The 72,089-nt window shown below is 35.4% G+C and overlaps 2 protein-coding genes, 1 long non-coding RNA gene and 1 pseudogene across 4 annotated transcripts; 1 reads left to right on the top strand and 3 right to left on the bottom strand.

Annotated features, from left to right (window-relative positions):
* Window positions 1-19,681: 19,681 nt before the first annotated feature.
* Window positions 19,682-22,105, bottom strand: LOC150038423 (uncharacterized). The gene is made up of 2 exons (XR_016524087.1): window positions 21,787-22,105; window positions 19,682-19,967 (listed from the first exon to the last, which is right to left on the bottom strand). It is a non-coding gene; the product is annotated as an uncharacterized LOC150038423 (long non-coding RNA).
* A 1,835-nt stretch (window positions 22,106-23,940) lies between these two features.
* LOC120070281 (transmembrane emp24 domain-containing protein p24delta3-like) lies at window positions 23,941-27,174 on the bottom strand. Its single transcript, XM_039022196.2, has 4 exons — window positions 26,718-27,174; window positions 24,597-24,812; window positions 24,431-24,507; window positions 23,941-24,348 (listed from the first exon to the last, which is right to left on the bottom strand). Exons 1-4 carry the CDS (start codon window positions 26,916-26,918, stop codon window positions 24,204-24,206), a joined length of 639 nt encoding a protein of 212 aa, XP_038878124.1. The 5' UTR covers window positions 26,919-27,174; the 3' UTR covers window positions 23,941-24,203.
* A 7,054-nt stretch (window positions 27,175-34,228) lies between these two features.
* On the top strand, window positions 34,229-35,119 carry LOC150038422 (uncharacterized). The gene has a single exon (XM_090317880.1). The coding sequence runs from the start codon at window positions 34,242-34,244 to the stop codon at window positions 34,899-34,901; it is 660 nt and encodes a 219-aa protein (XP_090174006.1). The 5' UTR covers window positions 34,229-34,241; the 3' UTR covers window positions 34,902-35,119.
* LOC150038421 (uncharacterized) lies at window positions 34,361-69,770 on the bottom strand (annotated as a pseudogene). Its single transcript, XR_016529319.1, has 9 exons — window positions 69,258-69,770; window positions 37,915-38,062; window positions 37,772-37,848; window positions 37,625-37,714; window positions 36,628-36,721; window positions 36,442-36,527; window positions 36,043-36,352; window positions 35,880-35,951; window positions 34,361-35,759 (listed from the first exon to the last, which is right to left on the bottom strand). The product of XR_016529319.1 is annotated as an uncharacterized LOC150038421 (transcript).
* Window positions 69,771-72,089: the final 2,319 nt, after the last annotated feature.

Genomic DNA, 72,089 nt, shown 5'->3' with positions numbered 1-72,089 from the left:
CCTTCTTCCTTCTCTGGTTCTCCTCTCTCAACAACGGAGAAGCCTACCAAAGTAGCTATGAAGGATCATCCCTCATCAGCAGAAAGAATGTATATTAGGTGGAGGTCCTTGTGCCTTCAAAGCCCTACCCTACCGTCTGAATTCACACGGCGTGCAGTGCAGGTAATGTCGCCCTCTTTGCAATCGTTAATAACGACGAAAAAAACCCTCATTAGAGGTGAAATCAAGAAGATCGAGAGAAGGATCCACATCCCGATCAGTCATGTGTGAGCCCGCTGAACCACGGGATCGTTCCAAGGCTTGGTGGAGGGAAATCCGACAGATGGCCACTACAAGATGGCGGCCCTATATGACGAGGATCTTATCTCGCAACAACTGGAGGCTATTGTTTTTGCTGAAAAAGGTACAGAAACACAATCCTCTCATTCCTCGACTTTTTCGAACATGTAAGACCGAAAAAAGGGTGGTTCCTTTAGTTCTGTTTTATCTGAGGAAGAATGGAAGGAAATAATGAAACAATTTGTGCGTACAATAGATGAATGCCTCTAGAAGTACTGGATAGATCAACGATATGAGGAGGCTGAGAGGATTTTGAGACAAGCTCTGGTGGAGAATGAAAAAGAAAATAGAAGAAATGGAGAAGCTGAAAGGAAGGAGTAAGAGGATATGGAAGAAAAAATAAGGAAAGATATAGAGAACGTCACGATTGAGTGGGAAAGAAAGTCAAAATATCAAGTTGTTAGGTGCAAAAGAAGACAAGAAAATGAAAAGTAGTAGAAAGCAGTCAACAGAGGCTGATATGATGCATCGTAGCGAACAATAGAGGCTACAGCTGAAACACGGCCTAATGATGATGCGGCCGTAGAAGCTTTCCAGCAAAAAGAAGAGGAAGACTTTGATGACCTTTTCATGTATGAGGTCTAGGAACATAGACCTACAAGAGATGAGTAAAATGACTTCGAAGATGAGGAAGAAAGCCAAGAAAAAGAAACCAGGCAATTCGTGCCTAAGAGGTGACTCCCGTGAGAGTCACTAGGTCACAAACAAGAGAATGGCTAATAAGAGAGAAGAGAAGACAGAAGTGAAAGAGTCGAGAAGAAACGCCTCGAGGATTATAATATCATCCAGTGATGAATCTTTAAGGAGGCTATGGAAGTGGATGAGGAAGAGTTGGCCCAGAGGATGGAGGTCCTCAAAGGTAGAGATGTTTTTTAGGAGAATGGCTTCTCTGTGAAGGTTGAATATGCGTAGGAAGACTTGGCCGAACAACCCTTACTAACCAATAGTGCCCTTATTTGGAAGTTGTATTTGGGAATGTAGCCTGAAAGAAGCATTTTCATGGTGAGAGAGGTGGAGGTGGACTTCTCTCCTCCGACTATTAATTCCATCTACTGGCTGTTTGATGAGGAGGAGAAAAGTTTTATGAGGATGTATGCTCCATCTGACGAATAGGCTAATAAAGCATTATGAACAGTTGAGGTTTCTGGCCGAATGGATGCTCTCTTCCACATGGTACTGCACCTTGATATGCTGGAGATCTGCTCTATTTCATTAAGCATCAGATTATGCCAACTACCCATGACACGACCATCTCTTTGAAGTAGATCATGCTCCTTTTTAGCATTCGGAAAATCCTTCCTATTAACTTGGAGGGAATTATCAATTAAGAGATGATCGAATGTGGCCCCAAGATGAGAGGACATCTATTCTCCTCGCCTGAAAAGGATCATGGGACCTCTGCGTCTACGTCAGCAAGATCCAATCCCCACTTCTAAATCAGCAAGTCATGGCCCTCCCCCTTCCACTGCTCCTGTCCCTCCAACTTCTGCGACTAGTGATGCAGCTGCAAGACCTTCTCGTCAGCCGACCAGAGTCAATGCCTCATCAGTTTATGCTTCTGCAGTGGTAGGTTATTTGGCTGACCAGTTTGAGAAGTTTATGATGCAAACCTGTGCTTATTGGACTTATGCTAACGCGGGGGATGATGCGCTTTGGCGCTTTCTCAACTTTGCCCATCCTGGCTTCTGCCTTGTTGTTACTACCTTCTCAAACCATATTCTCCAGGACCCAGTCAATGAGGAGCAAGATCCCATCATCAATGGTGACAAATAAGAAGTTGACAATGATGCTCTGACACTGTAAGGGAGTCTCATGTTCCTTCTTTCTTGTTTTCCTCCACAAAATTCAATTTATTTTAGTTTGTTTCTTTTGTGCAGTTAGGTTTGAATTCCCTTTTGTTAGGTTAGTTTCTTTTTGTTATGCTGGATTGATTTCTCTATGTATCATTGTAAGCAACTGTTACGAGAATGTGTATGTGTGTGCGTTATATGTATGCAAAAAAAAAATCAATGAAAAAGAATAAAGCTAGGACAACACTCCTCTTTCATGAACAATCCAAAGTAGCTAGAGGTGAGCACGACACTCGTGCTTTCTTTTGCAGCAAAACGGTTTGTAGAAAGTAAGTGGAGCCTGGAGTATGAGCCTTGCTCGTAGTCAGATAACTCGCATGACACCTGTATGGGCAAGCTGAAATGAAGGTGAGGATGACATGATAGGTGCAGGATTGTATCAACAGCAGCGGAAGCACGAGGATCATCTAAGCACTCAAATTCACTAATTTTGGCATAATATAAAGCATGCTTCTATAGAAAAATAGGTTTCAACACATACCTCTTGTAGAACTTCTTCAAAGCTTCTTCTCTAGCTGCAATCTTCTCCTTATCTTGTTGTAGACCACCTCAAGATATTTCTCACTATTCTCTTGGTGCTCTAGATTGAGTGTGGGACTCAAAACAAGCTTGAATCAAGGGTTGAAGGAGAAAAGCTAACTATTGCAACAAGGTTGAAGAACCTTTCTTCAAACCAGTTTTTCTCTCAAAACTCTTTTGATTGCATGCCCGATTTTCACTTCAATCTTCTCATTATATTGCAGATCAAATGCAAAGAGAAGAGCTGCATGAGTTGCAACTCATGCTTGGAGAAGACAAGGCAAATGTATTGCTTCATGTGTGAGCTAGTTCAAAGATGGATAATAGAAAAAACCATTTTTCCATTTAAGTGTTTTAGTTTTCCAATTTTTCAATTTTATCTAAAAATAAAATTTTGATTTAAAAAATCTATTTGATTTTAAAAATGAAAAATTAATTAATTTCATAAATTAATTATTAAATAAAACTTAATTAATTTAATATCAAATATTAAATTAATTTTAACACATATCCATTTTTATATATTTAAATCATATTTAAATATATAAATTCTCCTATTCCGTTTAAGTCTAAAATTAAACATAATTATATCTCATATAATTACTAATTCCTTTAATTCTAATTTAAACGATTCAAATTAACTTATCACGCTATTCTAGAGGTAGTCTGTTACGAGCTAGTAGGGGGACCTTGTAGACCTACAGATCATGGGCTCTAACGATCCGAGATTAATTGGCTAAACTCATTAGACCAGATTAATCTCCATTCATTAACTAATGAGTCATTCTACTAAAGCTCATAGTTGCACTCCCCTCACTGTAGATATATTATGTCCACATGATTTACCATAATCAGCAAGTCGACCCTTCACAGATTGTTCATAATAACGGCTGGGTCAAATATTTGTTTTACCCTCGAGATTACGTCCTATTTCTCAAGTCCCTACTGATCCTCTAATGAACAACTAGTTTGTGATCCAATCACCAAACCAAACTCTCTCAGCCCAGTGAAAAGGTGGGGCCCCTTGTTCAAGACCTGGATTTAGTACTTGAGAGAACAACCTTTTTCCTATCCCTAAATCAGGTAGGCGTGAACTTCGTCTTGCACCCTATGTCTCCAGCTATCTATTCGGTCTTACCCCTGAAATGGGAGTCTTATTGAGCCGGCGCTGTTGAGCCAACCCTCAACTATGCAAATCTAAGGGCAATCCCGAATAAACAGGAGTTCATAGTTAGCTCAGGATTAAGATCGAGTTACCAAGGTCATCTAGGTGAAATAGTCAGTCTTAAACAGTAAACAGCATTATAAAGTAAGAGTGACTTATTTCTTGGTCCTGGTCTTATGCAAATTCATTGCATAGGACGCCCCCATCCTCATGTCATAACATGTACGAATTAGGATCACATCGTATGCAGCACTTTACAACTCTTTGTAACAACTACAAAGTAGGCCGCATCCAATGGTGTTACCAGAATAAGGTACCCAACCTCATTCATGTACCATAGATCATTTTGACTATTTACTCGAACCCAATCCACTCTTATGTCTCCACATAAAGTTCAAGTACTCATACAATAATCATGGATCTTAGTTTATTGGATTTAGACTTTCATACAATTTATGAGATCAATAACAAGTATATTGATAATAGAAAATATTTATCATTTTACAAACTGCGAGTTTTAGGATATAAAACCCAACAATACTCCCACTTGGATTAAAACTCCAGTGGATCAATATATACAAATATATAAAATGTTGAGTTTACATGGAGAGAATAAAATGTACAAATACAATAAACTAGGGCATCACAATACCCACCAATTCTCCCACTTACCCTAGTGATACAAAACTCGTAGACCTAGTCCTATTAGGTGACCCTCGAACACTTTCACCGAAAAGGCCTTCGTAAATGGATTAGCAACATACTCAGCTTCCATTGTGGAGTTCGTAATACAACTCTGTTTGATGCTTCTCCACACAACTGCTCCTCCGTTAAGAGTGAATACTAACCCCAAAGTTGATTTCCTCGAATCAATATTGGTCTGAAAGTCAGAATCAGTGTATCCAGTAAGGATCAGATCCTTAGGACCATACACGAGCATATAATCTCTCATTCTTCGAAGATACTTGAGAATGTTTTTAATAGCAGTCCAATGGTCATGACCAGGATTGGACTGAAATCTGCTGACAATTCCTATGTCATAGCATATGTCGGGACGAGTACAACATTGCATACATCAAACTCCTACTACAGATGCATATGGAATTTAATTCATCTCCTCAACCTCTTGAGGTGTCTTAGGACTCTGCTCCTTAGACAAGTGAATTCCATGCCTGAAAGGTAAAGATCCTTTCTTGGAACTTTGCATTTTATACCTAGACAACATCTTGTCTATATAAGATGCTTGAGATAACGTCAATGTCTGTTCTTGGAATTCCAAACTATTTGGATTCCAAGAACATATTGTGCTTCTCCCAAATCTTTCATTTGGAATTGCGAAGCTAGCCATCTCTTAATATCAGCTAGATATTCTACCTCATTCCTAATCAGTAGAAAAGCGATAGTTTTGTTGACGATCTTCTTGTATACATAGGATTCGTCAACATTTTGTTCAAAGCCATAAGATTTGATCGCAGCGTCAAATCTCATACTCCAGGATCTAGAAGCTTGTTTAAATCCATAAATGGATCGATTAAGCTTGCAAACTTTTTGCACTTGACCCTGCTATATAAACCTTTCTGGTTGAGACATATAGATACTCTCTTCAAGATAGCCATTCAGAAAAGTTGTCTTGACATCCATTTGCCATATTTCATAATCATAAAATGTGGCTATGCACAAGAGTATTTTAATAGATTTTATCATGACAACTGGAGAGAAGGTTTCTTCAAAATCTAACCCCTCTCTTTGGGTAAACCCTTTTGCCACTAGTCTAGCTTTGTAGGTCTGTACCTTACCAGCTTGGTCTCGTTTTCTGTTGTAGATCCACCTGCAATCGATGGGTTTTACCCCTTCCGGTTGATCTACAAGATCCCAGACATAATTGAAATACATAGATTCCATTTCAAGGTCCATGGTTTTAATCCATTGGTCTTTGTCCACATCATTCATTGCTTGATTAAAAGACAATGGATCCTCTAAACCATCATCTGGTATGATGACTTGAGTTTTAGTTAAACCCATGTACCGGTCAGGCTATTGCACAACCCTCCCACTATGACGAAGCATTCTCAACTCTTGAGAAGGATGTGAAGTATCAGTTTCATCAACAACTCTTGTTGACGGACCTGCTCTATCAACAACTCTTGTTGATACATTTGTAGTTTCTCTAAACATTTCTTCTATTACTAGCTTACTGCGAGGTTGATGGTTCTTTATATAATCTTCCTCCAGGAAGTTTGCATTTGTTGATACAAATACTTTATCTTCCTGAAGATCATAAAAGAGACTACCTTTTGTTTCTTTTGGGTAGCCTACAATACTTATGAACGGTGTTCCAGCTTTTTGGATTTTGCACCAAAACATGTGCTGGAAAACCCCAAATCCTGAAGTGACGTAAATTTCCTTTACATCCCATCCAGAGCTCATAAAGCGTTTTAGAAACGCTTTTCAAGGGAACTATGTTCAAAATATACACCGCAATCCCAACTGCGTGTCCCCAAAAGGAATTTGGTAACTGAGTGTAACTCATCATGGAACGAACCATGTCCAACAAGGTTCTGTTTCTCCTCTCTACCACACCATTCTACTGAGGTATGCCAGGGGCTATGAGTTGAGACTGAATTTCATGTTCTATCAAATAGTTCTTGAATTCTATGTCCAAATACTCACCACCTCAATCCGATCGAAATGTTTTAATCTTTTTACCTAATTGGTTTTCAACCTCAGTCTTATATTCTTTGAACTTTTCAAAAGTTTCAGACTTTTGGCGCATTAAGTAAACATGCCCATACCTAGAATAATCATCTATAAAACTGATGAAATATTCATACCCTCCTCTTGCTCTAACATTTAGAGGCCCACAAAGGTCTGAGTGAATCAGCTCTAGGCGTTCTTTGGCTCTAAGACCTTTTCCAGAAAAAGATCTTTTTGTCATTTTACCCTCAAGACAAGACTCACATGGTGGTAAGGAACTGTCTTCCAACTTATTTAGATGACCGTTCTTAACCAATCTCTCAATCCTGTTGAGATTTATGTGACCCAATCTTAAGTGCCAAAGATAGGCATTTGGAGAAATCTTCCTCTTCTTATGAGTCCCAGTAGTTTTAAACATCTCTATGTTCAAAATAGCTTTGACCTCAGTTGGTTTTAACATGTACAAGTTATTTCCTAATTTTGCAGAGCAAATCTGTTTATTTCCCGTTTTGATGAACACTTCACCATTTTCAAAATAAACTTTATAATTTTTTTCTAGCAAACAGGAGGCAGATATTAGATTCCTTTTCATAGAAAGAATATAATATACATTTTTCAAATAAATATACTTATCTCCTATAAATAACTTCATATCTCCCACTACTTTGGCTGAAACAATCTCCCTAGTCTCTACCTTAAAGATTGTTTCACCTTCTGTCAACTGTCTCCAGGAACTTGTTTCCTGTGAGATAGTACATACATGATTAGCGGCACCTAAATCAATTATCCAGATTACGAGTAAATCATATTTATCTTGTTGTTCAAATTCAACATCCTCATCTACATAATTCATAATTTTAGATGAGTTGGGATATAGAGGACAGTCCTCTGTTAAAACTCTGTTGGTTTAATCAACTGCTAGTAATTTGTTTGTTGATTTGATTTTACTGTTATGTACATTGGAAAGAGTATACTAGAATTCAACATGCTGATAAAATTCAAACAAATTCTAATTAGCAAATTGTAACTAAATCCAAAGTCAAGTTTTAGCAAAATGTAATAATGTACCCATAACCATTATTTATTTGCAACGATATTTTAGTGAGTCAGAATTTGTGCTACCATGGAGCAGTCAGATACTCCTTCACTAAAACAAACAATTTTGACCAAACACTATCCCCGGAATAACTCTTATTCCTATAGTCGTTTAGTTATCGTTTTCGGTCAAGATCTTTACTAAAACTTAGTAATTCTTGTAAGTGTGACCTGCCATTTTTAGATCCTATAGGACGGTATGAATTTGCCTCCGAAGTAGAAGACAACATCCAAAATGGAACTATAAGATCCTATTCATTTTACTGAAGCCTGTGTTGTTTCGAATCCTATATTACAACCCTCCATGGGGATAGCCGTCACGAAACGACTAGCAAAGGGCCGCTTAAAGCCAACCAGCAAGCGCAACATAGGAATCTCACGGTTCAGACTAATAGAGGAGACTGTAGGATATATTGACACATATTCTTCACCCACTTACTATGAATTACTTCCTCTGTTTCCCTTGATATTGACTCATACAAAACACTCTCCGAAGGGAGATCAATCCCAGGGTGACACGAAGCGTCATATGAATCTCACGGTGTAAACTATGTGGAGACTGGGAGTTGAAATCTATTTATCGTATAATAGACTTATATTTGAACAACTTCCTCTTATTCACCATAATCTAGATTTAAGCTAAAAAATATTTTTTGAAGGGAGGTCACTCCCAGGGTGACACGAAGTACCGCTTAAATCTAGATTGTGAACTTTTAGAGACGTGAGAGCTAAAAATAACGTATCATATATGTTATTAATCTCCCACTAAAGTTTTCTAATAACTTTATCATATAGAAGTTATTAAGCTGCCACTGAAGTGTTCTATTTTGGGTAGATTTATACTTAGATTCTTTTCGGCTAATAAAACAACCCTAAGTCTATGTAGTTTATCCAAGTATAACTCTTATAATTGGATTTTAACCTACGATGTCTAGGTGATAAACCATTTTATTACCTCACATCACTCACATATGCTCATAAAACTGGTTACCAACGCTCAATAATTTGGCCATAACCCCAGGTAGAAGGTGTTCCGTAAATCGTCAACTTAAGTATCCCCAGCCTTAGACAGGATTATATACCGGCTGAGTTTGTAACCTAGGTTTTATAAGTTTTAACAATTAAAACAGGTGGTCAACCTACGTGAGCATGCAGCTGTTGTTTATGGATTTTAAATGTCTAACCCAAATTTATAACAACTTATAAAACTTTAGACATGCTAAACATCCACAACATATATGAGGCATTCAACATTTAATATAACATTTATATTAAATACGAGAAACCCTAACATGCATACTATATGTTATAACATTATAACATACTTTCAATGCATGTTACATGATTCCTATAGTGAGATTTTAAATCTAAATGGCATACTATATGCACATAAATAATTAAACACAGACTTATATGGTTTTAGTTTTGGCAAAAACAAGCAAATAGAATCCTAACTATTACAAAACAGTTTCTGTATCGCTCCTGGGCTGCTCGAACCGCTCCAAAACGAACTCAAGTAGCTTGAATCAGACCCAAACCATTTGAACCGGACCAGCCAAGAACCATTCGAAGTTGAACCGAACCAGACCACCAGAAAACTGGTCGAACCGACAGCCCCTGCACATGTTCAACATCTCGCTAAGTCTCATTGTTTAGCAATGACAACCATCGTCCAGCGTTTTGCCAGATCATTTAGTAAATGCTTGATCGTTTAGCGCACAAAAAGGTAAACGATCATTTAATGCCATCGTATAGCATTAAACGCATCACCCAGCTGTCGCACGAAGGTATGTGATCGCGTAATGCTATTGCATAGCAACTCAACGCATCGCTTAGCTTCACATAGAGATAAACGATCGCGTAGTGCTATCGCATAGCAACTCGACGCATTGTTTAGCTCCCGATCAAAGATAAACGATCGTGGTAAGCGATCGCTCAGGGCTATCATATGGCTCTTCATAACTATCGCTTAGTTCTATTGTATAGAACCAAACGATTGCTTAACACCATCGTCTAGCGCTACATGTCATCGTTCAGTATCTGTCGTGTAGCTAAACGATCATTTAGCTCCATCGTATAGAACATCATCGCGTCGTTTAGCATCGTAGGTAAGCTATTTGTTTAGTTCCATCGCATAGAAACTTTAACACATCGCTTAGCACTTCGTCTACACGATCGCTTAGTTCCATCGTAGGTAAGCTATTTGTTTAGTTATTTTCAACATTGCTATTTTTAGCTCTACAAAAAAAATTGAGAATAATAACTCCATTATAAACACAATGGGGAAACCCATGTTGATAAGAGTTAAGTTGTGAAGGGCACTTACCCATAGTTGGATGTCCGCATGACACACGTGTGGGGGCAAGCCAAAACGAAAGTAAGTCGCCAGCATCAATGCATAAATAAATGACCGCAACTCTGCTGCCAAATAGGTATGAGTTTAGTCTGAGAAAGAGTGCCTTGCTCATAGTTGGATGTCCGCATGACACATGTGGGGGCAAGCTAAAACGAAGGCGAGGCACTTGGATCAGCGCAGGGTCAGAAAAAAATAATAATATCAAAAATATGCAAGAATAAAAATCATTTGACACCCTAGTGAAAAAGTTTTTTTGAAATAAATCATATGATGTCATGGAATCTAGTAAAGTCTTTTCGAAGGTTAAACTTGCGGTCCCTAAATCTTAGAAATATTTTAAGAAGAAACTTGAATAAAAATTAAGGAAATTTTGGTGTATAGGATTTGAATGAAGTATCCTTAAGAAATCTAGGAAAAGAGATTGTGGTCGACTTTCTAAAGGAAATCTTTAGCTTATGCTTGAGGACAAGTATTGTTTAAATTTGGGGGTGTGATATCGGGTAGAAATGACAATGAAGGTTTGCGTTGATAAAATATGTTAAATTGCGTCCAAAAAGCATTTAGTTCATAACATTGCGATCGTATGCATTCATCGTATAAAAATAGTTAACTTTTGTATTTTTATGCAGAATATGCATTGACGTAAGGCGGAAAGTACGATCACAAGCAATCAACGGTCGAGCGCAGCATTACCGCAAGACTTTGCGGTGATTTGTGCTCACAAATATCTGCTCAAGAAGGATTGTCGCATAGAGCCGACGCAACTTGGTGGGCACATCTGGGTGAAAAGCATAATTAATCACGATGGGACAGAAAGCTAATGACGGTCGAATCCGAATTAAGTTGACAAGCTGCTAACGATAACAAGTACACTCAGCTTTTCGTTGACAAATATTCGACGCATCAGTCAAAGAATTAAAGTCATCCCATCTATGCAATCATAAGAGAGAAGTCGCCTTTCACCCTAAGGCTCTATAAATACTAACGGCAACCTTCAGCAAAGGAGTTCGAACACTTAGAGAATTTTCCCTTAGATAGAATAGTCTAGTTCTTAGTTTTTTATTTTATTTTAAGGCGAAGCAAGAGAAGAGAAGAGACGCCGAAAGATCGCTCAAGGCAACTCGAGAGAGAACCCAGAGGCGTGGAAAAGCAGATAGCAGGCAGACTCTCGCGAGAGCAAGACTATCTTTTGAACAGAGTAGAAATGACAATGTAAAAGCCTTGGGAAGCAAGAGATTGCTACCAGGCTCTTTATTCTCTTCTTGCATTGTTATTTTGTATTTCTACTCTATCTCTATACAATGGAATTTCTTTATCTACATCTATTCACTCTCTTAAAAGCATGCATGAGTAGATAAACTTATCGAATGGGTTGAGAAGAACTAAGCTAACATGACCTAGGATTTTCATCGCATGCGATTATCTTGTTTTATGTTGTGCCCAATACCCCTTTGGAGCTACTCGAGAGAGAGTCTAAAGAAAGAACCTAAAGACTCGAGAGAGCTAGGTTATAATCTAGACTCGAGAGAGGAAAATTAGATTTGCATAAGCATGAGATAGGGACTTAGAGATAAGCTCTATTTGCCCACTTGCATCGCATGCACCCTAAAGATAGGTATGATATTATGTGGTCGCCTTATTTGTGTGTGTGTCATTTTGTCATCGCATAAATAAGAATAGAGACTTATGTGTAGGTCCTATAGACTCATCGCATATATCGCATGCGTTCTAGTATTAGAAGTCGTAGCATTTGCATTGAGAAATGGTTTTCTATTGTATGTGTGTTGCATGATCGCATAACATGAACGCATCCTAGGAAGTGTTAGCTGAACCCCTTCTCAATTCGTTCACCGTATACTCATCGCATCTTTTGTTTTATCAATTCTTTTCGTAACTTCGCCACATTCATTTATTTTATTATCGCAAACAACAACCCAAAACAACTATTTGGATTTTTGGTTACCGCAAAGTCTTCTACAAAATTATCACCGCATACCGTTTTCCCTAGTCCCTGAGTTCGACCCTGGACTTATCAGAAAACTCAATGAAATTTATACTTGAATTCCGCTGAGAAAACTTGTTGCTCAACGCATTTCCATCACCGCATTTCATTCCATTATTTCACCTCATAAAATAACACATCAAGTTTTTGGCGCCGTTGCCGGGGACTTCGGAAAATCAGTGTGCCAACAGTAATTTTTTTGATGTCTTTGCAGCTCTCAATCTCTAGCGAATTACAACCCTAAGATTGAGAGGACATTCCGAAGGAGACTAAGAAACAGCCACCAACAACAACAGTAAGATAAAGACGATATGGCGGAGCAGCCTGGAAACGGAGCACCAAATGAAAAAAACGTCATGGCGAATCCAATCCTACTAGCAAACGATCGTAATAGGGCCATTCGGGACTATGCATCACCAAACCACTACGATTTCTCTCCAAGAATCATGAGGCCTGCCCTTGATGGATCCCAAATCGAAATGAAACTGGTGATGCTGTAGATGATCCAAACTACTGGACAATTTGGAGGAAGGCGTGGTGAGGACCCGGACGCCCACCTCCGAAGCTTCATAGAAATCTGCAACACTTTTGTGTTCCCAAACATCTCTACCGAAGAAGTTCGACTAACTCTGTTTCCATTTTCTTTGTGTGATCAGGCAAGAAAATGGGCGTATTCTCTCGAACCAGGAGAGATCACTTCGTGAGAACAAGTGGTGGAAAAGTTTATGAAGAAGTATTTCCCACCAACCGAGAATGCCAGGAGAAGGAAATTAATAAAAAAATTTGAACAAGAAAATGACGAATCGCTCAGCAATGCCTGGCCGAGGTTTAAGAAGCTGGTAAGGGACTGTCCACACAACGGATTACCAGACTGCTTGCAAATGGAGATCTTTTATCACGGATTAAATCCCTCTTCGCAGACTGCTGCCAATGCGACAGCCGCTAGTGGTCTGCTTGACAAAACATATGAGGGGGCTAAGAATATCCTCGATCGCATCTCTAAAAATCACAGGGACTGGAGAGAGAGCGATCAGAGATTGAGAATAAAAGATAATGACGCAAACAACGGGGCCATCGCATCCCTGAAGAACCAGATGACTGCGATGATGAGTTTGATTCAAAGCATCGCAATTAATAACATGGGAGCGAAGAAAGGGCAAGTCAATGCAATTGCTCAAACGACCGTATGTTGTGTCATTTGCGGAGACGCTCATCCGATGGAAGAATGCCCAGGAAATCCACAGTTAGTGTGCTTCATAAAGAATAATCCTTATTCCAAGACGTACAACCCTAAGTGGAGAAACCACCCAAATTTCGCGTGGAAAAATCAACAACAAAGCTTCCAACGAGTGGTGCAAAGAGAAGGGCCACCTGGATTTTTCCCGCAAACCAACGGTCGAACGCATAGCCAAGCTAGCAGCTCACAAACATCGCAATCTTCTTCCTTAGAGAGCTTGTTGAAGCATTACATTGAGAAGAACGAATCAGTGCTTCAGAATCAAGCAACGTCCATTCGAAATCTCAAAATTCAGCTAGGACAAATTGCAGACGAGCTGAAAAATAGAGCGCAAGGAGCGTTGCCAAGCTCAATTGAGCTTCCTCGTAACGCTGGAGGTACCGGGAAGAAACAATGCTTAGCAGTCTCCTTGCTAAGCGACAAAATGACTGCGGGAGTAGGGGAAGAGCCCATCGCAACTAACTTGAATGCGGTGACAACCGAGGACCCGTTGACTTATAATTCAGAAAACCCTGAGAAGGTGAACCCTGAAGTTGCGTCCACCCTTCAGCCTCTAGAACAGGAGACAGAAGAATTCGAACCACCACCATGCCTGCAAAGATTGAAAGAGAAACAAAATGATGAAGACAAGATTACAACAATGGCAGTAACGCAAAATGCTATGATCCCACAAAAAATGTGCGACCCAGGAATCTTCACGATACCATACTCCATTGGAAGGGTCTATAGTGGCTAATCACTATGTGATCTTGTAGCGAGTATAAACATAATGCCACTATCAATCTTCAAACGATTGAATATTGGCACACTCACGCCCATGACAAAGACTCTCCTACTTGCGGACAGATTCCGAATACATCTCGAGGGAGAGCTAAAAGATGCCGCAATCTCAATTGATAAATTCATCTTGCCGGCCGACTTCATCATTTTGGATTATAAAGCGGACAAAGATGCGCCCATCATATTGGGACGACCATTCCTCTCGATCGGTCGCGCTCAAATTGATGTGCACAAGGGGGAAATCATAATGAACATCAATGGGGAGAAGCTCCGGATTAATGCAGTCAAAATTCCTGAAGATCGAGAAAAGAAGAGAAAGTCATCGTGGACATGAGAAGCCAAGCTTGGAATAAGCGGTCCCTGAGTTACCATATGACTCGACCTCATCAGGGACACAATCCTTTTGAATATCCTTTTTCCTACATCAATACTTCATGAACTTTCATCACTTTGTTGTTATCATTTATATTTCTGCAGTTTACTTCTTTAAAAAAAAAAAGAAAAAAGATTTCATTTTGTTTAAGTATTTGACCCTCTCAATGTTTTTCTTGCAATGATCGAGGTGAACGATTGCGAAGGTGCCACACGAAGATGCAACTACTTTATTTCGTCACCGCATTGTAAAAAAAGAAGATCGCCGCAAAGTAGGATGCGTCAACAAACAATGCGGGCAACAGCGTAAATTTGGGGGTTGTATTCTTCCTTCACTTTATTCCAAATTTTGCATTATCGCATCGCATTTTAATTTTGAAAGTTTTATTACCGCATCCTCTTTGATTACCGCAATCATTTAACATTGATAAATTTAATAAGTCACCGCATGCTTTCTCTATGCCAATTATGATTTCAATGATAAAACACATGCTTCTATTTTTTTCGTATATACTAGAGTCTACTTAATTTTAGGACAATCACCTCATGAAATATTTCTAGAAGTTAGTGGTCTGCTAGCTTTCTTTCAAACTGACTCTTTACGTAGCTTCCTAAGAACATCGCATGACTTCTTTCAATCTTTTGGCAATGAGAACATTGTCGCATTTTAAATTTGGGGGTGAGGTATTTATTTTCAACCTTGCTATTTTTAGCTCTAAAAAAATGAAAATAACAACTCCACTGTCAACGCAATGGGGAAACCCATGTTGATAAGAGTTAAGTTGTGTAGGGCACTTACTCGTAGTTAGATGTCTGCATGACACACGTGGGGGCAATCCAAAATGAAAGTAAGTCGCCAAAATCAACGCATAAATAAGTGACCGCAACTCCGCTGCCAAGTAGGTATGAGTTTAGTCTGAGAAAGAGCACCTTGCTCATAGTTGGATGTCCGCATGACACACATGGGGGCAAGCCAAAACAGAGGCGAGGCACTTGGATCAGTGCAGGGTCAGAAAAAAAATAATAATGTCAAAAATATGCAAGAATAAAAATCATTTGATACCCTAGTGAAAAAGTTTGTCATGGAATCTAGTAAAGTTTTTTTTAAGGTTAAACTTGTGGTCCCTAGAACTTAGAAATATTTTAAGTAGAGACTTGAATAAAAATTAAGGAAATTTTGGTGTATAGGATTTGAATGAAGTATCCTTGAGAAATCTAGGAAAAGAGATTGTGGTTGACTTTCTAAAGAAAATCTTTAACTTATGCTTGAGGACAAGCATTGATTAAATTTGGGGGTGTGATAATGGGCAGAAATGTATGTTATTACAGTGCTAAGTTATTAAACAATGAAGGTTTGCGTTGATAAAATATGTCAGATTGCGTCCAAAAAGCATTAAGTTCATAACATTGCAGTCGTATACGTTCATCGTATAAAAACGGTTAACTTTTGTATTTTTATGCAGAATATGGGTTGACGCAAGGCGGAAAGTGCGATCACAAGAAATCAACGGTCGAGCGCAGCGTTACCGTAAGGCTTTGCAGTGATTTGTGCTCACAAACATCTGCTCAAGAAGGATTGCTACATAGATCCAGCGTAACTTAGTGGGCACATCTGGGTGAAAAGCATAATTAATCACAATGGGACAGAAAGCTGATGACGGTTGAATCCGTTTTTCGGTGACAAATATTCGACGCATCAGTCAGAGAATTAAAGTCATCTTATCTATGCAATCATAAGAGAGAAACCGCCTTTCACCCTGAAGCTCTATAAATACCAACAGCAACCTTCAGCAAAGGAGTTCAAACACTTAGAGAATTTTCCCTTAGATAGAATAGCCTTGTTCTTAGTTTTTTCTTTTATTTTAAGGCAGAGTGAGAGAAGGGAAGAGACGCTGGAAGAGCACTCAGAGCAACTCAAGAGAGAACCCGAAGGTGTGGAAAAGCAGAGAGCGGTCCGACTCTTGCGATAGTGAGACTATCTTTTGAACAGAGTAGAAAAGACAGTGTAAAAGCCTTGGGAAGCAAAAGATTGCTACCAGGTTCTTTATTCTCATCTTGTATTGTTATTTTGTATTTCAACTCTATATCTATACAATGGAATTTCTTTATCTACATCTGTTCACTCTCTTGAAAGCACGTATGAGTAGCTAAACTTATCGAATGGGTTGGGAAGAACTAAGCTAACATGACCTAGGATCTTCATCGCATGCGATTATCTTGTTTTATGTTGTGCTCAACACCCCCTTAGAGCTACTCGAGAGAGAGTTTAAAGAAAGAACCTAAAGACTCGAGAGAGCTAGGTTAGAATCTAGACTTGAGAGAGCAAGATTAGATCTGCATAAGCAAGAGATAGAGACTTAGAGATAAGCTCTGTTTGCCAACCTGCATTGCATGCACCCTAGAGATAGGTATGATATTATGTGGTCTCCTTATTTGTGTGTGTGTCATTCTATCATCGCGTAAATAAAAATAGAGGCTTATGTGTAGGTCCTATAGATTCATCGCATATATCGCATGCGTTCTAGTATTAGAAGGCGTTGCATTTGCGTCGAGTGATGGTTTGCTATTGTATGTGTGTTGCATGATCGCATAACATGAACGCATCCTAGGAAGTGTTAGCTGAACCCCTTCTCAACCCGTTCACCGCATACTCATCGCATCTTCCGTTTTATCAACTCTTTTCGTAACTCCACCGTATTCGTTTATTTTATTACCGCAAACAACAACTCAAAACAACTATTTGAATTTTTGGTTATCGCAAAGTCTTCTCGAAAATTATCACCGCATACCGTTTTTCCTAGTCCCTGAGTTCGACCCTGGACATACCAGGAAACTCGGTAGAATTTATACTTGGATTCCGCTGAGAAAACTTGTTGCTCAACGTATTTCCATCACCGTATTTCATTCCATTATTTCACCTCATAAAATAACGCATCAGCCACATTCAATGGTGTTACCAGAATAAGGTACCCAACCTCATTCATGTACCATAGATCATTTTGACTATTTACTCGAACTTGATCAACTCTTATGTCTCCACATAAAGTTCAAGTATGCATACAATAGTCATGGGTCTTAGTTTATTGGATTTAGACTTTCATACAATTTATGAGATCAATAACAAGTATATTGATAATAGAAAATGTTTATCATTTTACAAACTGCGATTTTTAGGACATAAAACCCAACAATAGGTTTGTCCTAGGGATGGAAAAAAAGGAATATAACATTAAAAGAGAGCCCTTGCAAAACATGAGTTTGGGAGGGGAAGGTCTGTAAAAATCATGAGGTGTCATTAGGCAAAGTTAAGTTGTGTTTTGGATCTCACTAGGTTCGATTATTAGGAGCTCGATTGAGTAGGGCATGTTTAGGTGGATAGTTATGGGAAATTGAGCCGATGGTTGGGTCAAAACTTTTTTGAGGATTCTATGGGAGATTGAACTTGAGGGTATTTAGATTGGAGACCCCTTCTGAAACCTACTACACTTTGCATTTATCACTCTAAGAATGTGTGTTTTGAACTTTAGGGAGCTTCTTTTTATAGTATTTTCTTGGGAACAAGAAAACATTAAAGTTTGGGAGTGTGATACATGTCATGAAATGCATGTTTTTAGGCTCTTATTTGTGTATTTGTACCTGAAAAAATGTGTTTTTGCATTTGTTTTCCTTTTAAAATTAGTCTTAAATCTCTTAAATAGGTCAAGAAGGATCTCTTAAATAAGTCAAGAAGGCCTTAATTTGCATTGCAAAGGATATTTATTGGTTTTTGGCTGATTTTGTTTGTGTTGGCAGGTTTTTGGCCATTTATAGAGGGATCTGCTTCAATGTGCCAGGCGATGCAATTGGCGACGCGACCACATTAATGTATCCTAATTTTCCAAATTTTGAACCAATTAAGGGTTGTTGCGACTTTCTCATTCTGAGCTATTTTTCAGTCCCGATTTCGCCTAGTAAACCTTCTAAGCACGAAATTCGACCCTTCCCAACTATTTTGGGGCCTATATAAGGTAATGAAAACCTCCACTTCAAGATAGCTCGTCGTTCCCCAAAAGTCACCACATTTTCCCTTGTCGTTCTTGTCATTTTCCAGTAGTCTTTTGGACAGATTTTCAAACTCTCAAGTCAGTAGCTTTACGAACAAAGGTTCCTCTAAGGCATAGCAACTCTAAGTCCTTCACCTCGTGAAAACGTGTGGTGAAGCACGATTCCATCTTGAAAAGGGGAATCTTCTTAGGGAAAGACTAAAGGTTAAGGGTTTGTCCAAAGACCCCCATTTGAGATTGCACTTTCTTTCCAATATTTCTATTTCATTCATTCATTGTAGTTATTTAATTTTCCCACTTGAACATTAACTTGTAGTTATAGTTTATGATTCAATAAAAATGTTGATTCTATCATCTAACATGAGCTAAGTTCTCGTAGGGGTTCAACAATGTGGATGCCCTAGGTTTATTATGGCTTAAGCAATGTTGCGGTCGCATCAGCTTGAATTGTAAATTCCTTTTGTTGAAATTAATGTTAGAATTGGTAAATTGAACTGGTCACTTAATTTAACAATCTAGTGGAGCTTTGTACTAAGAATGCTAGTGTAAATGGATCTCACAACAAGATATGGGACTAACAGCCTATGAATAGGAGAGTCATGTCATCTTAGGAATAAAGGACACAATAGGATAAAGAAACTGGGCTTTAATTACTCTAGGATTTAGCTACCCATGGGAACATTCGGCAATAGCTACTTAAAACCCTTAAAGGAAATAGACACCAGACCGAATAAGGGTAGATTTCTGCCCATGCACACTTCTCTGTCTTAGTGCGATGTGGCCGTATCACTTGTAGCATAGAACCCAAAAAGTTGAAACATTGTTTGCCCCTGTTCGATTACTGTTATTTAGCTTCTCGAAAGATTCCTTCATTAATTCCAACTCCTATCACTTGGTTACCTCGGTCACGTTGATTCACAACCATCATTAATTTTAAAAGTAAACTAGTCCTTCCAAGTTTATTACTTCATTGACAGTGTATGCTTGCACTTAGACCATAGTCATTCTCATTTCCATCACTCATACACATTTGGTCGATCAGTCGTACTCTCTCTATAATTTCGATTTTTGAGTTTAAGGGACCATCATTCTACAAAAAGGTTAAAATTTGCGATTAACTATGTAGTATGATGATGGAAAGAAAATATATAAATATGTAACAACCCGACCTTACGAGATTTCTATCAAGGGTCGTTACTACATAATTACACATTTACAACCAAAATATCTTGACCATTAAAGCAAACTTTATTAAAATATGGATGACATTCTCAAAACAATTTATTAAACCAATAAATAAACAATAAGTAAAGCATTTATTCGGGGTCCTCTAAAAACATTTTCATAGAAAACGGTCAAAACAATAAAAAAAAAAAAAAAATTGTCCACATCAAGACCTAGTCCAAAACACTCAAATAACTTAAAACATAGACTGAACGGAAGCGATTTCTCTTGTCCCTATAATGACTGTTGTCACAGGTCCTGTTTCACTCTCCAACCTATTTCTGTCATTACCTGAAAAACATAAAATAAGGAAGAGTGAGTATGAACTACTCAGTAAGTGATTACTAGACCCTCTAGGTAACATCTATGAAGCACAAATATAGATTCAGCTACACGATACGGATACGATTGGATACGGCGATTCGTCAATTTCTAAAAACTAAGATACAGATACGTCTAAGGATACTTCACTATTTTATATATTTTTTAATATATATATTTCTAAAAAACGAGGATACTGATACGTTAAAGATACATTTTTTTCTTTAAAAAAATCTAGGATATAGATAAATTTAGCATACAAGTCAATAACAATAACACAAAATAGAATACAAACACTGAAATACAATACAAAAAAAACATCTAAGATGTTGAAGTACAATAGTTAATAAAATGCAATAGAAAAGTGACTCATATTCCAAAGAAGAAGAAGAAAAGATTAGAGAGAGAAGTATGAAGATAAACGAAGAACTTATTATTGAAGACATCCAAATGGTTTATATTTAGGTGGACTTTGTGGGAACTCAAATGTGAAGATGGAGATTATATGATTTTAATCTATGGTTTGGTCCGTTATTTATTTATTTTTCTTTTAGTTTTAGACTCGAATAGTGAACTTTCTAAATAGGTTGCCTAATTTTAGATTGTGAAAGATTATATAAGTTACTTGTCTTTTTTAAAAAAAAATATGCATAGAAATAGATACGTCAAATCGCGTGTCAGATACGTATCTGGAAAGTATCAAAAAATATGGATATCGCGTGTCAGATACGTATTTGTGAAGTATCTGGAAGTATCAATATATGATACGTGTCTGATACTGATTCTTTGTCTCGCATGAAGTATTTGTGCTTCATAGGGTAACATGTTAGCCTTTCTATCTAGGCAACAATGTATATCCTATAACATATTAGTTGTGGTGACCCTGAAAGGTCACAAATCAGCCGAAAACGTGACCCTAAAGAAACACATATCAGTTATAGGCGTGTATTCTGAAGGTACACATATCAGTCGTAGGTGCGGTCCCGAGGGAGCACATGTCAATCATAGGTGTGTATTCGAAGGTACACAAAACAATCATGGACGTGAACCCAAGGGTGCACAAACAATGATTGGTGTGAACCCGAAGGAACACAGAATAGTCGTAAAGTGTACATCACCCAAATAAAAAGGCTAACAATTATCATAAATACTTAGCATGCATTAGTCCACATATATATCTTTTATCATAATCACAATCACATGAAAAATTACCATAAGGCCCATAGTCAACACATCATAGAATCATAATCAGAACAGTCCATAACATTTTATAATCACATTTATCTTATCATCATATGGTACTGGTTTGAAAGTAAACTAGTAGCAAGACATTTACCTTGGATTGAAATTCCAAAATTAATCCAAAAAATCAATCTCCAACGGAAACTTGAATTAATGTCCTAACACAGAAGCATAACATTTAATTTCATCCCAAATACCTAAATTTTATATCAACCAATTTAAATTCATTCTAAAACTCTCCAATAGCTTACCAAATATTTAGTTCGCTCCAAAAATCTATTCCAAATTTCACTCAAAGATTGAAATCTACACATAAACCATAATTTAGGATTTAAAATTCAATTTTCAACATCTATAACAAATCCAAAAAGTTTCATAGTCTTAATAACCATCAGCGTCACAATGCTCCGAAATTATTAGACGGTAGACTAACAACTTTCAAAAACTTGAATTGATGCTCATTATAGATGAATTCAAGTCTAGTCAACATTTAGTGTGTACTCAAGAATTAATCAAGAAACCCAAAGAAAATTCATAAAAAACTCACCAAATAAAAGATCCGGCGAGTGGTGGTGATCGGTGGATGTACGACGGCTGGAGCGCGCGGCAGACGCTGGCGAAAGGTCGACGGCGGCTGGGCTACGGCCTGGCGATCGGAGCGGCGCGGCTCACGGCAGAGAGAACCAGCGGCTGGCGTGGCGGTCGCGTATGGCGTTGCAGATCGGTGGCTGGAGCTTTACGGAGAGAAAAGAGGAAGACAGAATCGGGTGGGGGGTGGAGGCGGGTGTTGGCGCACGCTCCTGGAGGGGAGAGTGAGAACTTTTAATTAATTAATTTTTTTTTTCCAATTTAAAAGGAAACCCTCCAATACTTGTATATATAATTCCCTTTAAAATTGAATTATCTAACCATAATAATCCAAATTGTAAGTCTAATTAATTCAAAATAATTAAATTAAAATTAGTTTAGTAAGTTAATTAAATTTTAAATTCCAATCCATTTATCCAAACAATTCATAGCAAATAAATGAAATTTTGGGTTGTTACAAAATGTCTTTAAATTGATCACCGCACCAATTTTTCTAGTCTTTCCCTTTTTTGATCTTTCCCGCTTCTCATAGATTAACTCTTCATCTATTGATCGGATAACTTTATTTATTGCTTCGTCTGCATCTTCAATGTCCTATGTATCTTGTGTTTCCTGTTATACATACGTTTTTAGGTTATTGTTTATAGAATCATTGGAGGTAGAGATTAGAAACATATTAGGTCCTCACTGGTGAGAATTATTGGTTCTTTGTTTGTCAATTTTTTTCCTTCAATTATTCCAACAAACCTTAATCTTTCACGGACACTTGTTCTTCTTTCAGTTTTCTTTTTTTACATAACTTTAATCCTTCTTCGAATGCATTTAAATAGTGGATTATTTTTAAAGTTTTTAGTTAAAAAAATGTTGCTAAACAATTATTCTTCAGTTTCTGTTTTGGAATTCTAAAAAGTAGGGATATATTGTGTATATCAAGGAATTTTATCTGTTTGCTTAAATATTTTAAATAAAATATTAATTTAAAAATTTTGCTAAATCGGTATATATTTATGAAAAAAATATGCATCTCCATATATAATATCCAAGAATTTTCTTTAGCAATTATTTCCTACCTTTAATAGTGGAAATAATGCATAGAGGAAATTATAGTGCATGTATAAAAGAAAGATTGTAGGATTGGTTTGGTTCCCTACATGTGAAGACGATGTGGTATTGTTGATTTCCTTCCTCCACAATAAAATTAGTTGGAATTGTGCTTTTCACTTGGAAGAAGACCAGTTTCGAATTCACATGCAGCACTATTAGTTTCGATGTCCCTTAGAAGTATAAAGGAGTGTTAGAGAAGAGTATCCATTAGAAGATTAAAGTCTCGTCCAAGATTTAGAGCCAAGTGTATTTGTTGGGTTTTCGACAATGGAAGAGAGTTTATAGGGATTTGTTGCTATAGATGGCTTGAGAAGAGGGATTTTATGGTTGGTTGGCTGATTAGTGATGGGTTATCTTCACGCTTTCGTTGTGTATAGATGATGGATGAGAAAAATAGAAATCCCTACTTCTGTTTGTTGTGGGATTAGATGATGGGTGAGAAAAATTGAAATCCCTACTTTCGTTTGTGGTGGGATTAGAGAGATTTTTGCTTTTGGAAAGATTTTTTTGGTAATTTGAATTTAATGTCTTGGTTTGTGTACCAATCATATCACATAACTTTGAAATTGGTGTGGCAAACTGGTTTAATATTTCATCTTTTTCGAATTGGTTAGAAACTCTCCAATTTCAATATATTTTAACGTTGGAGGTTTTTCTTTGTGTTGACGGTCTAAAAATTGGATATAAATAAATGAAAAATGGTATAATTGTCCAAAATTAATACTAAAAGTCCTCTTTAAAAAAAAATCAAATTTTAAGACATTTATAAAATATAGGGTTTTCTTTAGGCCTTCTAGGTAGAAACCATGATCTTAATTCTTTTGATTTCTTAAAGAAGAAAAATATAGTGAGTAGTCTATGGCTTACTAAATTATCATCATATGTCAAGAATACAATGAGACTATTCAAAGTTAAAAATTGTCAATCATATTGTCTAAATTAAACTTGGGACTAATAGAAAGTGAAGCTGCTAAGCTGCTGATTTGCAACTATTTCGAATATGCTCACATTTTGATCAAATTATATGATCTATATCTCCTTGACCTTCAGTTTCTCTAAGACTCCTGATCGTATAAAGGATGCATACATTGAATCTCAGGAATCAAAACTCACTAAATTCTCACAGCTTCAAAGAAACAGAGGAAAAACAAAATCTGGAATAAAAATTATAAACAAACCTACATGGTTTGCAGTTCGTGTCAAAACTTCTCTACTTCGTATGAGGAAATAAAACTAAACAAGCAAATTCTCTTTCTGAAAGAACAGTACTCTCTAAATAAGTTTTTTCTTCTGAAAAAATCGCTTCAAGTACCATATCTGTAAAGTAGAAGCAACAATGCAGACACCCAAGGACATGATGCTATACCACGCAACTCGTGCGTTTGTTCTCTCACTGACCATCCTCATATCTGCTTCTCTGTAAGGATTCAAAATTATATAAATGAGAGTAATGGGTAGATTTTTGTAAGCATCCAGTTTTACTATGGAAACTTAGTTACCTTTCCTTGAGATAGAGTAGATTTTCATGGATAGCTTCGACTGCTCCCTCGAGTTTCCTCAGCTCGAGTTCAACACCCTAAATGAGAACAAGGTTGGGCATTAAAATGATTGAATGGATGTTTCAGAATGTAGTGGAATATGAAAAGGTGAAGAGGAAGTAGTTACCTCAATCTTCTCCTTTTTTGCAACTGATTCCCAATCCTTGGCTGCAATCCCAGTTCTCCAATCAAGGTTGACACTTATCTCAATACCAGCTTGATGCGTGTGGTCAGTCAACCAGAAACATACTAGATAATTACCAGCCTCCGTAGTAGTAAACGCAAACTGGCCATGTGTTACATTCTCTGAGTGATGAAGATTGTTCCCGTATGGAGATGTCACCTAAAGGAGCCCACCATCAATCAGTAAAGTGCAAAACAATAACACACATCAAGACATTAGATGAGCCTACCCATCAACTTGAAAACAAAATCTTTCCACACATTAAGCAAAAACATCGACTTGCACCAAAACTCTACGAGATTACTAATCAAGTCTTTAAAGGTTATGGCTTTATGGGAGGTTTCAGGAAGAACGAAATGCAAGAACTTTCCAAGACAAAGCCAAATTATCCCGGGAAGTTTTCGAATCTGCCATTATCAATGCTTTTTTTTTTTTTTTTTTGGTGTGAAGATATACATGCCATGAAGAGCCATAGTTTCTCTTTTCTAATTGCATATTGGAAGCATCTTTTGTATACCCTTTTAAAGGACCTCTTCTGTATCTCCTCGGATATTTCATTTATTCAATGAAATCGTTTCTTATCCCCCACCCCCCAAAAAAAAAGGTTATGGAATCATAATCAGTGTCCTGTTGTTTATATGTTCAACATTATTGAATAGACAAAACATTTCATGACCGAATGATAGATATTAATTGTTTACATTACAAGTAGGTACAACCAATGGACAAGCTAATTACCCTAAAATATATGGTGCAGCTGTCCTGGTTGTTTACAACTCTCCATGAACCGTGACTCTATCAGTAATACAGATCAAATGGTCTGAAGCATCGGTAAGTGTAAACTTCAATAGGAGTTGTTCAAGTCTTACCTTATGGGGTTGAAGAGAAATTATATAAGACCAAGAAATAGCAGACCAAGCTTATATTCTAAGAGCAATGACCTTTTAGAGATGCCCAACAGGATACATAGGTTAAGAAACAACCCCTCAATGGAATCCACCAAAGAGATGGCCAAAGCATTTCACCAGAGCATTTCATCTAGAGACTCAAATTGAACTGTAAATAAAGATCTGTCATTGTCAATAACATCAAGACTAGTGTTTTGACACTTTTTTTTTGGGGGGGTGGTTGTTAATACAGAAATACATCCATTTGCAAAATCTAAAAGTTTAAACCATAAAATGACGTAACTTTCAACTAAATTTTTGCCATCCAATTTAAATCGTTATCAGGTGCATGGTGTGTGCCAAGAAAACACTCCAATTAGAATTTTATCATCGTGACCTTCGTGGAAAAGTTCCTTCGAAAACAGACACCCCATATTCAATATTCAACTTATTCATCACCCTCCTAATGAATCATCCTACCAAACAATCACTAGAATAGAAATCATATACATGAAGAACATTTTTTGAACAATTTGCAAAAACCAAATGATATGTGGGTCAGCAGCAGACTTCCAAGGTATTTCTCCTCCCCTTAAAATTAATCCACAACTGTTCCTATAAATGCTTTGAAATAATTGAACAGCAAAAATCAGAAACCAAACAAAATAAAATTAGATGAAAAGGCCTCCATAACAGTAAAGAAAAGATGCTATTCACGGAATTGATCTCTTTCTTTCATCTCACTGCAATGATATGCCTACACGGTTGTGAAAACATCAAAGTTTTGCTCCCTTGAGCAACAAGCCGGAGGTAAAGGTACACATCCATTGGCGCACTGGATTTCCACAAATCAGCATAGCCGAAAAAATCCTTTGGCCCCGTGGATTCAATCAATGAGAAAATCAAATTTTATCTCCAAGAAAAAGAAAAAGGGAGAAGAGCCACAAGAAATAGATCCTAGTTCTCGGCATTTCACAATGGCTCGGTCAAAACTAAACGGGAGAGACAAATCAACATATAAATAGAGCAAGGCAAAAACCAATCGTACCCATCTATTAAGCTTATCAATTTTTTGCTATAGCCCATCAAACAAATTAACGAATCAAGAAATTTGAAACGAAAAACTCCAAATTAATAAAAGAAAAGGGAAGAAAAGGGTTTAATGTGGAAAATTGACCTTGACAGAAATGGTGGGGGAGTGAGTATGATCGGCGACGACGACATAATCGGCAAGAACAACAACGTTGGTCTGGATTTCCTCGGAGACGCACTTGGTCCCAGATGGAGGCAAGTTCAACCAGATTGAATGGGCAGTTCGAACAAGATCCATGGCGAAGAAACAGAGCAGGAACAACGGCAATACAACTTCCCGGCGCATGATGTTTCCGATCACCAAACCTGAAACCTAGAAATCGAATGGAATCTGGTTTGTGGTTAGATCAGATATTAGGAGGAGGAAGAAGAAGAAGAAGAAACCCGTGACTTTAGTAATCGGAATTCTCTCGACTTTCTCTTTGTACTGTATCTCTAAATTCTCTTAGTCAAAATTAAATTTGGATTTCTTTCGGTTATTTTACCAAAATAACAAAAAATCATTCTCAATTTTTTTACTATCCATTAGAGATTGGGAAAAATTAGACTAATATTGTTGTTTTTAAAAGTATTTATAATAATATTATTGTTAGAAAACTATTTATAAAAATATTTTAATTTTTTTTTAAGTTGTCGAGTCTTCAAAATTCAATCAACCGAAAATTCGACTTTCATTCTCTTTTTTTTAAAATTTTTCATTAATTTGACCTCCATTTTTTCTATTTTTTTAATTTTCCATTATGTTATTATTTAGTATATTCCACTTTACATTTTTTTATTATTTTATTATTTTACTATTTTTTAAACCATCTTAACTTAACTCTAAAAAGAACAAATTAAAAAAAAATAATATCTCATAAAAATAATAAATTGTAAATTAAAATATCTCATTTTATATAAAAATAATTACAAAAATCAATGTGTCTGACAAGGACGTCGTCGATTTCGAGTTGATTGTCGTCATCAACTTCGAACTTGAGGTTGCTCTGGTTCTTCTTGAAGTTGCTCTGGTACCTCTGCAGCCGCTTCATAATATAAACATTCATTATGCTCTCCACAACCCCGACCATGTTCATGCACGTATGAAGACGATGGACCAGCTTCTGAGTCATAATGTCCTAAACCAAATGTTGGCATCATCATCATCAGACTAACATAATCAGTTTGGCTCTGCATCTGCATCACAGGGGCAACTCTTCACTCGGTGACCGGCTAACCATCAACAGGTAATCCCAATAACACTTCTATGTCTTGTAGAGTGATAGTGCACTCTCCAACAGACATATGAAATGTATGCGTCTCAGGCTGAATAAATCCCAATTTGGCAACCCATAAAATCCAGATGTACGAAGTAGCGATAATATTCGAGGGTGGAGTGGGATAGTGCTTGGACAACTGCCTCTGACGCCTGCAAGATATTTCTCCAGTAGTAAGATCTTGTCATACAACAGATGAGCATCGATGAATGGACTGATCATACAAAATATCGGGATCAATAGGTCTTGGGTTTAAAGCCATGATTTGAAAGAAAAAAAAATATATTTATTTCTCAATTAAAAAAATATTTATTTCTCAATTAGAAGAATAATGTACAACTTTTTAAATTGCAATAAAATAAATTAAATATACAATAAAAGTATCATATACACTTAATTAAATATACATAATAAAAAAAGTATTTATTTCTCAATTAAATGATGTACAACTTAATTAAAAGAATAATGTACAACTTTATAAATTGTAATAAAAAAAATTGAATATACAATAAAAGTATAATCTACACTTAAATAAATATACATGATAAAAAAAAGTATTTATTTCTCAATTAAATAATGTACAACTTAATTAAAAGAATAATGTATAACTTTATAAATTATAATAAATAAGTTGAATATACAATAAATGTATCATCTACACTTAATTAAATATACATGAAAAAAATATTTATTTCTCAACCCCTAACTATCTAGAGTCCGTAATGACATTTCCTTCGATTATGGCCTAAATGATTACAAAATTCACATCATTGTCGAGTGATTGGTTCTGTCCAAAGTAACATTCAGCATACGTTGACAATTTATAGTAGTCCTCAATAAAAATTTCGTAGTTCATGTTAAAATGTGAGCAAACTGCCATAAAATGCGAGCATGGAATGCCGAACGCTTGCCACTTGTTACATGAATAGTATTGCTCGGACCTGTTTAGCCTCAATATTTGAACATTTTCTCCTTTAGCATTGAGACTATGATGTCCGGTCTTCACATGAAACACACCTTCATATCAATTGTATGATTGTACTTCATGTTTACTAGATCTTGCAACCCATTTATTAATTTTTCATGTGCGTACTTGAATTTTTACTCTACTTAGTATTATAAAATATGTTTGAAACAAATTGTTAATAACATATATATATATATATATATATATATAATATTAATAATAATAATATTACCGGGTGTATTTATCTTGACGCTCCAAATCAGCCTTTATTTCTTCTCTTCTTTTCTCGAAATAATTTACGCACTTTAAGAATATTATTTGAGCAAGAGCATTTATCAGAATATTATTCACTCTGATAGATTTGTCCTGAACCCTCCATCATGTGCTTGAGTCCATTGTTCTATACCAATGTTGTAAAAAAAAAACTCAGACAGCTCCGATTTATTCCTTTAATGTCTTCAATTGCTTTATTAAACTTCCAAATTTGAAACTGACACCCGACACGATAAACATAATTTTTCAATGTATTAAATTTGTACTTTTTATTAAAGTTATTGACGATATGTCGTAAACAGAAATGATGGTGACATTTTGGTCCCGTCTAACCATTTGCTGGATTGTTCACTACTGCGATGATGCCAACATGTCGATCTGAAATTAAACACACTTCTTCGTATGTTACAATTTTCTCTCAAGTGTTTTAGGAACCAGCCTCATGAGTCTGCAACTCTTCATTTGTAACGATAAATGCAGGTGGATGAAGATGCCTGTTCGAATCAACTGATGTCGCAATCAGCAATTTTCCTCGATATTTACCATAGAAGTGGGTACCATCTATCTGAATTATCGGCCGACATTTATTAAAAGCTTCTATACAAGGACCAAATGCCCAAAATACAAAAGTTAAGATAACATGGCCTTCAGTAAGCGTTTCTTTCACTCTCCACTCTACATGTGTTCCGAGATTGGTCTACTTAACCATATACAATCACCTGGGTAACAATTTGTAAGACTTATCCCAATCACCGAACACTTTAGCCAACGTTTTTCTTTTTCCCTCCCACACCCTATGTAAGGAATATGATATCCAAACTTTGATTTGATGTCGGACTGCAGTTGTGCCACACCGATAGATGGTTTTTCTCTTACGGCATCACAGAACTCCAGTGCAATCATTGATGAATCCAATTGCACATGACTTCGACTCAGTTCTAAATAAAAACATGTATGTTGCTCATCATACTTAGTGATCTCGAACAAGCCATGCGATTTTTTCTTTATTGCACGAAGTCTCTATTTGCAACCTTCTTCCCACTTCTTACACCGTATTACCCAAATCGTCGGTATCGATTCCACAACCTTATATGATGCGTGACATTTAATAGCAAAATATTTGACCACGTGTTGTAGCATTTCTTTGTCTTGACAAATCATCCTTTTATACAACTGAGTATTGTTAACGTCCACAGGGGCTACAATTGGGTCATGTTCTCGAATTCTATCTAGTACATTCATATCCAAATCATTGAATGTATCTGAAGGTAACTCATGTTCACGACCATCGAAATTCAACTCTTCAAAGTCATTGTCCGTTTCTGTTCTGAAATCTTTATACTGATTGTTAGCCGCCATATCTTCATTATCGCATGACGATGCAACTAACTCCGGATTATGATCAATACATTGAGTTGGATCTTCAAACTAACTAAATGGTGCATTCAAGTTTATATCCAATCCTATCCCACTTACATTTACATACAAATACACTAAATTCGGGAGGGACATCGTGATTGAGAACATCAAGTTTATAGCTTGTACATTCGGAATAGGGAATGACATAAACCTGGTTCTAGATTAGGATGTCTATATATTATTTCTAACTGATTTGTTCTCATATCTACACTAAATGACATCCCAACCATTTCAATGAATTGTTCAAATACAATTCCACTATTCACATTTATGCTAAAACCTCTACTTGGTGGTTGGTCATAGTCAACTCCGTCAATACCATCCATCATATTACCATTTGTAAACAACATAACAATACATTACTAATTGTTCTACTAATTATCAAACTTAAACAAAAACAAATCACAATAAGAAATATATATAAGAAATATAAGAAATATATTTAAAAAAATTACAATAAAAATCACAATAAGGTAAACTTTTTAAGACTATTTTTAAACATAACAATAAATTAAACTTTTTATAACTATTTTTAAACATAACAATAAATTAAACTTTTCAAATATCATAAGAAATATATACAAAAAATCACAATAATTTTATATTAAACTAAAAATATTAAAGTTTTTAAACTATAAAAATCAACTTTTTAAACATAACAATAAGATAAACCTTTTAAAACTATTTTTTCAAATTAAATACAAATAAAATAAAATATTTTAAGAAATATATTAAAAAAATCACAATAATTTTGTATTAAACTAAAAATATTAAACTTTTTTTAATTATAAACATCAACTTTTTAAACATAACAATAAGGAAAAATTTTTAAAAATATTTTTTCAAATTTAATACAAAAAAAATATTATAAGAAATATATTTAAAAAATTACAATAATTTTGTATTAAACTAAAAATATTAAACTTTTTAAATTATAAACATTAATTTTTTACACATAACAATAAGGTAAACTTTTTAAAACTATTTTTCAAATTTAATACTAAAAAAATAAAATATAATGAGAAATATATTTTAAAAAAATCACAATAATTTTGTATTAAACTAAAAATATTAAGGTTTATGAATATAAACTTTTTAAACATAACAACAAATTAAACTTTTTAAAACTATTTTAAAATATATTTTCAAAGTTAATACTAAAAAAATCAAATATCATAAGAAATATATTTCAAAAAATCACAATAATTTTGTATTAAACTAAAAATATTAAAGCATAAACATCTAACTTTTTAAACATAACAATAAACTATACTTAAATACAAACAAAAACAAACAAAATATAAATAAGATTAACATGTTGGTATAACATAATATAAATAAGATTAACGCTAATAACAACTATTAAGATTAACACTAATAGAGAAAGAACTACTAACATCAATATGTAAATATTATTGAATTCAACAACTACTAACAAATTAACATGATAGATCTACTAAATATATATATAAAAAAAACTAGTAATAAATAAACAGTACACTCACAAATTTAATAGTGGTTTTCTTTTTTTCCCCAAAAGTGATAATATTCTCTCTTTTCTTTGATATTTCTTATCCGGCAACAAAAACTATTAAAAAATAAAATATTATGAGAATATAAGAAATTTGTTAATGTTACCTCTTTTTTGTTCTTTGTTTCCCAAAAAACAACAAAAACTATAAAAAGAATATAATAGAATGAGAATAGAAACAAAATTTACAATTATTTTAAAAAAAATGAAATTTTGTATAGTAAATGTACAAATCTCACAATTTAATGGACGATTGTGGAAGAAGAAGAAGATTTGGAACAAAAAATGGAGTGATGAAGAAGGCAGAAAATGATGAAGAAATGAAGAAGGCAGAAGCAAACTTGTAGGTTCGAAGAAGAAAAAAGACAGAGATGAAGAAATGAAGAAGGCAGAAGCAAACGAAAGAAGGTAGAGAGGTTGTGATGTGAGAAATGAGAAGTGATAAGGAGGGATTAAAAACTTGTAGGTCGAGTTTTCAAAACTCGACCCACGAAAATTTGACCGGCGTTGGGAATTAAAGACGGATGGGACGATTCAGCCATGAATGGCAGCTTTAATTAGGTCGAGGATTGAACCCTCGACATGGAGGAAGTAGATTTAGGTTTCATTTTTAAGTCGAGGGTTCAATACTAGATATCTTCTTTAATTTTTTTAGGTCAAGGGTTCAACCCTCGACTTCTTCTTTAATTTTTCTAGGTCAAGGCTTCAACCTTTGACATCTTTATTTTTTTTTTTATAATATTTTATATAAAATCCCAACATCGAAATCTCCAAAACAACCACAAATCTCTAAATACTTTCAAAACAACCATATTTCTCTAAATATTTTTCCTAACTACAATATTTAAAAAAAAAAACTCCTTCAAGATTAGTTTAATAGATAAAATATTAATTAACCTCCGTAAATATTAATAATTCGTTTAATGGTTGAATTAAGAAAATTGAACATTTGACTATACATCAACTATCAACTAAAATGAAACTTTTCTTTAAAAAAAAAATGAAATGAAACCCAACATATAAAGATAAAAGTGATATTTTATATTAAATAATGGTGAACTTTAAGATAGGTGTGTCTAAAATTTGAGAGGTTTTATTTTTATGCTTGAAGTTTCAAATTCAATAAAGAGAAATGGATGGGTAGATTTTTTATTATTGAATTAAAATAGAATTAGTAAAGCAACATGAATAAAATGAAGTCTTGGGAAAACATCCCACTATTGATGCATGAATAAACAAAAAATAATAATTGAAAATTTTTAAAAATATCAAAACTAGGAAATTACGTGAAAATTTTTAAAATCAAAGAAAAATCACAGTCGACTAAAAGGAAAATCATTGTGTAAAAATTATTACAATCATATAGAATTTAAAATTCTCTCACGATCTTAACGACAAGAACCCTTTTTCAAAGTTTTTGTACCATTTATACCCTTTTCCTCACTCTCAAATCAGAAAATATAAAAAAATGTGTTTAATGAAGATGATTTGAAATTAAAGTATACATTTTTTTTATAATGTTGGAAGCTCATCACTTCTTTTAACCTTTCCATTGTGAGACAACAATTCTTATAATAATTTGTCAAAACTATTTAGTTTTCACAAACGAAGATAAACGTTCAAATGTCAAAAAAGTACACTAAAAGTTTCAAAACACAAAATATATATTACATATTAGGGAAAATATAAATTTATGCCCCTAAATTTGAGTAGCTGTATCAATTCAAACCATATACTTTTATAAATGTATTAATTTATACTCCCCTACATTTCATTCAGGAAAACCTAGTGTAAAACTTTATCATTGTATCAATTAAACTTCTAAACTTTCATTAATGAATCGATTAGGTACGTTTGGAATACAATTTTCAAGTGTTTAATTTTTAAAAAATAAGTCATTTTAGAAGAAATTGGAGTGCTAGACATTTACTCAAAATAACTTTTCAAATGTGTTTTAATAAGTTTGGATGAAAATAAGTTTTTTGAATAATACATTTTTCTCAAGTGAATCTAAATGAAGTTCTAGACTTTTAGTCAAAATTTCTTTTGAAAATCGTGCATGTATTGTAATCATCCATTTTATAGAATTAGATAATTTGTAAAGATAGTAGTAATGAAAGATAGGTTTAAATTTTATAGCACCCCGAAAGTTCAGTAATAAAAATGATGTTAGGCCTACACGTATTATTATGGGTCCAAGCCAAAGATTCCTTCTCAAACGTTCAATTCTACTTTTTGAGATGCTATAAACTCAGCAACGCACTGCTCCAACCTTCTTCCCCACTGTTCCCATCATCATCTGATTCTCCATTCTCAACCATCCATTACCCATTTTTCGCCTTCCTCAGATCTCAAATTTTCCCCCAAAACCCATCTCCCATGGAAGCTCTCATCTCCCAGTTCACTTTCCTCTCCGATCAAGCTCTACACGACAAGAATTTCGACCCTTCCACCATTGAAGACCTCATGAAGCTCTTCGAGATCGAAGCTTACAAATCCTGGGCCGCCATGGAGCTCCAACACCAGAACGAGGTTCAAGACGCTGAGATCGCCATGCACCAGGCTGAGGATTATCTCGATTCTGTCATGGAAGACGCCATGGATGAGTTTAGACGGTTCGAGGAGGAGTTCGATCGGATGGCCGAAGCTGAGCTCCAAGAACTCCTTGACAAGTCTGAGAAGGCTCGCAAGATGGGGAGTTTGATGGAGAAGGCTGCGGCGGTTGCTTCTAAAAGGTACATGGAGGCAGCCATGAATTCCGCCACCGCTTCCATGAGATCCGCCTGGAAGGCTATTTCCTCCAATAAGGTTCATCCTTCTTGAAGCTGCTTCCTTTTTCTAGCTTTTCATTTCTTGTTGAATTGAAGATATCTATTTACCTTTTCAATGTCGGCTCTCTGGAAATTTGGATCAAAACCCTACTTTCAGAAGCATTCTACTTGTACTCTACTTTCAGAAAGTCAAGGAACTATCTCCATAAACTGTAAAATTAATGCATAAATAACTACAGTTTCATACTTCAATTCATCAACATTCCTACATGTGTGTACTCTGTTACTTATGGATACAAATTGCATTATGATAACACTTTCAGAAGCCCTCTTCTGTTTGGACTCTGCTTACAAAAAGAGTAGAAATTTTCTGGAACTGAAAAGATAATGATTAATGCCTAAGTTGCTACCTAATTCATACTTCAACTACCCCGTGTTGGTTCCTGTTTGAGAGTGATTCATAGATACAGAAGTTACAAATTTGAACTGAAATTATGCTTAGTTTCTGATTCTTCTTCAATAGACACCAACTTGGAATCTCTGACGTTTGGTTTGTTGGGAGGATGGGTTGGGTGAATAATGATATCGATAATGATGATGGTCTCTCTGTTTCCTTTCATTCTTCTCTTCCTTCTGCAACTGACAGAAGTCCACTGAATCATAATTGTGATGCCCCCTCTGTTTTTTCCCTTCAACATTCTTCTTTCTCTCCTCTTGCCATTGGGATAATGATTTCAGTGGCTTGGGTGAATGATCACTTTGTTCAATTTCACCTTTCTCCAGTTCAACATTCTTCTCTTCCTCTTGCCATTCAGATAAGTCCAGTGGCTTGATTCTTTGAAGTTCAAGATCAGGCAAAAACCTGTATGGAAGTTTCCTGTCTTCCATTTTTCGAAATGTGATCGAGATCCTGTAATAGGTCCACAGATTCAAATATTAGGAACCAACTTATAGATATTTGATGCACAAGGAACCTTTTTCTTTTGGCAATGATTTGAAGATTGTAAAATAACAATAGCAGATAGCCAACCTTTTAGCTTTGACACTAGGTACACAATGCTTGGCAAGATCAGCTCCATTACCATTTAAAATCAATACAGAACTGCAATATCAACAGAAACACAAACATTAGATTTATAACCAAGCAAATGAAATGTAGAAACAAAGAAAGCATAATAATAGTGTGTGCATACCCTTTAGGCAAAGGAACCGAAACAGGACCGGAGAACTCTCCAGGACTAAGAATTTCCGTCGGAGTGCCAAATATGATGTTGCTTTCTGTTAGAAATGATACAGTGCAAAAAGGTCTTAGAAAGTCATGTTGATCAATGTGTGGCGGAATGCAATATCCTTCATCGTATATGTTTACGATGCAGCTATCGGGGACACATGTACTAGGTAGAATCAGCCACTTCACCATTCTCTCGATCATCTTCTTAAACAAAGATGGAATGGATTAACTTCATCATCTCTTACTATACCAGGTGAGGTTCCATTTTTATCCTACAAAAAGGATAATATAGAATAAGAAAGACAACACAGGAAGTAAAGGGGTTGACGAAATTTGTATTGAACAGGAACACCATGAATACCGTTGCATAATTGTAGCAGCATCCAGATTGAATGGTAACTCTTCCTTTGCCTCGCATCCACTATCTAGGTTCAGAATATGTACGCTCTGTTGAAAACATGTGAGAATGATAATGAGCATATATTTGCTTGAAGTTTATGGAGGAAAGAAGTGAATTAGATAGCAGATTATAGGGAAGAATTGATACTTCTAAGTTGCCCTCTTCATCCCTTGCGTTGTAAATGGTAAACACAATCAACAATGTTCTTCCGCTCTTCGTCGTTAAGAACTCCTGTGAAGCTCTAGCCCTTGAAGAACATTGCTCGGTTTGCCAATATTCTTTCCAAATGAACAAACTCTTGCTTCCTCACTTTCAAAAATCTTAAGGGACGTTTGGGGCGTTGAATGGGTTATAATAGTCAATGTTTATTATAGTTTGTGGGTTATAATAGTATGTGTTTGTGTTTGGAGTACAGTTATAATAGTTTGTGTTTGGAGTGCAGGTTATTATAGTCTGTGGTATAATAGTCTGTATTTGGTGTATAGGTTATTATAGTTTGTGGTATAATAGTCTGTGTTTGTTGTGGAGGTTATTATAGTCTAGTTTATAACAATCTGTGTTTGGGGTGCATATTATTATAATAGCCGGTTATAACAGTATGGAAATTAAATGCATGTTATCTTAATATATATCACAATTGATTATACTTTTTTGTATATCAAAGGATTTTTTTAAAAATGAAATATCATATTTTCACGAACCTAAATAAAATTGTTTGTTCCACCAATTTGTATAAAATGTGTTGAACGTTGTATTGCCCTCATTTCATCAATTTTAATCTTTTTTGACGTATCAAACTTCGTGAGCATGCAACAAATACAATTCCATTCTCTTCAAAGGATATTAACCATTACCCAACATGTTAATGTATGTAGAGATAGAGAAATTTCACAAATAGCAAAAAAAGAAAACCAAATCACATTCATGTCCATGAAATAGTACACAGTGAAATATAAAAAATATTATAAAGTATAAGCCATAATTTAGATATGTCCAAATTAAACATGGAAAAGCAGGTGATGAAAATAGTTGAGGCGTTGTCTAGAAGAAGAAACTCGCCATACTCCAATTTCATATCCGCTAGAACAGACAAAAAACTCTTTGTATTATGTACATTGCGAAATATGATATTCATAAGCCTTACCTTCTGTCGGATTTGCAGTTCTGGAATATCATTAAGTTCATTCACAACCTTGGCACATAGCTCAACCTCTGTTACACGTTGCTCTTTCGGCTATTTAGCAATAGACTCCAGTTGGTCATTTGAAAAGTCCATTGTATTCTTAAAAACCTCAATCAACTCAGACTGATATCCATAATGCTTTCTCTTACTACCCCTTGACGAATTGCCTCCTTTGGAACCAAAACCTGTCGGGATTCTATCAAACTCATTCTATGACAGGTCATGTTCTTGTGAATCGCTAGTAGGAGCACCTTCATGCATATGCCCTGGCACATTTGAGGCCATGTCACCAGGTGTCTCTACCCCTTTTCCAGTTGCCTGATCCTTGCCGAAGACGTAGGCTAAGTCATCAAAATATGAGAATGACTTGTTCAGGAGCCCTTTTGCTGCAGGATGGCTCTACATGAAAAGTATGGCTGGTCAATATAACGAGTGACGATGAATGGAAAAAAATGTTTATGAAATTTTACCTTCACCCAACCATCGAACGTCTCTTTCTTCGCAGTGATGCTTTGGAATTTTTCATTCCAACCGAACCTGCTGCATGCTGGTCATCGCATTTCTGCTATAGCTTGGTACATTCTTTTAAGACTCTTTACCCTACAATCTATGGTGGGGTCCCTTGCATTCTACAGTCAGGTATCTTATCATCCATTAGACACTGTAATTATGCCAAGTACCCCGGGCGAAAGGTCCCCTTGTCTGATTTCCATCTACCAGATTCAACTAAAGTCACCAAACATTCCACCAGCTTCGACTCTTCCTCCCTCGTCCAAATGTCCTTTGGAGTTTTAGAAGAACTTGTCATCCTGCTACATGTACACCGTAGTACAATTTAAGTTGTAAAGAAAGAAATTACCATGTGTTGTGTTATGTGTTGGGGTTAATGCCCTAAATCTCGTAGGGTCCTGTAGTTTGTAAACACTTATATGAATTGTGATTAATAATATATGATATTTTATTCACTTCTGTCTATAAAATATATGATATTTTAGTTGCATTAATCACAAACTAATAAACTAAGATCCATGGTTATCGTTGTAACTTAAAATGCATGTGGAGACATACAAGTGGATCGTGTTTAAGTGATAACCTAAATGGACTGTAGTATATGGATAAGGCTGGGTATCTTATCCTGATGACACTACAAGTATGATCCGCTTTGTAGGTATTACAAATGTAGTAAAGTTCTACAAATGATCTGATCCTGACCATTTGTGTATTAGACATGCGAGCGGGGATATTGTATACAAAGGAGTTTGTATAAGACCGAACCACGGAATGTTTAGTCTCGTTATATAATGTCGTTCATAATTGAAACTTTCATTTCACTAGGATGATCATACGTAACATGACTTTAATCCTGAGTGAGTTGTGAACTCCTGCCTATGAAGACGGTCCTTTGATTTGCATGGGTGAGAGTGGCCAGATCGTCAACTCAACAAGCCAACCATTTTGGGGAATCGTCTGATTGGAGAGCTGGGAACTTAGCTACACAAGATGAAATTCACTCATTCCCCGAAGCATGGGTAAGTAGATAAATTTCTCCCTTAAGGGCTGATTTCGGGTCTTGAACAATGTGGCACCACACCTTCTCTTAGCCCGAGAGGGGTTAGTCATAGTGGGACTATGATCTATGCGATAGACTATTTCGTCTACACGATAGTATTGTTCATTATTTGGTTGAGAAGGAGAAGGCCAAAATACGATTTACTAGTTTTGCAAACTTGTTTAATGGAAAATGAAGATTCTGTCTAGATTATTGACTCTGGGACCACTAACCATTTTTGTTCTTAATTTTAGGGAATTAGTTCCTAGCGGCAGCTTAGTGTTGGTGAGATGATGATGCGAGTTGGAACCGGACACGTCGTCTCAACTGTGGCAGTGGGAGGTCTCCAGTTGACTTTACAGAATAAGTTTATCATTTTGAATGATGTGTATGTAGTTCCCAAATTAAAGAGGAACTTAACTTCTGTAAATTCGTTGCTTGAATGTAAATATCAAATACATTTTTCTATTAATAAAGTGTTTATTTTGAAATATGGTGTTGATGTATGTTCGGCTCAACTGGAAAATAATTTGTATGTGCTAAGGCCGTTAGCAACAAGTTCCCTCCATAACATAGAGATGTTTAAAACTGTCGTAACTCAACATAAACAACTTAAAATTTCTCCAAAAGAAAATGCCCAACTTTGGCACCTACGTTTAGGACACATTGATCTCAATAGAATTGAGAGGTTGGTGAAGAATGAACTTTTAAGCGAGTTAGAAGAAAATTCTTTACCTGTGTGCGAGTCATGTTTTGAAGGCAAAAGGACTAAAAGACCTTTTACTGGAAAAGATTATAGGGCTAAAGAGCCTCCAGAACTAGTGCATTCAGACCTTTGTGGTCCGATAAATGTGCGAGCCAGGGGAGGCTATGAATATTTCATCACTTTTACTGATGATTATTCGAGGTATGAGTACGTTTATTTAATGCAACATAAGTTTGAGTCCTTTGAAAAGTTCAAAGAGTTCAAGATTGAAGTTGAAAACGCATTAAGTAAAATGATTAAAACACTTCGATCTGATCGAGGTGGAGAGTTTTTGGATTATGAGTTCCAGAACTATATGATAGAACGTGGAATAGTTTCCCAACTCTCAGCACCTGGTACACCTTAGTAGAATGGTGTATCAGAGAGGAGAAATCTAACCCTGTTGGACATGGTTCGGTCGATGATGAGTTACGCTTCCTTACCTGATTTGTTTTGGGGTTTTGCAGTAGAGATTGCAGCTTATATCCTGAACCGTTTTCCCTCCAAAAGTGTTGCCATAACACCTTTGGAGTTGTGGAATGGTTGTAAAGCTAGTTTACGTTATTTCCGTATCTAGGGTTGCCTAGCAAATGTGCTTGAGGCTAATCCTAATAAATTGGAACCACGTTCAAGGTTATGCCTATTTGTAGGCTACCCCAAAGGGACACGAGGGGGTTATTTTTATGATCCTAAGGAAAACAAAGTGTTTGTATCGGAAAATGCTACTTTTCTTGAGGATGATCATACAAGGAAGCATAGATCTAGAAGCAAAATCGTGTTGAATGAGCTTTCCAAAGAAACTACTGAATCTTCAACAAGAGTTGTTGAAGAGACAATTAATTCAATAAGAGTTGTTGATGTAGATTCATTTAGTAGGTCAAATCCACCTCAACTGTTGAGGGAAGCTCGACGCAGTGGGAGGGTTGAGGGAAGCTCGACGCAGTGGGAGGGTTGTGAACCCACCTATTCGCTATATGGGTTTAACTGAAATCCTAGCTATGGTAGCTGATGGCGTAGTTAAGGATCCATTGTCTTACAAGAAGGCAATGGAGGATGTTGACCGAGATGAATGGATCAAAGCCATGGATCTCGAAATGAAGTCTATGTACTTCAATTCAGTTTGGGATCTTGTAGATCAACCTAATAGGGTTAAACCTATAGGTTGTAAATGGATCTACAAGAGAAAATGGGGTGTTGATGGGAAGGTGAAAACCTTCAAGGCTAGACTGGTGGGAAAGGGTTATACCCAGGTAGAGGGAGTCAACTATGAGGAGACTTTCTCACCTGTTGCCATGCTGAAGTCTATACGTATCCTTCTATCTATTGCCTCATATTATGACTATGAGATATGACAAATAGATTTCAAGATTACTTTTCTGAATGGAAACCTTGAGGAGACCATTTATATGGTGAAGCCCGAGGGATTCATAGTCCTAGGTTAAGAGTAAAAGGTTTGCAAGCTGAATCAGTCCATTTATGGACTGAAATAGACATCTCGATCTTGGAACATAAGGTTTCATACTGCGATCAAGTCTTATGGCTTTGATCATAATGTTAATGAGCCTTGTGTCTACAAGAAAATCATTAACAGTTTAGTAGTTTTCCAAGTGTTATATGTAAATGATATCCTACTCATGTGAATGACGTAGGCTTATTGACTACAATTAAGAACTGGCTAGCGATTCAATTTCAAATGAAAGATTTGGGAAAGACTCAGTTTGTTCTTGGGATTCAAATCTTTCAGGATCGAAATAACAAAATGCTAGCACTATCTCAGACATCGTACATTGATAAGATGTTGATCAAGTACTCGATGCAGAACTCCAAGAGAGGCCTACTGCCTTTCAGGTACGGAGTTACTTTGTCTAAGGAATAGTGTCCTAAGACACCTCAAGAGGTTGAGGAAATGAGACAGGTCCCCTATGCATCTGCCGTAGGAAGCTTGATGTATGTGATGTTATGTATTAGACCTAATATCTGCTACATAGTAGAGATAGTCAGTAGATATCAGTCTAATCTAGGATATGATCATTGGACGGCCGTCAAGAACATCCTCAAGTATCTTTGGAGAACGAGGGACTACATGCTTGTGTAAGATTATAAGGATTTCATCCTTACGAGATACACGGACTCTGATTTTCAGACTGATAGGGATTTTAGGAAATTCACTTTAGGATCAGTGTTCACTCTTAACGGAGGGGTTGTAGTTAGGCGAAGCACCAAGCAAGGGTGCATTATGGACTCCACTATGGAGGCCGAGTATATAGCGGCTTATGAAGAAGCTACTAAGGAGGCCGTTTGGCTCAGAAAATTTCTGACTGATCTGGAAGTTATTCTAGACATGTCTAGGCCCATCACCCTTTATTGTAATAATAGTGGTGCTGTGGCGAATTTCCATGAGTCTCGGAGTCATAAGCACGACAAGCACATTGAGCGAAAATACCATCTCATCCGAGAGATTGTGCATCGAGGAGACGTGATTTTCATAAAGATAGCTTTGGAACACAACGTTGTTGATCTATTTACGAAGGCCCTCACGGCTACAGTTTTTTTTAGGGTCACCTGTAGAGTATGAGTCTATAGAACAGACCACGACTGGACTAGGGCAAGTGAGAGATCTTGTATTGGGTGTTTGTGCCCTAGTTTATTGTTTTGTGTACTTGTAATTTGATTATCTTGTATACCCCACTAGCTTTAGGACAAGTGGGAGATTGCTGGGGTTGATGCCCTAAATCATGTAGGGTCCTGTAGTTTGTAAACATTTGTATGAACAAACATTTTTTGATTAATAATATGTGATATTTTATTCACTTTTGTCTATAAAATATATGATATTTTAGTTGCATTAACCACAAACCAATAAACATAGATCCATGGTTATCGTTGTAACTTAAACATGTATGTGGAGACATACAAGTGGATCGTGTTTAAGTGATAACTTAAATGGTCTGTAGTATATGGATAAAGTTAGGTATCTTATTCTTGCGACACTACGTGTATGGCTCGTTGTAGGTGTTACAAATATAGTAAAGTTCTACAAATGATCTGATCCTGATCATTCATGTATTAGACATGCGAGTGGGGATATTCTATACAAAGGAGTTTGTATAAGACCGGACCACGAAATGTTTGGTCTCGGTATATAACGCCGTTCATAATTGAGATTTTCATTTCACTAGGATGACCATAGGTAACACGACCTTAATCCTGAGTAAGTTGTGAACTCCTGTGTATGAGAGAAGTCCTTTGATTTGTATGGGTGAGAGTGGCCAGATCGCCAACTCAACAAGCCTACCATTTTGGGGATATGTCTGATTGGGGAGCTGGGAACTTAGCTACACAAGATGAAATTACTTCTTCCCTGAAGCATGGGCAAGTAAATAAATTGCTCCCTTAAGGGCTGATTCCGTGTCTTGAACAATGTGGCGCCACGCCCTCTCTTGGGCCGAGAGGGGTTTAGTCATAGTGGGATTATGATCTATGTTCATTAGAGGGATCAATGGTACTTAAGAAGTTAGATGTAACTACAGAGGCAAAACGATAAATTAGCCCAACTATACTTACGAGCGATTTGCGAAGGGTCATCGTACTGTTGATTGGTTATATCCAATGGACATAGAAATATATCTGTAGTGCGAAGAGTGCAGCTATCAGTCGTGTCTGATAGTTAACGGATGGTGGATAATGTGATTAAAGAGTTTAATCAATTATTCACGTACCTTTAGAGCTTCAAGCTACAGGTCCATAAGGTCCCCTTGGTAGCTCAATGGATTTAAGTTGTTTTGGGTTAATTTCAAATGTTCAAATTAATAAAAGGAAATTTGATTATATATGATATAATTAAATTAATTAAATTATATATGATATAATTGATATAATGTATTTGATACATTATTGTTTGAATGGAGGAACAAATATTTGAATATAATTTAAATATATTTTCTATGAATGAGATTCATAGTTATTAAATTTAATATAAATATGATTTATATTAAATACCATAAAATAGAGAAAAAGACCTATTGTTTATATATTGTATATAATGTAATATTAAAAGGGAAATTATTTCAAATGGTAAAATTATTGAAAATATTTGTAAGATAGAGCAAAATTTTAGAACTATCAATGATAGAAGCTGATGGACACTGATTGACTTCTATCAATGTCTATATCAGTGTCTATCAATGTCATTGATAGATACTTATAGAAGTCAATCAATGTCTATCAGCGTCTATCATTGATAGTTCTAAAATTTTACTATATTTTGTAAATCTTTTGATTAATTTTTCTATATTTGAAAACAACCCATATTAAAACTATAAGTTATAAATATAATATGATAAGTTAGTTATCATATTTATCTATATTTATTAATTATTTGATAATTAACTCATTTTTGTTCATAACTACCATTAGTGGGTAGTTATTTGGTTTTATGGCAAACTGAGATAAATTAAATTGTTTTAATTATTCCAAAGACAAGTGAAGGAGAGACACGGTATTAGGAATCGAGTTACTATACGATCACTTGAGAGACTAAACGATCGAGTAGGAAGTCTATGCGATAGACTAGGTAGTCTACCCGATGGTGTTGTCCACTACACGATCGTCTTCCTCCTCCACACCATACCTTCCCTCTAACCAAAATTAGCTAGAGCTCACCACTCCTGGATTCTCACACTAAGAATACCAAGGTCACTAAGTGGTAGTGTCCTGTTTGGTTCGAGGATTGAGTTGCTGTTTGCTGCTTGTTCAAGGGAGTTCGTGACTTGTTCACTTCGTTCATGAGCTACTATTGAGGGATTTACTTGAAGAACAAAGGTATAATCTATTGATCCTTTGTTTTTTATTTCAAAGCATGTTGTAATTTAAGTTTGATGCATATTTTGTTCTGTATGACTGTAATTGTATGCTTTCAATTACAATGGGATTTGGACGATCTGCTTTCGCTCAAAGGTCCCCTGTAAATGGAATTATGTACAATGTATATGGTAGTAAATCTAATTATATAAGAAATTCGAAAATTGATTTCCAAAATTGAATACATGAAATTAAAAAAATACATTGTAAAAGCCACAAACTAAACGTGAAGCTACTGATTGTTACGTAACTCCCAGTCAGAAAACATATTATGTGCCAACTCATCTATCCATTGTGTCCATTCGTTTGAACTCTCAATACAATTGATCTCGTCCTCACCAATGGTAGCAGAATGTGAGTCCACCTCGTCTAGATCCTTGAGCATTTCGGTAGTATTCAACTCCATATTAATAAGATTATGAAGAAGGCAATACGCTGTGATCGTTCGAGTTTGGACTTGCATGGGGTAGTATGATTTTTCGTGGAGTATTACCCCCCTTTCAACAGCCCGAATGCCCTCTTGATGACATTCCTCGCAGAAGAGTGTTTCATGTTAAAAAATCTTTTGCAGTTGTTGGTGCATTCCCTCCTCCACGCCATTCCAAAAGATGATATCATTCTCCTCTATATGATGCCAAGAAGCCCCCCGTATTTGGGTACCTAGCATCACATAGATAATAATATCTTATACAATGTCCAATTGTATGAAATCATAATTGTTGAGTACTACAATGTATGACAAGAAATTGTGCGTGTAAGTTGCTACCCTTTGGAACCTTCAATCTGTTGTCGTGATATTGCATCTCTAAGCACACGAGAATCAATTGCAGAACCTTCCTATCCAGGTAAGACAAACATGAAATCACCATTCGTGTCGCAAACACCAAGAACATTCGTGGAAATTTCACCATTCCTTGTCGTGTTCCTTGGTCGATCAGTGGCACTTACGTTTACCTTTATGTACGTACCATCTAACGCACCTAGACAACCCTGTGCGAACACAACGTATGAAATATTCATATACATGAGTTATCTAAACTAGACACAGATAACACATCAACATTTGTTTAGTTTCACTATACCTCAAACCATCTCCATCGATTTGTATAAGAGGTAGTGATTGGCAAAGGTTTTTTCAACAACACTTCATGTAGTTGTAAAATGACGTTGAGAATGAAGTTGAAATGCCTAGAAACTGTTTCACCAGACCTAATGAACTGTCTACAGACTACTTTATTCTTAACATCATGGGCTAAGATATGCAGGAACATGGCGGCCATCTCCTTAACGTCTACAACTTTTATTCCCACTAATTCGCCAGTTGTCCTTAGTAAGTACATAAAATAGCAAAACATCTTTTATCCATTCGTATGCTTTCACGACAACTTAAATCAGACTCATGGATTAGCCAAAAGTATGCTAATTGCCTAATATGATGTCTTATATGATGTGGTGGGTATTCTATCCTCCTATGGTCGTTGAGTAACAACTCTAGTGTTAACAGTAATTGACGTTGGGTAGTTGTGAATACTGTTAGTATGTTTACTACTTCTTGGGGGTCCATTATACCGTAGATTACAAAAATTGGCTCCTGATACATTTATTCATGAGTGGTTTTTGAAATTTACACAAAATTTAATTTTAGTTTCAAACTAATGTACTTTTAATCTAAACAAGAATATACTTATCATGGAATTTTAAATGCATGCAAAATTGTATGATATAGCTTAGTAATAGTAGTAATAGTAGTTTGCAATACTTTTTTAATGTAACAGATTGAAATTTTTATCTAAATTTAGAGTGCAATTGGATGAAATTGAAAGTTTGAAGTAAAAATGCATATATTTTTTTTCTTTTCTCTCTTTTCTACTTCTTTAACAAATAAGTTTGAATCATTATCTACGGACTTTTAAGTTTGTTCACCTTAATCCTTAAAGGCAGTTATTTGTAGCTGTTACTTTACTTTTTATTTATCAATAAATTTTTTTTTTTGCATTTTTATCAAATATACTCAACCTACCAAATGAAGCTATCAAATGGGTATTATTAACGTTTGCTACTGATCACTAGCATGCTTTAACCCATAGATGAGTGCGAGCCCTACAAACTAATTTTTTTTATTAATCAACAATAATAACCATATTAAATTTCACGCAATGTCGTCAAATAATTTCATTTTTGAATATGAACACGAAAATTAAAATTCTCATTGATAAAATAGTATTGATATAGTAGGTTTTTTTTAGGGTCATGATCAAATCTTGAGTTTTAAATGAAAAATAAATCAATAAAAAGAAAAATGTGATGAAGCCTAACAAGTATTTAGGAAGAAAATAAAGCCTTTTAAGAATGGAAATTGCTGTAATAAAACAACTGCAAAAGCATAATTAATATATGACTAAATTATTTTAAGAATTTAAGTTTTGTATCAACAAACACTTCAAATATACAGGATGAAATTTGAGAAAAGAAGAAGTACGGATTAGTTTCTACTCGACCTAAAACACATAAAAAAAATATTTTGAATCTACGGACCATCGAAATAAACAAGAAGGATACAAAAGAAAAGAAAATTGAGACAAAGAAGAGTACCACCTTACATACAATAGAAGGAGGAAATGTGAAGCTTCGCTTGTTCTCTAATAAGTTGAACACTATGACAATTGATAAACAAAAGCTTTAGTAATAATATAAAGAAAAAAAGTGAAAGTGACTTAATAGGAGATGTGATAAGCAACACAAAAGAGAGGGAGAGGGAAGGGACTTACCAACAATGGTGTGGTGAAGATGTAGTTATCCTTATAGTTGTAAGGAAAAGAGGTCTCATTTATAGAGAAGAGAAGATATTGACATTCTATGTGATGGATAGGTCAAGTTTAGGTGTAATAATATAAAGGTAAAAAAGTACACCTTGACTTAATAGAAGGATACAAAAGAAAAGAAAATTGAGACAAAGAAGAGTACCACCTTACATACAATAGAAGGAGGAAATGTGAAGCTTCGTTTGTTCTCTAATAAGTTGAACACTATGACAATTGATAAACAAAAGCTTTAGTAATAATATAAAGAAAAAAAGTGAAAGTGACTTAATAGGAGATGTGATAAGCAACACAAAAGAGAGGGAGAGGGAAGGGACTTACCAACAATGGTGTGGTGAAGATGTAGTTATCCTTATAGTTGTAAGGAAAAGAGGTCTCATTTATAGAGAAGAGAAGATATTGACATTCTATGTGATGGATAGGTCAAGTTTAGGTGTACCTATGGTAATAAGTACACCTTGGAAACCCAACCTAGTGAAATAAAGTGAATAGTGTACCATTGATGTGAACCAAATACATTGGGAACCAAAGAAACCACTATTGTCAATCACATCAACATAGTACTTGCAAACCACTACTTTAAGAACGACTACTTGTAATCAAACTAGAGTCAACCAAACAAGAACAACTTGGGAACCAAACAAGAGTTATAACATGGTTGCAATGAGATTGGAAAAAAAAAAAAAAAACAAGGAAGCCAACAAACAATCAACTATCCTAGTATTATGCTTAGATAGTAAGAACCAGCCTCAGAATATGATGTATCATGGTAAATCAGATACATTAATCATTTGAGTCAATGCAAAAACAGTCATTAAAATAGTATCAAAATAATCAAAGACCAAGAACAGTAGCGATGCAAAAACAATCATTGAAATAGTAGCAAAATAATCAAAGACCGATAATCAAATACCAATAATCAAAGACCAAGAACAGTAGCAATGCAAAAACAGTCATTGAAATATTAGCAAAAGAATCAAAGACCAATAGTCAAAGACAGAGAACAATAGCAATGCAAAAACAGTCATTGAAATAGTAGCAAAATAATCAAAGATCGATAATCAAAGGCCAAGAACAGTAGCAATGCAAAAATAGTCATTGAAATAGTAGCAAAACAATCAAAGACTGATAATCAAAGACCAAGAACAGTAGCAATGCAAAAACAGTCATTGAAATAGTAGCAAAATAATCAAAGACATAACATAACAAAACACTAAAATCAAGCATAAAGAGTGATAATCAGACAAAAACAGTGATTGAACAGAATAGATATATTGATCATCAGAGACTGATAATCAAACACTAAGAACAAAACACTGAAATCAAGCATAGAGAAAAATAATTGAAGTAAGCAAAAAAGATGTGTAAAAAATAAGCTTACATTTGTCAAAAAAAAAAAAAAAGGAAAAAAATATACAGTGACTCATCATCGACTGGTGAAGAGAAAGAAGACTTACCATTGGATCTGGTAACCCTACCAAGATTCGAACACCATCCTCCATCCCCTACCATGCTCCAAACGAGGATCTCCATCCCTTACCAAGCAAGATCTAAGCTCCAACATGGTTGTATGATTTCAGACTCAAATAGACAGGAAGGAAAACACAAAATATTGGAGAACAAAAAAAAGCGGCAAGTGCGAGGAAACCCTCATTTGGAGCAAAGAGAACCAAAAGAAGTGGCAAGATAAAGGAGGAACAGGAGTGGCGTTTGGAATGGCAAGATGAAAGAGGAAGTCGAAAGAAAGGGTTACGGATCTAGAGAAAAACACAGATCTAGACTACCAAACATACCGTAGCCTAGATCTGTGAAGGATTTCTTCAAATCCGACCAAAGAGAATCACAATAGCAATCGATCAACAAGAATGAAGAAGAGAAAGCTCTAAACCTACCAGGAACGACGCCGATCGGGAATGATGGCGAAACCCTAAGGAGAAGAGATGGAAAGAAATGAAGCAAAATAATCGAGCAATATCGGAATAAAGTAAAACGGGGAGAACAAAATAATCGAGCCAAATAATCTGTGGTTAAGTGAGATCTGGACTCCAATTAAAATAGTTGGAGCCCCACACTATAAGGAATATGTCCTTTTATAACTATTTGGTATAACCTTTTAAGAAATGAGCTATGAAATCTAACTGAGAAAAAAGAGGAGCAAAAATGTTAAAATTGTTGGGATTGATGTCCTAATTCTCCCGGAATCTCGTTGTTTGTAATGTTACACATTGTTTGATGAATAAAATAATTGTTATTTCATTCTGGCATTACTCATATCCAATAAACAAAGCTCCATGGTTATCTTATGTAAACCTAAGCATGTATATGTGATATATAGATGGATCATGTCTTAAGTGATAACCTAAATAGGTCTATAGTATAAGTATTAAGGTGAGATACTTGATTCTGGTGATACTATGGATACGACCCGCTTTGTAGAGGTTTGCAAGTGTTGTAAACTACTACAGATAGTAGATCCTGACCATTCATGTGGAGATGTGCAAGCGGGGGTGTCCTATACAAAGAGTTTGTATAAGACTGGACCACAAGATGACTAGACTCTGTATATAACGTCGTTGATACTAGAGACTTACATCTCACCTAAACGATCATATGTGACATGGCCTAAATCCTGAGTGTTTTGGGAACTCCAGCCTTTGAGGGCAGTCCTTTGATTAGTATGGGTGAGAGGGCGAGATTGCCAACTCAACATACCTATCTTTTTAGGGACTTGTCTGATCTGGGAGTTGGAAACTCAATCCACAAGATGGAATTCACTCCTTTCTCGAAGTAGGGATAAGTAGAGAGATTGCACCCTTAAGGGTTGATTCCAGGGCTTGAACATAGTGGCCACAACTTCTCTTTGGAAGAGAGGACTCAGTCATAATAGGACTATGACTTATGTTCATTAGAGGGATTAGTGGTACTTAAGGAGTTAAATGTAATTACAGGGGCATAACAATTATTGGCCTAGTTGTACTTATAAACGATCTATGAAGGGTTGTCACACTTCTGATTGGTTAAGATGAACACATAATATATCTATGGTAAGGAGAGTTCAGCTGTCGATCTTTAGTGGAGTGCTTAGCAGTTAACGGATGGTGGATCCTGTGACGAAAGAGTTTAGTCAGTTATTCATGTATCGTTAGAGCTTCGAGTTACAGGTCCATAAGGTCCTCTTGGTAGCTCAATGGATTCAGTTGAGGATCAGTTCTTGGTGTTGATTTGAAATGTTCAAATTGACAAGAGGTAATTCGATTATATATGATATGATCGGTATGATGTATGAGATACATCTAGTGGAGGATTAATGTAAATGAGATTTACATTAAGTACCATGGAATAGAAAAAAAGTTATGGTTTATATGTTTCATGAGATGAAATATTAAAACTATAGGTTATGAATATAGTATGATAAGTTGGTTATCATTTATATTTATGTTAATTATTGAAAAATTAATTCTTTTTCTCAAATAACCAATTGAGTGAGAGGTTATTGGTGGTTTCATGGTAACCGTGAGATAAAAGAAAAATTGTTTTCCTATTTTTAATAATGTTAATGTTGAAAATTATATTTTGAGATTTTTTCTCTCGGAATCTCACGAAAGTTGTCAAGTAAATAGGATTTACTAAACAACAATTTGGAGCGAGTTAAATGATCATGTAGTATTTGTAGGCGACAGACATGCAACTAAGCGATGAGCTAAACGATCGCTTGGCTTTTGCTAGATGATCACTTAGCTTTTGCTAAATGATTGGGCATCGACCTATACGATAGGTTCAACATTCTCCCACTTGCTTAATCATTTACACGATTGTTGTTTCCTCCGTCTTCTGCCTCAAACCAAGTCCACACAGAGCCCACCATCTAGATTCTCACACCGAGAATACCAAGGTAGCCTTCTTGGTGGTGTCATACTCAACTCGACACCGTCGAGGTTCTGTGGAGGTTATTCGTGACCGAGGCAATAGCTGAGTTCGAGTGTGCAGTGTTCGTGTTGTGTAGCGGTCGTGTTGAACGAATGTTCGAGGTTGTTGTGTTCGAGCGTTCGTGATCAAGGACCTTAACGATGAGTCTACAAATGTGTGTAGCATTTCTCCTTGATTATTTGTAGCATCATGTTGTAATTTCTGTAATGAATGCATGACCGTTTGTTTGTGTTTATGACTGTATTTGTAAAGTTCATATATGATTGTAATTTGGAATGATCTTTTCGCTACTCATGGAAATCGTCGTGCACGATTTCCTTAAAAAATGAATTTGGTTTGGGCGCTAAACAATTTTGAACTGTCCACATGAGTTCTATTAGCAGTCACCCTCACCCTTTTGCTTTAACACATAAAAAACCCTTTGCTTCCATTTTCCAATCTCTCTCTTTCTTTCCTTACCTCATGTCTGGACCCAAAACCTTGCTGCATTAGAAAAATTTATCGATGCTCTTTTATTCGATGTCGCAGATAGTAGTGGCGAGGCAATAACTGAGACCTGGAACTCGAATTTCCTCTAACTCCTCTCATCTAAAAAAAAAAATCGAAGGAAAACACGATAAAGGAAGAAAAATATGTTGTCATTCACCATTTTTGCTGCTTGGGATTTGGGGTAAATTTTCCCTTTCTCTCTCAAGATTGATTGTTTTTTATCTTGTAAGGATTTAAATATCGATAAACCAACATTCCAATCATAGAACAAATGAGAGTCATTGACTATGGTGATCTATCTTTCCTTCTCTCATGTTGAAAATAAGAAATTTTCTCACATTATAGGCCGCAAGAAAAATAGAGCAAATGGCTAAGCATTAAAGGATTTTGCAAGTGGTAGAATCTGGAGGATTTCACCAAAAAAGAAAAAAAAAAGCATGAAACCCTGTTTCCTTACAGAAAGAACCTCTCTATCTGAAAATTTAACCATCTTCGTTGTGGCAATTAGTGGTGTACATTATATAATCTTGTTGTCCTAGATGACTAGATCTTCACGTTAATAATCACAAAACACTCAGATACAACGGTTGATAACAATTCAAGATTCAGGGGAGATAGAATGTTGATGCTTGAAAATCCTTTTGTTATTTACCAAAAGATTGCACGATCGTGTAGACAATGCACCAAGAACTAAACGATAGTTCAATTAAGTAAATAATAGAAGGAAGCATTAAATGATCGTGTAGATGACAGTTGACTGAAGCTAGACGATCATATAGACGACAGCTGAAGAGCTAAATAATAGAAGGAAGCATTAAATGATCGGGTGAGTTTTAAAGAGAAGAAAACTTTTTGCAAAAACTAATTTCTCAGCAGCCAAGAACTACTCAAATCTGAGAAATTCAGAAGTTTTTATCAAAATCTTTCATGCAAGCACAATGGAAAGAGTTAATGCCATATCCAACTCCAAGATTAAGTAGTCTATGTGGGAGTATGGATGTTGTCCACCTCCTACTTCAAAATTTTGTGGAGTTCTCCACTATTTTGTTCAATTTTCAATTTCCATTTCCATTTTTAATTTTAATAAATTCAAAATTAACTAAAATAAAAAAAAAAATCACAATTCAATTTCTGAATTTGAATAAAAAATGAAAATTAATTTGATTTTAATTAATTAAATATATCTAATTAGTTAATGAATAATTTAATATCAAATATTAAATTGATCACACACCTAATTTTGAACATGAATCTTATTCAAGTAATTAATATTTAAATATTATAAACTCTCTAATTTCGTTTATTTCAATAAATTAAACGTTTAATTATATCGAATATAATTATACAAACCCTAATTTGAAATTGAACAAACAAATTCAAACCCTAATTTACAATTTGAACATTTCAAATTGAAACCTTAAATTCAATTTGAACACTTCAAATTGAAATCATTTCAAATTCACTCAATTTACTAATTCAAGGTGTTCATGTTTTACGAGCTAGTAGAGAGATCTTATGGACCTACAGATCATGCGCTCAAACAATTTGAGATTAATTAGCTAAATCTCTTTAGAATGAATTAATCAATATTCGTTAACTACCGAGTCACACCACTATAGCTCGATAGTTGCATTCTCCCCATTGTAGATATATTTGTGTCCACTTGATTTAACCATAATTAGTAAGTCGATCCTTCGCAGGTTGTTCGTAATAATGGCTGGGTCAAATGCTGTTTTACCCCTAAAATTACATCTTGCTCCTTAAGTTCCATCGATCTTCTAATGAACAACTGGTTTGTGATCCAATCACTAAATCGACTCCTTCTCGAGTCAATGAGAGGGTGGGGCCCCTTGTTCAAGACCTGGATTCAACATTTAAGAGAACAACCTTCCTTCTATCCCCTAAATCGGGTAGGCGTGAATTCCATCTTGTAGAACTATGTCTCTAGCTATCTATCTGGTCTTATCCTCATAATGGGAGGCTTATTGAGCAGTGAAGTTGGACTCTTCTCACCTATGCAGATCAAAGGATAATCTCGAATAAATAGGAGTTCAAAGTTATCTCCAGATTAAGATCTAGTTACCTAGGTCATCTAAGAGAAATAGTCAGTTTTAAATAGTAAACAACGTTATAAAGTAAGAGTGACTTATTTCTTGGTCCGATCTTACGCAAACTCATTGAATAGGATGCCCCCACTCCTCATGTCAATATATGAACGAATCAGGATCACTTCGTTTGTAGCATCTTACCACAAATTGTAACAACTATAGGGTGAGCCACATCCGATAGAGTTACGAGAATAAGACACCCCACTTTATTCGTATACTATAGACCGTTTTGGCTATTTACTCGAACTTGATCATTCTTTATGTCTCTACATAAAGTTCAGGTATTCATACAATAGCCATGGATCTTAATTTATTGAATTTAGTCTTTATAAGTGAAATTTACAAATTCAATAACAACTTTATTGAATAAATGTTGAATAACATCTTTATTGATAATAGAAAATGTTTACCTTTACAAATTACGAGTTTTAGGACATACAACCCAACAGTATAAGACTGGACCACGAAATGTTTAGTCTCTTTATATAACGTCGTTCATAATGAAGACTTACATTTTACGAGGATGACCATAGGTAACATGACCTGAATTTTGAGTGAGTTGTGAACTCTTACTATGAAGGCGATCTTTTGATTTATATGAGTGAGAGTGGCCAGATCGCCGACTCAATAAGTCAACCATTTTGGGTATTCGTCTGATTGGGGAGTTGGGAACATAACTACACAAGAAGGAATTCACTCCTTGTCTAACGTCGGGATAAGTAGATAAATTGCTTCCCTAATAGCTGATTCCAAGGCTTGAACAATGTGGCACTACACCCTCTCCTAGCCTAAGAGGGGTTTGGTTATAGTTGGACTATGATTTATTGTTCTAGATGAATCAGTAGTACTTAAAGAGTTAGATGTAACTATAGAGGCAAAACGGTAATTTTGGCCCGCTGTACTTACAAGAAATTTCTGAAGGGTCATCGTACTGTTTACTGGTTATATCCAATGGACACAGAAATATATTTGTAGTGCGAAGAGTGCAACTGTCGATTTTTAGTGAAGTGTCCAACAGTTAATGGATAGTGAATAATTTAATAAGAGTTTAATTAATTATTCACATACCGTTGGAGCTTCAACCTACAGGTCCATGAAGTTTCCTTAGTAGCTCAACGGGAATTGATGAGCAATTTTTGGATTAATTTGAATTGTTTAAATTAATTGAGGGAATTAATTATATATGATATAATTACTATAATGTATTTGCTACATTATAATAAAAAATATATTTGAGAGAAAATAAATATTTGAATATGATTCAAATATTAATTATATGAGTTGGATTCATATAATTAAATTTAATATAAATAGAATTTATATTAAAAGGCATTGGTGAGAGGAAATTGAAACTATAGGTTATATATTATATTTGATATAACATATAGTTTAATATATATTATATGATAAAGTAGTTATCATATATTTTATATATTAAATGATTTATTAATTAAATAAATTATTTAATTTATTTTATTTAAAATCAATTTTGGGAGGGAGTTACTTTCTCTCCATTACGCGATAATGGGTGGTTAGTTTTCTTTTTCTTCTTCCTCTGGTGTGAAGACATAGAAAACATAGTGAGGAGAAATACAGAAAATCTCTCTGAGATCTCATCCCCTTCCTCATTCTCTCTTCTACTCTCTCTAACTATTCGTCTCATCCAAAATAGCCAGGGCCACAACTCCTGGGTTCTCATCCCAAAAAATATCAAGGTAGCCATTGTGGTAGTGCCTATTGTTCGAAGAAATTATATTGAAGATTAGTCTTCAAAGGTAAGGGCTTCAAATTCTAATTTATTTATTTATTTTTGTTTTTTTGCATGCTGTAAATTCCTTTTTTTTAAATGCATAATTTCTATTCTTTTCTGTAAAATCTAAATTCTATTTGCAAATTGGGACGATCCACTTCCACTCAAGGACCTTTAACTAGGTTTCTTCATTATGAACCTAAGCATGTCCATGCATTATATTATATATTAAAATTGTTATAATAAATAGTAAAATGATGTATGTGAATGCTTGTTTTTCATGTATGATTTATATAAGTGTTATATTTATTAAGTGAAAATGGAATTTGCATTGAGCATGACATTACTGAGATAAATATAACTTTTTTATTTAATCGATATCTTTAGATGCAAATTTATAGGTTTTAATAAAGCATTAAAATATAAGTGTTGTTGTTTTAATGAGATAATTTAAAATCTATAATCAAGAGTTGCATGCAAACATAGGTCCAAATTAATTTTAAATAGTTTAAAATTAATCAAGCTAGACTTATGTTTTTTTTTTCTAATGGGATTAGGAATAGGTTAATCTTTTTAACTTGTTTTAATAAAGATAAAATGAATTTAATTAAAGATTAAATTTATAAAATAATTGCCCATAAGAGACCTTTGTCTAAGGAATATTATGTTTAGGAGGGAGTATTTAAGCTGACAGAAACGGAACACCTCCACCTAGGAATCGACCTGGAAGGTGAATTGGGCAAATATTTTATAAGCATGCAAAAAATGATTGATTTTATTAAAAGAGTTTAATAAATGAAATCAAATATTGTTAAATTATTCAATATAAATGTTATATTGAGAAAATTTAAAAGGACTTAGATAAATTCATTAGTCGGGTTTTAACTAAGTATAATAAAATCATAAAAATATTAGAATACTTTAGTGGAAGGATGTTGGTATATGTAATATAAAAAATTCAGCTTTCACGTCCATGAGAGTTCATATCGTGAGATTCATGCTTGGCTTCGTGTAGCCCTGGGCGCGACCTCCCTAGGGAAAGTATTTGTGTTAATAATAAGGTGAATGGGGAAAGTGTTATAGTAAGTGGGAGAGGGCCGTATATCAATGTATCCTATGGTTTTCTCCATTAGGTTGCACTGTGAGATTTCTATGGTCCGCCTGCATGTCATCCTGGAGCGACCATCCCTTCGGAGGGCCTGATCATAGGAGGTCAGAACAATGCAAACTCTAGCAATGGATAGGGTTTCTTAGGTTATTCTTCATTAGTTGTCTTTCCCTTCGGTAGCCTGTTGAAGCATACCTTTGAGATCCAGAGAGGGTTACACTTACAGGATGAATTAAGTTAATTAACGAATCCTTGATCGAAACAGCAGTAGCTAAAAGCTATAGGAATAAGAGTTATTCTAATGTTAGTGATTGGCAGAGATTGTCTCAATTTAAGGGGAGAAATAGCTGATCACCTTTCGGTGGTTGTTGCCCTAAACCTTTGGAGTATCATTGCAAAAAAGAAAATCAATAGTTTGATTAGGGTTTTATGATTACATATGTTTTTGCTAAATTGATTGGATTATTATGTAATGGGTTATGACAAATATACTAATATGGTCAATTGATTGTTGTATGTTTCAGCATGTCTTTCATAATCATATCTTTGCTTAAAAATGAGAAATTAATCGGTGAAAACTATGTGGCATGAAAATCTAACCAGAATACAGTTCTAGTTATTGATGATTTGCGGTTTGTCTTGATGGAGGAATGTCCTCCAATCCCCACTCAAAATGCATCTCAAGCATTGAAGGATGCTTATGACCATTGGACAAAGGCCAATGATAAGATACGAGTCTACATCTTGGCAAGTCTATTTGATGTTCTTACTTAGAAGCATGAGGCCATGATGTCTGCACGTCAGATCATGGAGTTCCTCCAAGAGATGTTTGAACAATCATCCATTCAGATATGACATAAGGCCCTCAAGTACATTTACAATGTGTGTATGAAAGAAAGCCAATCAGTGAGAAAACATGTTTTCAACCTGATGGTCCAGTTCAATGTTGTCAAAATGAATAGTTCGGTCATCAATGAGCAGAGTCAGGTGTCCTTTATTTTAAAATCTTTTTCGAAGAGTTTTACTCAATTTTGCAGCAATGTGGTTATGAACAAAAGTACAATCTGACTACCTTTCTAAACGAGTTACAGAATTTTTAGTCTCTTATGAAAGGTAAGGGACTAGTATAAAGAGATGCAAATATTACCCATTCCAAAAAGTTACATAAAGAGTTCATCCTTTGGAACTAAGTCTGTTCTTTCGACCTCTGGTTTTAAAAAGATCCAGAAAAAGAAAGGAGGGAAGGGGAAGGCTCTCGGGGCAAATGCTTCCACTATAATGTGGATCGTCACTAGAAACGCAATTGCCCCAAGTACCTTACTGAGAAGAAGAAGAAGAAAGAAGGTAAATATGATTTACTTGTTCTAGAAACTTGTTTAGTAGAAAATGACCATGATGCCTGGATACTTGATTCAGGAGCCACTAATCACGCTTGTTCTTCTTTACAAGGAATTAGTTCTTTCCAATAGCCTGTAGAGGGTGAAATGGAGCTTAAGGTTGGAACGGGAGATGCCATTTCAACTCCTGCAGTGTGAGTTGCTAAGTTGGTTTTTGGAAGTAGATTTTTGTTTTTAGAAAACTTATACATTTTTCTCAAAATGAGAAGGAACCTTGTTTCTATTTCCTGTTTAATTGAACAATCATACTCTATTTCTTTTAATTCAAATGAAGCGTTTATTATGAAAAATAGTGTGACTATTTGTTCAGCTAAACTAGAAGAAAACTTATATCTGTTAAGACCAACTGAATCAAAAGTACTTTTAACCATGAGATGTTTAAAATTGCTAATACTTAAACAAAAAGGCGAAGAATTCCTCCAAGTAACAATGATAAGTAGTTTTGGCATTTGAGATTAGGGCACATAAATCTCGATAGAATTGGGAGATTTCTAAAGAATGGACTTCTAAGTAAGTTAGAAGATGATTCATTACCTCCATGTAAATCCTGTCTCAAAGGAAAAATGACTAAATGACCTTTTAGTGGGAAAGGTTATGGAGCCAAATAATCCTTAGAGCTCATACATTCGGATATTTGTGGTCCAATGAATGTAAAGGCTAGAGGAGGGTATAAAAACTTCATCTCTTTCATAGATAATTATTCAAGGTAGGTTTCTTATACCTAATGGAACATAAGTCTGAAGCCTTTGAAAATATCAAAGAGTATAAGGATGAAGTTGAAAACCTATTAGGTAAAACAATTATAAAACTTCGATTTGATCGGGGTAGAGAGTACATGGATTTAGAATTCCAGAACCATATGATAGAACATGGAATTTAATCCCAACTCTTAGCACCTGGTACACCTAAGTAGAACAGTGTATGAGGAAAGAGAAATAAAACCTCATTAGATATTGTTCATTCTATAATGAACTATGCTCAATTGCCTAACTCGTTTTGGGGGTATACAGTAAAGATTGTAGTTCACATATTGAACAATGTTTCCTCAAAGAATGTTTATGAAACACCTTTCGAGTTATGAAAGGGGCATAAACCGAGTTTATGTTACTTCAGAATATGGGGTTTTCTTGCACATGTGTTAGTTATAAATCCTAAGAAGTTGGAACCTCGTTCAAGATTATGCCAATTTGTTGGTTACCCTAAGGAAACAAGAGGTGGTCTATTCTATGACCCTCAAGAAAATAAAGTGTTTGTATCAACAAACGCTACATTTTTAGAGGAAGACCACATGAGAGATCATAAACCACGAAGCAAAATAGTATTAAGTGAAGCTACTGAAGAAACAACAAGGGTTGTTAATGTAACTGGTACTTCATCAAGAGTTAATAAAGAAGCCAACACTTCAGGTCAGTCTCATCCTTCTCAATCATTAAGAGTGCCTCAACGCAGTGGGAGGGTTGTGATACAACCTGACCGCTACTTGAGTTTAACTGAAACTCAGGTTGTCATGCCAGATGATGGTGTTGAGGATCCATTGTCCTATAAACATGCAATGAATGACGTAGACAAGGTCCAATGGGTCAAAGCCATAGATCTTGAAATGGATTCTAAGTACTCCAATTCAGTATGGGATACTGTAGATCCACCTGAAGGGGTAAAACCCATAGGGTGCAAATGGATTTATAAAATAAAGAGAGATGTAGCTGGAAAGGTACAAACCTTTAAAGCTAGATCTTTAGCAAAGGGTTATACCTAGAGGGAAGAAGTTGATTATGAGGAAACGTTTTTCCCTTTTCCTATGCTTAAGTCTATAAGAAATCTCTTGTCTATAGCCACATATTATGACTATGAGATATGATAAATGGATGTCAAGACTATTTTTTTGGATGATAATCTTGAAGAGAACATCTTTATGTCTCAACTCGAGGGGTTCATAACCTGAGGTTATGAGAACAAAGTTTGCAAGCTGAATCGATCCATTTATAGGTTGAAACAGACATCTAGATCTTGGAACATTAGATTTGATATAGCAATCAAATCTTTTGGTTTTGATCAAAATGTTGATAAACCTTGTATGTACAAGAAAATCATCAACGATAAAGTAGCTTTTCTAGTACTTTATGTGGATGATATCCTACTCATTGGAAATGTTGCAGGGTACCTCACTGACATTAAGGAATGGCTGGCAACTCAATTCTAAATGAATGTTTTGGGAGAGGCACAGTATGTACTTGGGATCTAAATCATTAGGGATTGCAAGAACAAAACACTGGTTCTGTCTCAAGCAACTTATATCGACAAAATATTGACTCGATATTCGATGCATAACTCTAAGAAGGGTTTATTACCTTTCAGGCACATGGTTTATTTGTCTAAGAAATAGTGTCCTAAGACACCTCAAGAAGTTGAGGATATGAGACGTATTCCCTATACCTCAACTGTGGGCAGCTTAATGTATGTTATACTTTGGACTAGGCTAGACATTTATTATGCAGTGAGAATAGTCAGTAGGTATCAATCCAATCCAGGGTTAGACCACTGGACTACGATTAAGCACATTATCAAGTATCTTAGGAGAACGAGGGACTATAAGCTAGCGTATGAAGCTAAAGATTTGATCCTTACAAGAGACACTGACTTTGATTTCCAAACCGAAAAGGATGCCAGGAAATCCATGTCAAGATCAGTGTTTACTTTAAATGGGGGAGCTGTAGTGTGGCGTAGCATCAAGCAAAGATGTATTGTATATTCCACTATAGAAGTTGAGTATGTAGCTACTTGTGAAGCAACAAAGAAAGCAGTTTGGCTAAGGAAGTTCCTAAGCGATTTGGAAGTGGTTTCCAATATGGACTTGCCCATGATCTTATATTGTGACAAAAGTAGGGCAATAACTAACTCCAGAGAACCTCGTAGTCACAAACGAGGAAAGGATATTAAGAGGAAGTATCACCAGATACGAGAGATTGTGCAAAGAGAAGATGCGATCGTCACAAAGATTCCCTAAGAGCACAACATTGCTGATCCATTTACGATGGTTCTCTCGACTAAAGTGTTCGAGGGTCATCTAGAGAATCTAGGTCTACGAGACATGTGCATTATATAATCTAGGGAAAGTGAGAGATATGTAATGGATATATGGATGCCCTAGTTTATTGTATTTATTTAGCATTATCCCGCCTTTTGGATTCTGATATTATGTATAACCCATAAACAAGAATTCTAGTTCAAGTGGGAGTTTGTTGGATTTTATGCCCTAAAACTTGTAGATAGTATATATTATTAGTTGACTGTCATCAATTAAGAGTTAGAAATGTTAATTCAATAATGTTATTGTTTGTGTTGTTTGTCTATTGTGTCTTAATAACCCTAAATTCAATAAACTAACATCCAAGGTTATCATATGAGTCTTGAATTGTATGTAGAGACATACATGGATTAATGTTCAAGAAACAACCTAAAAAGTCTATAATATAAAGATAAGGTTGGGTACCTTATCCTGGTAACACTTTGGATACAACCCTTCTTGTATTTGATACAAATGCAATAATCCAACGTGTTCATGTAGTTGACATGCAAGTAGAGGTATCCTATGAAATGAGTTTGTATAAGACCGGGCCGCAAAATAGTAACCACTAGATGTGACGCTGTTAATTAGTTAGGTTCTGATTTCAATAGGATGACGTAGGCAACTTGGTTTTAATCTTTAGTATATTATGAACTCCTGTTCACAAGGGATTGTTCTTTGATTTGTATGGATGAGAGTTCCATTCACCAACCCAATATGCCTACTATTTTAGGGACAGAACTGAGTGAGAAGCTGGGAACATAATAATACAAGATGGAATTCACTTCTTCCCATATTAAGGGTAAGTAGATGAGTGTTCCCTTAAGTGGTGTCTCGGGGACTTGAACAAAGGGCCCTACCCTCTCATTGGTTCGAGAGAGATTTATGTTTATTGGTTGGACCATAAATAGGTTGTTCATTAGAGGAGCACTGGTACTTAAGGAGTCAGAGGTAACCCAAAGTTAAAACGATAATTTGACCCAGTTGAAGTTATGATGATTCGTGAAGAACTAACTTGTTGTTTTTGGTCTATATCCGTGGACACATAAATATATCTATAGCGAGAAGAGTGCAGTAGTGGATCTTTAATAGAGTATACCCACTGTTAACGAATATTGATTAACCTGGTTAATGAGTTTAGCCAATTAATCTCATATCGTTGAAGCTTTTAATCTACAGATCTAGCAGGTCCTTTTGTTAGCTCACTAGAGGATATTTAAGAGGGATGATTTGAATTGTTCAAATTAATTTGAGGAAACCACATATGAATGTGATTAATATATAATTGATTATAGATATGATCTATAATTCAAATTAAATTAGAAAGTAATATTCAAATAAGATTTAATTAATTAATTTAAGTGAATTAGATTCACAAAGGATTAATTAATAGAGAGGTATTGCACATATACATTTGATACTTATGATAATTAAATATATATACATTAAATTAGATTTAATAGTTATTTAATTAATGTGCAAATTAAATTAAATAAGTGTTATTTAATTGTGCTAATTAATTAAATAAGTGTTATTTAATTAACTGGACTAATTAATTAAATAAGTGTTAATTAATTAATTAGTTGTGAAAAAGAAAAATAGGAAAATGATTAGGAAAAGAGCTTGATCCTTTTTATATAAAGACTTCTCTATGGCCCCTTTGGGACACTGATACATACATTGACAATACACGAGCACACAGGTATTATTGTGCAAAATTTTCCCTAAGCCACAAAGAGAATCATCTGTACTCTCCAAAACTCTTTTCTCTTCTCCCTCTCCCAATAGTTGGATACCACCCATCCCTCTATTGGAATCCTAGAAAATAACAAGGTTACTCTCGTGGTAGTGTTCGAGATTGTTCAACAAATCGTTCGTGATCAAGATCATTGGAAGAGCCGTTCGTTGGAACTTAATGATTGTTCGTGAAGCTTGGGAATCTACAAAGGTAAGAATGGTTCTAATATTTTTCCCTAAAGCATGCTATATTATATGTTTATATTTTGTTTTAGTATACTAAATTTGTTTATGTAAAAATCAAATTGCACAATGTAAGACGTTCAATGTTTCTGCTGTAGGATTCGATCCCTTCAAGATACACTTAAGCAATATTATCTTTTTAATTCCCACGTTAATGTAGTGAATCCGAAGACTGAATTACAGTCCATTACCAAATGGTTCCAGTAAGACCATTGATCAATACATTCAACGTATCAAAGAATTGAAAGATAAATTGTCGAATGTCTCTCATAATTGATTCTGAAGATTTACTGATTTACACAATGAATGGTTTGCCCTTTGAGTATAATGTTTTTAAGACTTCGTTGCGCACTCAATCTCAGACAGTCTCTTTCGATCAACTTCCATGTTCTTTTGGTCTCTGAAGAATCTTCTTTTGAGAGACAGATTAAACACAATGAAACCTTTGCTACACTGGCTGCTCTTTTTGCTAGGACGGATTCCTAGCAACCCCACTGGTAATATTTTTCCTTTTTCCAAACCTCCTTCAGATCAGTCTGCACTTGACTGCTATAATCATATGAACTATAATTTTCAAGGCTGTCATTCTCCAGCACAACTTGCTGCTATGGTAGCAACTCAAAATTATAATGCTATTGCCAATTCCTCTACTTCACATAACTCTCAACGACTTGTGGATTTCGGGTGTAACTCTCATATTACTTCTGATCTATCTCACTTGATCAATGCTATTGATTTTGTTAATAATTAACAGATTTTTGTAGGTAGTGAGCAGGCTCTTCCAATCACACACTCAGGTTGTGGCATTCTTCTCACCCCCTCTTCTTCTTTAAAACTTCGAGAACTTCTTTGTGTTTCTCATATTTCCTTAAGTTTACTTTTTGTTCACCGTCCATGCCTTGACAATAATTTTGTTTTTCTGTTTGATTCTGACTTTTTCCTCATTTAGGATAGGTCTTTGGTCAAGATCCTTTTTCAAGGGCCTAGCATAAATGGCTTATATCCCATTCAACCCACTGATCCTTCATTATCTTCTTTGATTGATACAAATATTGGAACAAGAACGTCTACTTCAGTCTGGCATGAACGTTTGGGCCATCCTAGTGATTCTATTTTTTCATCTATTCTGAAAAGCATGAATCTATCCTCTTGCTCTATTACCAAGTGCATTTGTTATACTTGTTTACAAGACAAACTTCATAAACTGCCCTTTTCTCATTCTATTTCTGTTTCATTGAATCCTTTGGATTCAATACATATTCATGTATGGGGTACTTTCCCTGAAACTTCTGTCATTTGATTCAATTACGATGTGTCCTTGTTGATGATATGTCTAAATATACTTGGCTTTATCCTATCCTACATAAATCTGATGTATGTTCTATTTATCAAATTTTTAAATCACTTGTTGAAAAGCAATTATCTACTACTATCAAAATATTGAGAAGTGATGGGGGAGGAGAATTTGTTAACCATCCCCTTGGTTCCTTTCTTAAAAAACATGTTATCATCCATCAAAAGTCTTGCCCTACTCTGGTTCCTTTCTTCAAAAACATGGCCTAGTGCAGAGCATTGCCTTATAGAAAGAAAACATAGACACGTTGTTGAAGTAGCTCTTACCCTAATGACCAAAGCTTCTTTTCCCATCATCTTTTGCCCCTTTTCCTTTGCCACTGCTATATAATTCAACAATAGACTTCCTTCTCCAAATCTTGGTCATAAATCTCCTTTTGAGCTCTTCTTTCATACACCTTCCGACTATACCTCCCTTAAAGTTTTTGGGTGTTCTTGTTACTCTTTACTCAAACCTTACTTGTCACATAAACTTCAGCCCAAAACAACTAGGTGTGTCTTTCTCGTGTTTGCTATTGACTCTAAAGGTTATCTATGTTACAACATGAACAACCACCGATTTTACACATCTAGATGGGGTTGTTTGGGTTGCTGAGATGATATAGGATGTGGGGAGTTCTGATGTCTGGAGAGTTTTGATGTCTGTGTTTAGGTGTGCAGAGTTGTTATGTCTGAGTTAATATGTTTGTGTTTGGGTGTGCAAAGTTGTTAAGTTTGAGTTGATATATTTGTGTTTGGGTGTGCAAAATTGTTATGTCTGAGTTCATATGTCTGTGTTTGAGTGTGTAGAGTTGTTATGTCCGAATTCATGTATTTGTGTTTGGGTGTGCAGAGTTCATATGTCGGTGCTATCTAGTTTAGTTTTTTTACTCTATAATAATTTGCCTGTATGAACACTATATTTTTTTTAAATCTTATAATCCAATTATTGTATCCATCCTATTTGGAATAAGACATTGATTGCATTTTTTTATTCTAATATCAACATATGGTATACAGTTAAATTTTATATTATTCATTCCAAACTTCTCATTAAATAAAACCAAATAGTTTTACAAAATAGTGTTAATTTAGGCTGGACATGAAATTCATTAAATTGAAAAATTTGCATCCATCATGGGTAAATGAATTCAAATCCAATTAATAAATTGGTTGAGTCATTTATGAAGTGGTTGAATGGGTAGTGAAGATACCAAGTGGAATAAAATCAGCAAACAATCATAATAGTCAATAATAAAATCAACAAACAAACAAAACAATCATTACTAAAGTTGGTGGGTCATTTAATAAATGAAGTAACTAATAATGCATAATATTGAAAATGTGCAAAAAATTAATAAATAGAATAGGACTAACACAATTCAAGATTCATCGGGATATTAGGATTAGAACAATACAAAACAATATTAAAAACGAAACAATAGGTAGCATATTTAGAAAAATTTGAAATTAAACATGGTTGAAAAATCAAAACAAGGCATGAAATTGAAAATGAAAATTTGAAATTAAACATGGCTGAAAAATCAAACATGGTTGGAAAATCAAAACATGGTAGGATTAAAAATGAAATTGAAAATTTGAAGAGAAAGACACAAAACAAGTCACAATATTAAAAACAAAACAAGAAACAGAGCAGTCTCATTAATAGATTGCATGTTTAGAAAAATTAAACATGGCTGGTATTAGATACAAAACTGATTAGTTAGATATTAGGTATACCATTCTGTTATTGAAGTTTCTGTTATGCCTTTTATGGTCTTTTTACATTATTATATGATGTATAAATATATCTTCATCGAGGATTAAAAAGCATCGAGTTCAATTATGCTATGATCGAGTATGAACAAATATGATCAAGTATGATCGAGTATGTTCAAGCACGATCGAGTATGATCGAGTATGATTGAGTATGTTTAAGCATGATTGAGTATGAACAAATATGATCGAGTATGATCGAGTACGATCAAGTATGAATGATTGAGTATGATCGAGTATGATCAAGTATAAACTATCGAGTATGATCGAGTATGATCGAATATGATCAAGCATGATCGAGTATGAATGATCAAGTATGATCGAGTATGATTGAGTATCTTTAAGCATGATCGAGTATGAACAAATATGATCGAGTATGATCAAGTATGAACAATCGAGTATGATTGAGTATGATCAAGCATGATCGAGTATGATCGAGTATGGTCAAGTATGATCAAGTATGAATGATCGAGTATGATCCAGCATGATCGAGTATGAATGATCGAGTATGATTGGGTATGATCAAGCATGATCAAGTATGAACGATCGAGTAGGATCGAGTATGATCGAGTATGTTTAAGCATGATCGAGTATGAATGATCGAGTACGATCGAGTATGAACGATTGAGTATGATCAATTATGATCGAGAATGAATGATTGAGTATGATCGAGTATGTTCAAGCATGAAGTGGAAGGAAAATGAAACGTGACATACGATACATGGAAGAAAATGAAATGGTGAGATACGAAACACGGAAGGAAAATGGGCCCACAAATAATTCAAATCGGTGAGATAGGATAATATGCCCTCGAACATTGAGATGATATACCAACCCATGTTATACCATCTCATGTTGGACCCCCAAACATCCTCGACATGTTAATCTTTATGAATCATCTTTTCCTTTTACTAAAAAACCATCTTCAAATCCTCAAACTTCCGTCTCTTCTTCTTATGAACTTTTTACACTCTTTTCATGCCCCTTTCAACTCCACCAATGACACAATCAAGTGAAATTAATTCATAGTCTCCTACTAGTCTACATCCATCTATTCCTCATACTAAAGCATTCTTGGATGTGAAACTCATAATTGTACTAATATTGTTGGTAATGGTACTATTCATGGAATAGTTGATAATTCTCATCTTGAAGATTCTGTACCCACACACAACATCACTAATGACACTCTTGCTTCTAGTAATATTGATGTTGAATGGGTTGTTGTACCTTTAGTTTAAAATACCCATGCTATGAAAACTCGTGGTAAGTCTAGAATTTCTAGAAAGAAGATCTTTGTGGCTATAGTCACTCCCAAAGACAATTTAGACTATGAACTAACATCCTTTACTAAAGCTCGTGTACTTTTTGTTTGGCAATCTGCTATATATAAAGAATATTCAGCCTTGGTTCATCAAGGCACTTGGGAGCTTACTCCTCTTTCCCCAGGAAAGATTGCTATAGGGTGTAAGTGGGTATATAGAGTAAAGTGTAATCCTGATGGTACTGTTGCCAGATACAAAGCCAGACTTTTAGCAAAATGGTATCATCAAGAGGAAGAGGTTGATTATATAGAAACTTACAACTCAGTAGTTAAGAAACCAACCATCTGTATCATTTCATCCTTGGCATCTCAGTTTGGATGGGAACTTCGACAACTTGATATAAAGAACGTCCTTTTACATGGAGAACTTCAAGAAGAAGTGTATATACAACAACATCAAGACTTTATCAGCTCTACTCATCCTCATTATGTTCGTAAGCTACTTAAGTTATTGTATGGGTTTAAACAAGCTTCGAGGGCATGGTTCAGATGATTCATCTCTTATCTTCTCACCCTTGGTTTTGTTGCATCCCAAGCAGATTCTTCTTTGTTTGTCCAAGTCTTGAATGGTGTTGTCACTTATCTCTTATTATATGTTGATGAATAATAATTACAGGAAACCAGTCTTCTTATATTACAGAAATGATTACTCAGCTTCGTACTAATTTTGATATGATTGATCTTGACAACTTGCGGTTCTTCATTGGTTTGGAAATTCAGCATACTTCAAAGGGTATTCATGTTAATCAACATAAATGCACTCAGGACCTACTAAGTATGGGATGTCTAATGCAAAACCTTTTTCAACTCCAACTACATTACATCTCTCCTCTGAAGTTTGTGATCCTCGTTCATTAGAGGATGCTTAATCATATATAGCAACTGTTGGTGCTCTACATTATGTCACATTTAGCAAACTGGACTATTGCGAAATCGACAATTAAAGAAACAAAAAAAAAGGAACGTAGAGTAGAGAAAATTGACACACAGATATACGTGGTTCACTAACAGTGTGTTAGCTACGTCCACGGGCAGAGGGAGAACAATATTATTTGAGAGAATGTTTTCAAAATTACATAAAAAACGGTGCCTCTTGGTTAGAGAGTTTATATATCGCACTACTCTAAACCCTACGGTCAAAATTGTAAATCACTGCAAATAAATAAATATGCTGAATACAAAATCTGAATAGGCATATTGCACTCAAACTATCATAATATACAATAGCTTGGTTATGATGCAAACCAAGATCACTAACTAACCCCCTCAACCATATTCCCTCTTTAGCAGCTTCTGTCAAGGCCATGTACTCTGCTTCAGTAGTAGACAAAGTAACTGTAGGCTGTAAGGTTGCCTTCGAACTAACAATAGGACTACCCAGAGTGAACACATAGCCAGTCATAGACCTCCTACTGTCAACATCTCCAGCATAGTCAGAATCAGAATAACCAGTCACCAAACACTCTGTGCAATTCCCATAAACAAGACCAACATCAGATGTACCTCTAAGGTAATGAAAAATCCTTTTAACGGCTTGCCAATGCTCTTTCCCAGGTTGACCCATGAATCTGCTGACAACACTAACAGCATGGGCAAGATCAGGCCTAGTACAGACCATAGCATACATCAAACTTCCCACTGCACTAGCATAAGAAACTCGAGGCATGTACTCCTTCTCAGCTTTAAACTGTGGTGAAAACTCAGATGACAAACGAGCATTTACCGAACTAGGAGTATCTATAGGCTTAGCTGATGACATACCAAACCTGGACATTATTTTTTGAATATATCCTTTCTGTGACAAGAAGAGCTTATTCTTACCTCTGTCCCTATAAATCTCCACACCCAGAATTTTTTGAGCAGCACCCAAATCCTTCATATCAAACTCAGCACTGAGAAGATTCTTCAATTTCAGAATATTAGACTTGGACTTTGCAGCTATGAGCATATCATCTACATATAAGAGTAGATAAATCATTGAACCATCATCAGCTTTGTTGTGATATACACAACAATCATACGGACTCCTGTTATAGCCACGTCCAATCATATAGTTGTCAAATCGTTTGTACCACTGTCTTGGAGACTACTTTAACCCATATAAAGATTTCTTTAACTTGCAAACATAATCTTCTTTACCTGGACACTGGAACCCATCTGGTTAGGTCATATAAATCTATTTCTTCAACTCTCCATGTAAGAAGCTGTCTTCATATCTAGTTGTTCAAGTTTCAAATTCTGATGTGCTACTATAGCAAGTAACACCATGAAAGAAGTATGTCTGACTACTGGTGAGAAGATCTCATTATAATCAACTCTTTCCCTTTGTGTGAACCCTCTAGCAATAACTCGAGCTTTATATTTAATGCCTTCTGAAGGTGATATTCCCTCCTTTTCCTTGAAGACCCATTTACAAATGACAAATTTTCTCTCTTTTGGTCGTTTAACTAATTCCCAAGTCTGATTTTTGTCAAGAGATTCCATCTCATCCCCCATAGCAGCAAGCCATTTAGCAGATTCACGACATGACACAACTTCTCTATAGGTGGATGGCTCATGAGGATCCACCTCTTCAGCAACCTACAATGCAAAAGTAACCATATCTTCAAAACCATACCTCACAGGAGGTCCAACACCAACTCTTCTAGTTCTATCACGAACTATATTCGGTTGATCTACTCGTGATCTAGAATTCCCAGGCAAATCAACTTCTAATGTTCTAGGCACATTAATTTCTGGTTGCACATCAGTTTATGTAGTAACGTGTTGATCTTCTCCACTTTGATGTTGTAATTCATTCACAACTGAAGTGAATTGCATCTCCACTTATTTATCAACACTACTACTTTCTCCTACATCAGTAAACATCACAAAAGGTTTTATAGTTGAGTTAAACATGAAATTTTCATCAAATATCACAGTCTTACTAAGTATGACTCTGTTCTCTGAAGGTGACTAGACTCTATATCCCTTAACTCCATCCCCAAAACCAAATATACCCTTTTTAGCTCTTGGTTCTAATTTACCCTAATTAACATGATAGTAGATATTACAACCAAAAACTTTTAATAAAGAATAATCTGCAGGCTTACCAGACCACACCTTGTAAGGTGTTTTACAATCAATAGTTGTGTGAGGTCCACGATTGATCAGATAACATGATGTATTCACTACTTTTGCCCAAAACTTTCTAGCCAACCCTGCATTAGAGAGCATGCTCTCTCCAACAACGTCTGATTCATACGTTCTGCAATCCCTTTTGTTGTGGAGTATTCCTAATAGTATGATGGCGAACAATCCCCTCAGCTTTACAGAACTCATTAAATTTAGATCCACAGAATTCCAGACCATTATCAGTTCGCAGCCTTTTGATCTTCTTCCCAGTTTGATTTTCAATCAATATCTTCCACTGCTTGAAATTCTTGAAGGCTTCACTTTTATGTTTCATCATAAAAACTCAAGTCATTCTTGAGTAATCATTAATTATAGACAAAAAATACCTACTGCCTCCAATAGATTTAACTTTGGAAGGTCCCCAACAATCTGAATGAATATAATCAAGTGTCCCTTTTGTACGATGAACACCTCTTGGAAACTTGCTGATGAAGCTTTCCAAATACACAATGTTCACAAAATTCAAAATCTTGCACCTTATGCCCACAAAGAATATCTTTTTTTGACAGAATTTTTATCCCTTTTTTACTCATATGACCAAGTCTCATATGCCATAACTTAGTCATATCATCCTTGTGAACGACTGACGATGCAACAACAACATAATCTGTTATCGTGGAACCTAATAGAAAGTACAGTGTTCCATACTTGATGCCTTTCAAAACTATCTCAGAACCCTTGTAGACATACATTGCTCCACCTTTACCTTCAAAACTGTAACCCTTGCTATCGAGTACACTAAAGGATATCAAACTCTTCTTCATTAGTGGAACATGCCTAACCTCTTTTAAAGTGTAGAAGGCACCATTATGTATTTGTATCTTGACTGAGCCGATTCCAACTATCTTGCACATAGCACCATTAGCCATGCTAACATTCCCTCCATCTATTTGCTGATAAGTTGAGAACCACTCTCTATTTGGGCACATATGATAAGATGCCCCAGAATCAAGAACCCACACATCATCAGAATGTGATTGTTCATTCACAACTAAAGCTAGATCTCCTTCAGAATCGATCTCGA

Source organism: Benincasa hispida, chromosome 1 (assembly GCF_027475165.1).
Source record: "Benincasa hispida cultivar pf3 chromosome 1, pf3_genome.v1.1, whole genome shotgun sequence".
Taxonomy (NCBI): Eukaryota; Viridiplantae; Streptophyta; class Magnoliopsida; order Cucurbitales; family Cucurbitaceae; genus Benincasa; species Benincasa hispida.
This window is presented reverse-complemented; position numbering and strand designations above follow the sequence as displayed.

What these genes read in the sequence shown, in the direction of transcription:
- LOC120070281 (XM_039022196.2), bottom strand. Translation starts at nt 26,918, where the DNA reads ATGCGCCGGGAAGTTGTATTGCCGTTGTTCCTGCTCTGTTTCTTCGCC. An exon ending in CCCCCACCATTTCTGTCAAG is followed by an intron (nt 24,813 to 26,717) that starts GTCAATTTTCCA and finishes GGGCTCCTTTAG; the next exon opens with GTGACATCTCCATACGGGAA. An exon ending in CTACTCTATCTCAAGGAAAG is followed by an intron (nt 24,349 to 24,430) that starts GTAACTAAGTTT and finishes GAATCCTTACAG; the next exon opens with AGAAGCAGATATGAGGATGG.
- LOC150038422 (XM_090317880.1), top strand. Translation starts at nt 34,242, where the DNA reads ATGATGTTAGGCCTACACGTATTATTATGGGTCCAAGCCAAAGATTCC.